Source organism: Trichosurus vulpecula, chromosome X (genome assembly GCF_011100635.1).
Source record: "Trichosurus vulpecula isolate mTriVul1 chromosome X, mTriVul1.pri, whole genome shotgun sequence".
Classification (NCBI taxonomy): Eukaryota; Metazoa; Chordata; class Mammalia; order Diprotodontia; family Phalangeridae; genus Trichosurus; species Trichosurus vulpecula.
The window spans coordinates 27,638,236-27,709,930 of NC_050582.1; the positions used below are offsets into that span (position 1 = coordinate 27,638,236).

Below are 71,695 nucleotides of genomic sequence, written 5' to 3' on the forward strand. Positions count from 1 at the left end.
GGGAGCTGGCAAAGACAGAGGGATGATCAGTTAGAGAAGCAGGAATGTGTGGTGTCTGAAGCCAAGGGAGGAAAGAGTATCCAGTAGGTGTTGCTGTTCAGTTATTTCAATTATGTCGGCTCTCTGTGCCCCCATTTGGGTTTTCTTGGCAAAGATAGTGGACCAGTTTGCCATTTCCTTCTCCAGCTCATTTTACAGATGAGCAAACTGAGGCAAACAGGGTGAAGTGACTTGTCCAGGGTCACACAGCTAGGAAGTGTCTGAGGCTGGATTTGAACTCAGGTCCTCCTGACTCCAGGCCTGGCACTCTGTCCATTGCAGTGCCACCTGGCTGCCCATCCAGTAGGCGAACAATATCCCAAACTGCTCAAAGACAGTGGGGTTTGATTTTAAAAAAAAAAAGGCCTGATGATTTGGCGATTAGGAAGTCTTTTGTGATTGTCAGAAGAGTAATTTCAGTAGTGTGGAGGTGGGAGGGATGAAGAGATGTGGACAATAAGGAGCTTGGAGACATTAGGAATAAATAACTTTCCCAAGTTTAGCCATGAAAGGGAAGGAATAGTAGATAACTGGTTGCTGGCTGGGGTCGAAGCTCAAGGGTGGGTGTTCTTAGGATGGAAGAGACTGAATGTATTTGTAGGCAGGTGGGAAGGAGCCAGTAGTGAGAGAATGAAAGTAAATGAGAGAAAGGGGATGAGTTGTGGATCAGGGTCCTGGAGGTGTTGGGGAGAATGGGACTGAGGCCTGAGGTGGAGGGATTCACCCTAGATCCGTAGGAAGGAAGGACCATGGCCATGCTGAGGAGCCTCAGAGTCTGAACCCTGGGAAATTACAAAACATACAAAAATGGCGTTTTTCTCCTCTGTCTTTAGTGATTTTAAAGATCTAGCCAAGAAACCATTTGATTTAATGTGGCAGTGTGGCATACTGGGCAGGGGTGCCCTTGGAGCCAAGAAGCCCTGGCCGGGGGACCCCTCAGTGCTCTGCTCTTTGAGCATCAAGTCACGGGCAAGGTTCTGAGCTGTGTTGGGAAAAGTGGTTTCCTCAGTTCCCTGTGCTATTGAAATCACAGGTCTACTGCTTAGCTTTTCCCTATAATTAGAGAACTAGTAATTATCGAACCCTGTGGTGTTAATAGGACCTGGAAGGGAAGGAGAGGGACCTCAGAGGGCATTCTGCTGGCTCCAGCCCTATTTAACAGATAAGGAAACTCAGGTCCAAAGAGGCTAAGGGATTTAGCCAGAAGGTGAGCCTGAGTCCTGTGACTCCAAATCCAGCCTTCTTGGGTGGGTGGGGGAGTTTACAGGGGAATGGCTGGGGCAGGGGCAGTGGGGAGGGCACCATAAATCTGCTCCTGGCTTCCTCAGTAATTCAGCAAATTACTGGTCCCAAAATAAGCTGGTCCCAGTAGCATGTTTCCTTGCTCTTCCTCCTGGGAAAGGGGCCTGCCTTCTCTGGGGGCCATCTTGAGCCTGCATTTCTCTGTATTCCTCCCACCAGGGCACTGCCAATGTCCCTCTCTCCAGCTGCTCATAGGGATCCCTCTGGGATGCCTTCATCCATCTAACCTGGGTTGGAATCCAAGTTGGGCTTATGTGACAAGTGAAATCTGAAATAACTGAGGAAACAAAAGTTCAAGCTTCTGAGCATATCAATTTATTAAGCAAAGCATGCCAATTGCATAACAAATTGGGAACAGGCCTCTTCAAATTGGCACTGGACCCAGAATACTGAGGAAATAGATTTTATGCATTAAAAGAAAACAATTAACAGGATATAAACTAGGATTCAAGATAGGATAGGTGTTATTACTCCTATGTTACAGACCAGGAAACTGAGACCCAGTTGAGCTGAGTGGCTTGGCCAAGGTCACATGGTCAGTACATGGGAGGAGGAGGGGGATTCCAGAACTCGGGGCTGCTGCCTTCAAGGCACCCCGTGCTGCCACCTTTGGTGTCAGAAACTTTATTTAGGTATTTGGTTGACTTTTTATTTAGGTATTTGGTTTGATTTTACAGAAGTAAAATATGTAGGACTGAACCAAAGTCCATCTCCTAACATTAAGGTGCTCTGCTGCGTTTCACCTCCAAAGTGCTCAAAGAGGGGGAAATGACTTGAATAGTGTCACACAGCTAGTAAGTTTTTTTTTTTTGGCAAGGCAATTGGGGTTAAGTGACTTGCCCAAGGTCACACAGCTAATACATGTGCCACGGGTCTGAGACTGGATTTGAACTCAGGTCCTCCTGACTCCAGGGCCAGTGCTCTACTCACTGCGCCACCTAGCTGCCCCCCACAGCTAGTAAGTTTGAGGCTGCATTTGAACTCGGGTCTTCTTGACTACAGGCCCTGCGCTCTAACCACTGCGCAACAGGTCCTCAGTGGCTCCTTAGTTATTTTTCTTTGGAAACTTGATACATGGAGGCTCTGGTTAGCTTTTCTCTCCCCGTTTTCGGATTTCCCCTTCCACGTTTGGGTCCCTCCCCCCTCCGTTTTCCCCCTCCTCCCTTTCCTCTCTCCCCTCCCTCAGCCCTCCTCCCCTCTGCCTCTCGCGCTAGCTCGGCCCCGGCCCCCGCCCCCAGCCGGATGCCGTCGAGGTCGGAGCTCGGCAGTTTCCTAGGGGAGCCCCGGAAGAGTTCTTCGCGCTAGCGTTCTGGCTCGCTCTCGGACCGGGTCGCGCGCTTCGCTTTCAGCCGTACCGTCGGCAGTGTCCCCGGCTTGTGGTGAGTGTGGGCCGGCCCGGGCCGGGGCAGGAGAGGAGCCGGCCCGCGACTGTCCTCCTCCTCCTCTTCTCCCCCCCTCCCCCTCCTCCTCCCTCTCCCCCGCCTTGGGCTCCCAGGGAAGCTCCCTCTTTGTTCTGGGCCGGGTGGGGGGGGGGTGGGGGGGCCGCTGGCGTCCCGCCCCCGAGGCTTTCACCCCGGCTCGGGCCGTGCAGACCGCGGGCCGCCTCCACTTCGCGAGCCGCGCGTGCCGCGAGCGCCTTCGAGGCCCGGGGGCCGTCCCTCGGAGCGCACCCGAGGGTGCTCGGCAGCCGTTGGCTCCAACTCCGAGGCGGCAAAGTTCTCGGGAGTGCCTGGGAGGGACTCGCCCCCCGAAACCCTTACTCCTGAGAAACACGGGCCGCTTGGGATTGGCGCCTAACGTCAAAAAGGGAAGAGGGGCGGGGAGAAGTGGAAAGCCTCGTGGTGATTTTCAGTGCCTGGGTAGAGGCGCGCGCCTAGAAACAAACCCCTGGTCTTCAAGCTACGGTCCCCTCGTTCTGCTCTTTAGGCTTCTGAAACCTGGGGACTGGGACAAATAAGGGTCCCAGTGGAAGGCGGGGCTGAGGTTCTGCTCCGCTTTAGGTCAGGGATCCGGAATTTAAAAAAAAACTGTTCTGATAATTTGGAACTATGCCCAAAGGGCTGCACGATACTCCTCCCAAAAACAAGAAGGAAAAGGACCTCTGGAGACGTGCGAAAATATTTCTAGCAGCTCCTTTTGTGGTGGCAAAGAATTGAAAATTGAGGGGATGCCCATCCATTGGGGGATGGCTCAACAAGTTGTGGTATAAGATTGTGATAGAAGACTATTGTGCTATAAGAAATGGTGAACAAAAAAAAAAATGAGGAAGAGAAGGTTTTAGAAAAACCTGGCAAGACTTACAGGAGCTGATGCAAAGTGAAATGAGCAGAACCAGTAGACCATTGTGCCCAATAACCCTAATATTGGACAGTGATCCAATATTTGATCCAAGATAATTCTGAAGGACTTGGGGACGAAAAATGCTATCGTCTCCAAAGAAAGAACTGAAGGAGTCTGAATGCAGATCAAAGCATACTTTTTTAAACTTTGTTTTTCTTGTTTTTTTTGTTTTTTTTTGTTTTTTTTTGTTTTTTTTTTGCAAAATGGCTAATATGGAAATCTGTTTTGCATGATTTCACATGTATAATTGATATATTTCTTAGGCAAGAAAGGGGGAGGAGCAGGAGGGAAGGAGAAAATTAGAAACTCAAAATTGGAAGAAAAAAAAAGAATGTTAAAAATAATCAATTTGAAAAAAAAAATTTAAATGAAAAAAAGTTTTAGTAACTGGTTTCCTTTGTAATCCTGTCCAGGCTTCACTTGAGTGCCCAGCAGATCCATGACAGAAAAGGTAAAGACCCTGCCCTAGACCAAGCCAAGAGCCAGATGCTGTTAGCTCCCTTTTCTGAGGCACTTCCTCAACCAATCAGCAAACATTTACTGCCCAGCCACTTGATGCAGAGCACTGTATTAGCATCTGGGGGTATGTACACAGACAGCACAGAGATACCATATAGTTACGGTGATGAACAAATTTGAGTAACCCTATAAGGCTGTGAATGATTATTAGTATAGACAAGTGCTGGAGGTGTTGAGAGGATGAAGAAATTACTTTGGAGAAGCCTTTACAGAGAAGGTGAGCTTTTTGATGATCCCAATGAAGAAGAAACATTAATTTAAACAGAGGGGAGAGGATGATATAAGCAAAGGCCACAGTGGGGACAGGAAGAAAAGCAGCTTGACTGGAGCTGAGAGTTTCTGTGGGAGATAAGATTTGAGAGCTTGGTTGGGGCCAAATTGTGAAGGGTCGGGAATGCCCTACTAGAGTTTGGACACTTATTGAGTTGATCATTTTTATCCTCAAGGATATAATAAGCCTCTTCCCACCCCCAATCCTCCCTTTTTGTGGTAGACTAAGTAGAATTGTATAGGGCTGAGGACCATTAAAGTCATTGAGCTGGGAGATTTTGGAGAATTATTCTCAAGTAGAAAGAGTTAGCTGAAACTAGAGGCAGAGGAAAGCTACTTGCCTCCTTCCTGTTCAGGATAGCTAAAAAAGGTCTTTTTATCTGGGACTTAAAGTAGCCACTAGCAAGAGAAATCAGACTTCTCCAAAATTGTGACAAAATAAAAACCTGAATTGGGAATGGATACCAGACTATAAAATTAATGAAATTTCTGAGTAAGACATGCTCTAAGCTAGACTGTGTTGGACTCTGTAACAAACCCCATATTCATTTTGCCTACCTGTATATACTACCTGTTTGTAGCCTGAGTTTCCTCATCCTGTGGTAAAATACAGTTCCGTGTACTGTAAGCAGCTGGCTGAATATGATGTGACTCTTGACTCAAACTGAACTGGTACAGTTGCAACAGATAGGGGGTAAAAACATAACTACAAAACATAGATGAGAGAGGAAGATTCTGGAATCTTGGTAGTAGGAGTAGAAGTGATAAGAAGTAACAGCCAGGAGACAGCCCTTTATCCCTGGAATTTTTTCACACAGGTCAAACAAAAAAGTTAGACCTATTCTGAACATAATTGGGGTAATTATAAATATCAAAGTGTCATCAGAATCAGAATCTTATCCTAGTAACTTGGAGGTATTTCAAATGTGCTTGGATCTAATAATAATAATAGCGGTTTATATAGCAATTTAAGGTTAGCAAAGTACTTTACAATTATTGTCTCACTTGATCCTGACAGCAGCCCTGGGAGGTAGGTGCTACTTTCATATCCATTTTACAGATGAGGAACGAAGCTGAGAGGTCAGTCTGCTCGTCCACAGGGTCATACAGCTAAGTGTTGAAGGTCATATTTGAACTCCAGTCTTCCTGACTCTTATGTCCAGCGCAAATCTCTGTTCCAGTGAAACAAATTAGTAGGCAAACTGCAACTCTCCTGTCTTTTTCTTATTTCAACATAGGTTTTAGTCACAGATTTCATTAAAACAGCTGAATGACTTTAGCAAACATTCACTTAAAGTGATGCTTAAAATGACTACTTCATAGAGCAGGCCTATTTCCAGTGAACCTTTATCACTATTGTGTCAGGAGCTTAGTCCTCTTCGTCGGCTCTAATTCAGAACTATCCTTTGTCATTTCCCTCTCTTAGAGCACTTCAGAGGTGGAAAGCAGCAGAGCACCTTCATGTTAAAAGGAGTTCTTTATATTTTATATTTTACAGATGAGGAAACTGAGGCCCAGTTAAGCTGAGTGGCTTGTCCAAGGTCACACGGTCAGTATATGGGAGGAGGAGGAGGAGGATTCCAGAACTCAGGGCTGCTGCCACCTTTTACTTGGTGTCACAAACTTTATTTGGGTATATACATGGACTCCTGAATTTGGTTGACTTTCCTTACATCCCCGTAGTGAAAGGATTCTTAATCTGGCATCCATGAACCCCCAAGGAGTCTTGGAGTAGATTTCAGAGGGTCTTTGAACTTGGATAGGAAGAAAATGGCATCTTTCAATATTAATTTCCTTTGTAATGCTGTGCATTTTATTTATTTTTTCTTTTTAAAAATAGTTGATTTTTCAAATAAGTTTTTTCAATTCATTTTCTTTCACACTAGTCTCCCTTGAGCATATTTTTTAAAAAGAAAAGAAAAACAAAGCTCTTAATATTTTAAAAACACCATATGGACAAGGGGTCCATAGGCCTTACTAGACTGCCAAAAGTGGGCTGGGACATAAAAAAAGTTAAGAAAACCTGTGGGGGAGGGGGGGGGCGGGAGGCAGACTTCTGTGACTGACCTTAATTAATCCTTCAATTACTAATTGTTGGAGCATCCATCTGGGTAGAAATCAGTGTGCCAGAGGCTATGGAATATATAGAGACATAACCTGTGTGAATATTTTCATGCACATGGGACTTGCTCCCAGTAACCTCTCTTGGGGTGTATCCTTAGTAGTGGGGTCGGAGGCGATGTGTGATTAATTTAATAAATCTCTTTGCCTGATTTCAAATTATTTTCCAGAAGAGTTGAACCAATTTATAGCTATGTGGATGGTGAGTTACTTTGCCAGTCTTCTCACTACAACTAGTTTTTTTCAGCTTCTGCTGACCCAGTACAAATATTTAGACCATTCAGCATGAATAAAAGGAGATAAGTAAACAGGCCAGACCAAAACCAATTAGAAATGATTGTCCGTGTCCATAAACTATTGCTTACGAGTGTAAGAGAGGAAAAACACTCAAATGTGTTTGTATTGACTTTAGCGTGGTGGTAACCAAATTCTTGTTTCTCTGACCTTGAAGAGGACAGTATTTCCAAGGAGACTTTTTCATTAGTATTTATTTTATAACCTAGTTTGTCTTAATGCATAAGCCTAAAATTCTGGTTCATTTTATTACAGATTTTTTTTTCAAAATTTTTCATTCTCAACTTAGTAACCATTCAAATCATAATTATATATTTTATATATAATTATAAGTTGCATAATAATATTATGTTATTATACTATACTATAAATATATGTTTTATATGTAATAATATATATTTGCTTTTATATAATGGTTTTACATAAAACCACTGACTCCAAATTATAATAAATTTAAAACATTTATATTAATTTTCACAAAATAATAACTAAAATGCCCTTTTGTAAAACTTCAAATTAGAGAGAATATTGAGAGGAAGCCTGAGAGGGTATAGGACAAGAGCTGAGGCCCGGGAGCCCTGGGCTTGAGTTCGAATTCTTCCAGGAATTATCTGGGTGGCCCTGGTGCAGTCACATAAAGCTATGTGGCTTGCAGATCACCATCTGTGACATGAAGTGCCTTCCAAGTGCCATTCTGTAGTATGTGATTGTTTATATCTATCTGTGTTCCCTTTTGCTGTCTGCTTCCTATTTGTCTTTTGGAGGGTTTTGTTGCCTTTTTTAAAATCCATAGTTGTAGTTGGTATATAATCTGCATGTTTCATAATCCCAGGGAGGACTGACTACAGTACAGAGGACCAGGAAGAGAACACTCAGCGCTATTGATGAAAGTCACTAGGTTTGTTCTTCTTGTTGCCTTTCCAGGGATCTGTGCTAAATGATGTCAGACAGTGGTTGATGAGGAAGGCACACACAGTCCCTGAGAGGCATCTGGATAGTTGTAGGGTAATAGTTGATGCATGATAAACACCTGATCGCCAGTGCCATGATTCCAGAGCCAAAGGAAGACCTTTCATGCTTAGGAACCCTTAATGAATGTTGCCCAAACTTCCCTGAGCCTGCACTAGTACAGACTGAGCCCTTCTCTTCCCTGGTTGCCACTTCTCCCGCCTTCTCTTGGGCTGCTGGTCTGCATCCTTGGAGTATCTAAGAGGTGTTGGCGTGAGTTTGCAGGAGAGCCAGAGCAGTCAGCCGTAGAGTGGGCCTGGGTGTTCTAGGCGTTCATAGCTTGGGTTAGGAAATGGTACCTTCCTTGCTTCCAGTCCATGGGACAGCATAGTTAGTCGCCTCTGGACCCTCTCTAGCCCTGGCTGTTCTTAGCACATGTGGGAGGTGCCCTTGGTGACCCCTTCTTCCTCTCACTTGAACCTACTAGAGAGCGACCAGTGCTTTCTTTTCCTAGAGCTGGCCCCTGCTTAAAAGAAGGTATTTGCCAGCAGAGTTGGTGTAGAAAGAATATTTACTGAGGAGTTGGGAGATTGACGTTTCAGTCCTCGGTCTGCCAGTAATGCTGTGTGACCTGGAGCATTCACATCACATAGAAGAACATTTCTAGAGAGCTTTGCACTTCCTAGATTGCTTTCCTTACCACAAAATTGTGTATTATAATTGCCATTTTAAGGATAAGGACACTGAGGCTGAGATTTTGTCCCTTGCCCATGGCCCAGGATTCATTTCCATATCACACCATATACCAGTTTATCTTTGGGCCTCAGTTTCCTCATCAGTAAATTGGGAGGATTAGACTACAGTTCTGCTGTGGTTCTCTTATGGTTTACAGCTATCATCCAAAGGAACTTAAACAGTTTTTTTTTAGAATTTAAAACTAAAGCAAACACTCAGTTTTAAAAGTAGGCTCTAAAGTGGTTTTGTGACTGGGAGCATTGAGGATCTCAGGTCTTTGTATTGAGAGAGCCCAAGGTCAAGGCTAATTTCACTAATGGCTCTTTTCACCTTCCTTAGCTCCATCTTACCCTTCCCCACAAGGGGCACACAGGAGACAAGGTGATGGCAGCTGCTCTCTTGACAGCCAGGCCTCAAGTGAGCTCTGGTTCCCTCTGTCCTTCTCAAGATTCCATTTCTGCTCCTTGAGTGTTGACTTGGCCCCTTCCGTCAGCATCTCTCCCCAGCACTGTGCCATCCAGGGGCTTGATCCCCACCTTCCTTCTCTAGGAGCCTAGGTTCTTCCTCCTGGGTCATGGACATGGGCTGGTATTCTTCCCATTTCAGAGGTAGGGAAAGTGAATTGCGGAAAGGTTGTGATTTGACTGCATTATCTTGATCAGTTAGTGGGAGGGTCAGGAATAGAACTCAGGCTCTCCTGATTGCTAATCAGCTGCCCTTTCTCCTGTGCCATATTCTGCGTGCCTCCTTCCCTCCGCTCTAACATCCACTTCTGCATATACTATGAGCTGCTAAACCTCACCCTTGCTGCCTGTGCACCTCATCCTGGAGCAGACTTCTGAGATTGTCCTTAGGGCAGCAGGAACCTGTTTTTTAGGAGTTGGTGACATTTGAGGATGTGACTGTGTATCTCTCAGAGGAGGAATGGGGGCATCTGGACCCTGCTCAGAGGAAGCTCTACAGGGATGTGATGTTGGAGAATTATAAGAATGTGGCCTCATAGGGTAAGAATCCCCCAGTCATCGACCCACCCTTGAATTGGATGTTGAAGGATCTCTTTCTTGATGTCCTTGTTTGTTAATTACTGCGAACATGAGAATGTTCCTTAAAATGCTATGCAGTTGTGAACTGTTGTGATGACAATAACACTCCTAAGCATAGGATTTTGTGTCTGGACTGGGACGTTATGAAGCTTTTTTTTAGGCCAGTGTGGTTGGTAATTGCTGTCTCTGTGGACATCCCTAAAGTTACATGTATTCTTCAGTATCCTTTCCCTTCTTTTTAAAAGCTTTTGGACCAATAAAGGGAAAAATGTAGCATAAGCCAAAATTGAATAAGCAATTATAAGTTAAGTCTCAGTTCTACCTAATTGACTTCTTCTACCGAGTTTAACAGGGTCCTAGTTTTGTGGTTTGGGTGAGGAATGCTGCGTATAGTTTCTATGATGCCGTCAGAAGTAAGACATCAGGGAGCTGGTCCAAGGAAGGACACCAGTGACTAACAAAATCAGTGGCATTTTTTTCCATCCTCATCCCCCAATAGGTCTCTGTGGCATCTGACACTGTTGCCCACCCTCTTCTTGAAGCAAACTATTCCTTGGATTCTCTTACTTCTCTGATCATTCTTTTTCTGTCCCTACTCATTCCTTTTTCCAGCCCTAAATTTAGATAGCCCTGAAGATTCTATCCTCAACCTTCCCTTATTCTCTCTCCTTTCTCTGCCTTGGAGATCTCTACTCCCATTGCTGTCCATGTATATCTCTACTTTCATTTCTATCCTATTTCCAGCTGCCGTCTAGACATTTTCGCCTGGGGGTCCAGTTGTTGTTCATCTATAATTCTCCATGTTTCAAACAACCCGTTATTTTTCTCCCTCAGACCATCTCTTTCTGACTCCGTTCGTGTGTCCCTCTTCTTTCCCTGAGTTCCCCCCAGATCTAGTCATTTACCAAGTCATATGGATTCTTCACAAACTCTTTCCCACCTGCTCCTTTCAAAGGATTGGGTTTCCTAACTGACCTTCCTGCCTCTGGTTAACTTCCCTTACCAGTTTAGCCTTTCTTCCTAGAAGCCATGTGCATCATGTCATTCCCATGCTTAAAAAACTTTGGTTCCCCACTTCTTACAGATTAAAGTCTAGAGTCAGCATGAGGGCAGGGGCGGGGGGAGGAGGAGAAGGGGGTAGGGCAGCTTCCCAGTCTGACCTCTTACCTTATTGCCTCTCCACGGATCCCCTGAGGAAGCCAAACAGAACTACTTGCCATCCTCCCAAATCCTAGGGCATGCTTTCCTGCCTCCATTCCTTTGCTTAGGCCATTCCCATCCTCAGACCTACCTCTGACTGTCGACGTCTCATTCAGCCTTCAAGGTCCTGTTGACCCCAGCCAGAAGTTACTTCTGCTTCTGAAGTCCTGCAGCACCTTTTGCCTCTGACCCTCCTCTGACAATGCATGCCATCTTGTATTCTGGTTATTTGTGCATACATATAAATTCTAATATTAGGCTCGGAAGTAGCTACGATGCAGGGGCTACGTTGTCTATGCTAGCACAGTGCTTTGAATGTAGTAGGGATTCAGATGGTATTGGATGAAGTTGTATCATTTAAGTCTTCAAAGACTTGAGGGCAAGAGGAGATATTTGCAAGGTTTTACAGTCACAAGGAGCACAGATGCGGGGTGAGTATGGCCTCCTTTACCAAACCTACGTTTCGTGGTTGGTAAGTCATCTTGGGAGAAACAAAACGGTGTTTCTTTACTGAAATACCATTACAACTAGCCCCATTACACCAATGGCAAAAGTAATATGGGGATTTTTACTTCATTTACTTCTTTGGTTTGTCCTAAATCAAAGGGTTTCAGACTTTAAGGAAGCCAGATTTTAAAGCCTTTGCTCATATTTGCTTCTCTCTGGTCTGTTGAGACTGGCACAATGGCATCTTTTGAATATAAAGAAGCCTGTTCTTCATCTTGATGGATCCTTTTTCACTGGCCTTCTCAGGACCTTTTGTGCCTTGCCTCTGAGGTCTGTGAAGCAACTTAGTTAGGTTTCAGTTCAGAGAGCAGATGTGCAGCCCAAACACAGCATTTCTGCTCCTTGGTGTTGATTTGTCTGTGCACAGATAGGAATAGGCAACTTCCCAAAGCTTGCCCTTCAGTTGTGCCTTTCCCGTCTTTGGGGAGGCCTGTGGCTTCCCAGGGTCCAAGTACAGAGATGGTCCAGTTTTCAGGCATTTCCTGTCTTCCTGCCAAGGGGAGGTTGAAAAAACTAATCCTTCCATTCTAGATCAGTGCCCTGTTCAAATCCTCTAACCCAGGGGTGGGGAAACTGTGGCCCTCTAGGTCCTTGGGTGCAGCCTTTTGACTGAGTCCAGCTTTTACAGAACAGATTCTTTTCTTAAGGGAATTTGTTCTGTGAAGTTTGGATTCAGTCAAAGGGCTGCACTTGAGGACCTAGAGGGCTACATGTGACCTCGAGGCTGCAGGTTCCCCATCCGTGGGCTATCCCAAGCCCATGCTGCATCATGCCGCCTTTCTACTCAGGATATACATATGAAGGAACGTAAGGTTCCAAGAGATCCTGTCTCACTCTGTCTCTCCAAATGTACCATTTATGGGATTTTCCTTTCCTTTCACCATTACCTGAACACAGTGACTGATTTCAGAATCCTCTTTCCTAAGCCACTGTAACTATAACCACCTTCTTTTCTCATGAGCAGGAATTCCAGTTTCCTAACCTGACTTGATATCCTACCTGGAACAAACGAATTTGTCATTCCTGCGTGCTCCCCAAACTGAGATTGAAGACCTCCTTGATGGTGAGTGAGGCCAAAGGAATCAGAAATATGGGAGTCAAGGGCAGTTGAGCAAGAAGAGGACAGGGTTTGTTTGTTTCTATATTGGCTAGGAAGAGTCCTCAGTGTCACAAGAAGGGCTGTGGGAGTCGGCATGAGCGAGAGGTTCCCCTTATCCTCTTCTTAGACTGGTCCGTTCCCTCAGTCCCGCTGGTTGGTTCCCCATACTCCTTGCCTTTGCTGAGTCTTTTTACCTTTATCCACTATTATTCCCATATTACACTAAGTTCGTGCCTGGAGAGGCAGCAGGCCACAGTGGACAGGGTGCTGTGCTTGGAGGCAGAAAGGTTTGGGTTCAGATTTCTGTCTCAGACACTTCATAGCCATCTGACTCTGGGCAAATCACTGAACCTCCCTGAGCCCAGTTTCCTCATCTGTAAAATGGGAATAAAACTAGTACCTGTCTCCTGGGGGTTGTTTGAGAATCAACTGAGCTAATGCATGTAAAGGGCTTTCACTTGTGTAGGGAGCTGGTCGTGAGGACCTCCTTCCAGGGTACGTTGGCACTGGCTCTGCAGCTTAGAGGCATGAGGAGTTGCCCAGAGTCACAACCAGTATGTACTCTAAGGCCACTGGCACACTTTGTTTCAGTGCATATAAAACACAACACTTGGCAAAGCTTAAAGTGTCATAGAAATGTAAACTCAATTTATTAATACTCTTCTGGAAATAAGACTCCTTTATCATCAAACTTAAGTCATAAGGAGCAATGTTGGTATATGGCCTCTGGCTCAGCAAAACTGCTACCAACTTTGTTGACTTCCTGAAGCTTTGCTAGTTTAGATCTAGTCCTAGACCCTAGAGCTGAGAGATCACCAATATCAAGTGCTTTCATTTTACAGAATAAGAAACTGAGGCCCAGGAAAATTAAATAGGCAACTGGATAGAGTACTGGGCCTGGAGTCAGGAAATCTTGAGTTCAAATCCAGTCTCAGACTAGCTGTTCGACCCTGGGCAAGTTGCTTAACCCTCTGCAACTATAAAATGAGGCTAATAGCAATACCTACCTCTCCCAGAGTTGTAAGGATCAAATGCCTGGCACTAAAGTAGGTGCTGTATAAATGCTCATTCCCCTCCTCTTAAGTAACCTGTCTCAGGTCACCTGCTTCATACGTGTGGCAGTGGCAGAGCTCCTGTCACTTCAAATGCAGCTCTCTTTCCACTCTATCCTTCCATACCATAGAAATGGGCTGCAGGTTCATGGACACATGGGGTGGATACCACTGTGAAACCTGTGCTCGGAGAGGCTTGGGCTAAAGTTCTAGTCTTAGCCAAGTTCTAAGTCTGTTGGGAAACACCTTCACGAGGAGGCAGGTATACTCTCTCAGCTACTGATCCCTTAGGGAAAGTCTTCATTGCTCTTGTCAGGGAGAGGGAGCTAGCCATGCCTTGAACAGAAGAGGCAGAAGGAAGCCTCAGGGAATCCTGGGAACTTGTTAGGGGGATTTATCTTAGTCGGGGGGCTCATACAATTCGATTGGCAGCGAGGGACATTCCATTAGTGACAAGAAATGTTAAAATACATATATCCATACATATGTACACACACACACACACATAATTTATTTCCTGGCATGGGACGAGTTTCCCCTTCTGAAGGTTGGCGTTGGGTATGTGTCTTAAATTTTTTTTGTGGGCCCGTAAATATTGTCTTTCCCCTTCATTACTTACAGGATATTTAAAAATATTCTCAGGAAAAAAGAAACACTAGAGTTTGGGCAACTAGCCAGTGGCTCATTGCTGGGGATTTCATTCTCTTCCGAGGCATTAGGTAAGAGATGGAAAGAATTAGGACAGACGTTTATAAAGTGGATTGTGCACTGCCCTGGGAGTCAAGACGTCCTGGGTTTATATCTTAGAAACCTGAATTTCAGTGGGTAGCCAGATGGCACAGAGGTCTAGAAGAAGGATTAGGTCTAGGTCTAGAGTCAAGGAGGCCTGAGTTCAAATGTGGCCTCAGACACTCAGTAACTGTGTGACCCTGGGCAAGTCACTGAACTTTGGTCTGCCTCACTTTCCTCAGCTGTAAAATGGAAATATTAAGAACAGCTTCACCCCCCCTGCCCCAGCTATTGTGGTGAGGATCAAATGACATAAAAATTGTAAAGCACCTAACACAGTGCCCGGAACATAGTAAGTGCTGTATGAATGCTATCATTATTATATTTTGCCTCAGATACCTCCTAGCTGTATGATCCTAGGAAAGTCACATACCATCTCTCCCTCACTTTCCTCACCTCCAAAATGAGTGGATTGGACTTGTTAGACTCTGAGGTCTTGAACAATTTATTTCTTGGCTAGAAAACTTTAAGGGTTGACCTACTGTGGTAATGAGTCGATGCTGCAAGTGATGAGGATAATGACCAGATTCAGAGGCCTTTATTTAGACCCTCTCCTCTCTTCAGCATCTGATGCCTTCCACCACCCCTTTATTCTAAACAAATGTCATCCCCTCTCTTGGTTTCCCAGAAAAGTTGTGTTTCTCTGATCTTTATGCACTTGTCTGTCTCCTTCACTGTCTCTTTCTGCCCTCCCCAAATCTTTCACATGCTTGTTCTCTGGCTTTCACACTTAGCCCTCTCTTTTCAACATTGTTTCCTTTAGCACGCTCATTTGTTCTATCCCTTCTGTTTTGGCTTTTTGCATAGTACGGTCATTGTTTGTTTTGGGTTTGTTTTGTTTTCTTTATTTTTCCTCCCCTCTTCTTTTTCCGTCCTCCCTCCCTCCCTCCCCCTCTTCCTCCATCTTCTACTTCTGTCCACATAGGGAATCATACCCTTACCTGGGGGTGTTCTGCCCAAAGGAATGTAAATTTTGATCACTGAAACCTCTCCAGATACCTTGAGGTTTACGGGCTAGATTTCTTTTAAGGGTCATGCCTTAAACCCAGATCACTCTGGCTCTCATTGATTGGCCTTAATCACTAAATAGGCATTGCCTCAGACAAACAGACCTAGGAAAGACCTTAGCTTAAAAAGGCTGAGGCCTCCCACTGTATGTGGAGCCATCTTCAGTCCTCCTGATCTCTGTCTGGCCACTGGACCCGGATGGCTCAAGAAGAGAGAGAGTGAGACTGGTGACTTTGCACAGTCCTCCCTCACTTAAATTCAATCACTTGCAAGTCTTGACATCTGCCTTCCAGATGTCCTCTTTGAAGGACAAACAACAACAAACTTTCATATCTTTCTCTCTAGCCCTGGGGAGATCCTCTTCTGAACTCCAGACATTCACTCTTAATTGTCTAAAAGACATTTCTACTTTGTCACCACCCTAATGTAGGCCTTGATTCCTAGCTATCTGGATTTTTTTGCAGTAGCCTTCTATTCCCTTCATACTGCTGTCCGAATAGTTCTTCCCCCTGCCTAAAGATCTTCACTGATTCTCTGTGCCTAACAAAAGTTCCAGCTCTTTGACTTGACATTCAAGGCCCTCTACAATCTTACTCTCCCCAGACACTTGACAGCTACCTTCCCTCTTGTCATCTTTTGTTTTTGTTTTTGTTTTTTTTGGAAGGGGAAAGGCAGGGCATTTCAGGTTAAGTGACTTGCCCAAGGTCACACAGCTAGTAAGTATGTCAAGTGTGAGAAGCGGGATTTGAACTCAGGTCCTCCTGACTCCAGGGCCTGTGCTCTACTCACTGTGCCACTTCGCTGCCCCACCTCTTGTCATCTCTTGATTTTCATACCCACTCTTTATAAAGCCCAACTCAAATGCCACATCCTCCATTAAACCTTCTCTGATCTCCCCAATGAGGAGCTTTATATCCCTTGAACTTCACAAAGCATTTCTCTTCATGCTTCCCTAGTGCACTTTGAGTAAATTATTTGTATTATAAATATTTCTGTATCCCATTCCTTTGCTCTGCTGAAGATTCCAAGAGGGCAGGGATTATGTCTTACTTAAATTTTCTGTCTCCAGAACCCTGCACAATACTATGCATACAGAAGTTGCTGGTTCCCCAGCCCGTGTTTGAGATTGTACTGGACTGGGAGATCCCCTGGCTTTCCTCGTGACTGTCACCAACAAACTGACTCTGAGCAAGTTGCTGACTGTCTCTGAGCTTCCATTTCCGAAGTCTAAAGTTCCATATTTCTCTGAGTTGTAAGGTAAGCCGCTGAGGATCACAGATTGGGAGTTAGAAGGCATCCAGGCCAGCTGTCTCATTTTGCCCGAGATTGGGTGACTTGTCTGAGGTCACACAGGTGGCAAAGTAGAATTTGAATCTAGTGCCCTTTCCATTGTGCTGTGCAGTAGCTTAGATGGGAATGGCCCGATATCCCTCGTTTACTCTTAGCATTACTTAACGTTACTCAGGCTTTAACAGAATCAAATCAATTCTTGTTTTGGCAGAGAAATTAGACTTTACCTTCATCATGTCTTCCAAACGTCCATCTGATGGTAGTGGCCCTTCGGAGAAAAAAGTCCAGCGCAAATCTATCTCTTTGGAAAAGAAAATAGAGATAATCAAGCGAGTAGAAGCAGGAGAGATGAAGAGTGAGGTGGCCCGTTCACTTGGCCTGGCACAGTCAACCTTAAAATCCATTTTGAACCAAGCCGATAGAGTGAAGGCCTCTGTGCACAATTCCAGGAACCTCACTGCTGCCAAGGTAACCCGAATCCGAAGTAGTGTCATGGAGAAAATGGAGAACATGTTAAGTATTTGGGTGGACAACATGGTGCAGCATCACATGCCTCTGAGCCAGACATTGATAATGCAGAAGGCTCTGAGTCTATTTGAACATTTGAAAGCCCAGGCAGGTGAGGAATCCATCAAGACATTTGTGGCTTCCCGTGGATGGTTTGAGAAGTTCAAAAAGCGAAATAAAATTGATAGCATTCGCATCATGGGGGAATCTTCCAGTGAGGATGTTAAGGCAGCGGCACAATTTCCTACAGTGCTCAAGGCTGTCATTGAGAGAGGCAACTATTCTCCCAATTTGGTCTTTAATGTGAGCGAGACAGGGCTATTCTGGAAACGCTTGCCTTCCAGAGCTCTCTCCCAAGAGAAAGATGCTGGCACCTTTAAGGCATCTAAGGACCGTGTGACCATTCTGCTAGGCAGCAATGCCTCAGGAAACATCAAGTTGAAGCCTCTCCTTGTCTACCATTCCGAGATTCCTAAACATATGCGAGGTTTTTCTAAACTTAATCTGCCTGTTATCTGGAAGTCCAACAGGAAGGCCTGGGTGACGGTGGACATGCTTAATGACTGGATTGTTAACCATTTCTGTCCTGTTGTGCAGTGTTACTGTACAGAGTATGGCTTTGAACCCAAAGCATTACTGGTCTTGGATAGTTCCATGGGCAGTCTGTCAAACTTTGACTCGCTCCAGACCTGCATTCCCATCGAGGTTTTGTTCCTTCCTCCAAACACAGCCTCGCTTCTGCAGCCCATGGACCAGGGTGTCTTTGCAGTATTTAAAGCTTATTACCTCAGGTGTGCTTTTAGTCAGCTGCTTGAGGTTAACAGTAGTAATAAGGAACTTGAGATCGGGGAAATTTGGAAGGATTACAACATCATGAAGGCAATCGACAATATCAAAATAGCCTGGGCAGAAGTGAATAGCCATTGCCTAAGTGGTGTTTGGCGAAAGGTGTGGCCTGATTTAGCAAAAGATTTCTTTGAGGTAGAGTCAGAAATTTTGGCCATCACCACAGAGGTTACACATGTGGCAAACCTGGTAGGCTTTGACGAAGTCACCCTCGATGGCGTGCAGGAGCTGTTGGATAACCCTAGAGAGACAATGAATGAGGACTTGCAGAAGTCACCTGATCAGGGCTTCTCGGAGGAAAAAGCTGACATGAGGGATAACAGCAAGGAAGCTGGCCCTGCACGAATGTTAACGACAAAGGTTCTGTCTGATTGCTTGGCCGAGGTCTCACACGCATTGGAGGTTTTGTCAGAGAACGATCCTGACTGTGAACGAAGCTGTTCAGTGAAGCGGACGGTTTTACAGGCTCTGGACTGCTACTCAGAGATGCTTCAGGATAGAAAGAAGGCATGCCCAGCTAGCTTGGAAGTTTTCCTAATGAAACCTAGCCCTCAGCCACAAGAGTCACAGCCAGGGCCATCTGCCACCTTGTGCAGCTCATGGCCACTCAGCTAGTACTCCTGCCAATGTAGGGGAACAAGGCCACAGTAAAAGCTGCTTTATTGAATTTTTTTTCTGTGTGTATGTATGTGTGTGTGTGTTTAGTGAGCCATACGTTTTGAAAGTCTACATTCAATTTAAAACCTTGTGTTAATGTGCTTTTGTATAGCACAAATTGTTTTGGAATTAAATGACTTTGGCATATCATAATTCCCCTTTGTGACAAGCCTAAACTCTGGGACAGGATACTATGTACAGAGCTGTACAAACTGAAGTTTTCCCTGGCCTTCCAGGCTAAAGCTTTAGCTCCTAGATGGTGTGGTTGCTTGCCGAGACATGTATTTCAGGTTTTTTCCAAAATGGACAGCGATCTTAGAAGCAGGGGTTAGCTCACTTTAGGAAAACTGAGTTACTACTATTTTTCTAGCTATACATAAAGACTGTGAGAAAAGATACCATTTTAAGGGTGTGGGGTGGGGACTGGGACCATGTTGGTTTAGGGAACTCCAAGGAGAAGGAACTCCCTCTACCAATGTCAGGTGACTTGCCCAAAATCACATAGTCAGTATGTGCCAAAGGTAAAATTAGAACCCAGGGCTTCTAGGCTTTAAGGCCAGTTCTCTATCCACTGGCACCATTTGAAGCAAGATATCCACATGCATCTTGATAAAACAGGTACTTGAATAAGCTTCAACTAGATTTCTCTTACTTTTAGTCACTTTAACAAAAACCTTGAATATCCCTATTCTTCTCTGGAAAACCCTGTAACTTCCAAGTACCTCTTTAGGGCTCTGAGCCAAGTACCTCATTTATTCATTGATTGAATATCCAGTGACTAAGTGCTTCTGCATCTCTTGCAATTCCTTTGAGCTTTCAGAGTCACATCTGGAAAGCGGTTGTGGGAGCAAAATTGTCTCTGTGCTTTCCCTGGGTCATATCCACTGAAGACTCAAATGGTGACTCTGTCACCCCAATTCCCATGAGTTGTATAGTCCCCGAGTTGGGGAGAAATTGGTCAGAGCAAAGTATGGGATACCTTGGGGTCCTGCTAGGTCCTTCTTGGATTTCTGCTCTTAACACCCCCTCCATTCTGCAGGATCTCAGGGCAGCCTTCAGGATTCTTTACGTAGGAATAATATATTTTCAAGCCCCTTTGCTGGGAAAAACATTTGCCAATCACCTGGCTGCCCTGATAGCCACTCTTCAAATAATCATCTGTAGAGTGTCAGACATTGCTAAGTAGCAGCGTTTTCCATTGCCTTGAATGTTGCTTTCTCCAGCAATGGCATTTCAAACTTCGTAATAGTGTATTAAAAGCCTATTAATCAGCATTCTGTGGTTTGAGGCCAGGTTCCACCACTTGTTATGGGTCACTATCAGTGTTATATAGCCTTTTCAGTCCTCGGTGTCTTGACTGTTGAAATGGGAATTTACTTGTTCAACCTACCTCACACTTTGAAAATAAAAATGTGGAATTGTGAGCTGCTATTGTTACTGTACCTTAAAAGTTTAAAGCCAATAAATCAATAAACAAGCCTTTGTTGTCTTACACCTTTCTCTCCTACTCCTGATTATTCTGGCGTCCTCTGGTCTGGTTTTGCTTTTCATAATTCTTCATGGTGTAGGCAATGATGTGAATGGATTCAGAATCTAAGGCCTAGAACGTGGATCTTACTAGCTGTTATATGACCACTCAGCTTATCTGAGCCTTGATTTCCCCATCTGTAAAATGCAGATAATACCTGCAAAATTTATCTCACAGTATTCTTGTGAGCAAAGCCCTTTGCAAATGGTACTACTTCACACAAAAATGTCCTGCTATTTGTCACACTGAAGGCTCGTCAATACAGTTGATCTGTATTTCGGGGCAAGAATATTTAGTGAAAGGGTGACCTCTGAAAGCAGCACTGGATTCCAGTGAAGGCACCCCAGTGATAGTCTTAGGGGGTGGTGGGGAGCATTCGCTACAATAATGGCTATGCAAGAAGCAGAAAAGCTAGGTGTACCACCAGATGCAACATGGCTTCCCTGAGCAGTTTTCTGATATTGATAGAACTAGTCTGTTGTGGTACTTTGCCAGATTGTAAATGCTGTAGGAAACGGAGTAGAACTTTGCCTTTCTGAAGTTCAAAAAGAAAGATAACTTGGGTTAGAAAATTCAGCCCTTGCAAAGTGCTTTGTGGATAATGCAGCTGTGTATCCGTCAATCTGTCTTCTCAAGAAGGATGCAAGTGATAACAGTAGAAAGTCAAAAGTCCAGGATCTCTCTCTTGAGGTGAGTACTACTTCAGTCCTAGGTTCCTTTTATGGAGGTTGGTTTTTTAAGGGAGCAGACTATAGAATTGAGTAGTACACTTTCTATAGGACAATATTAGTAAATTTCAGGTGACATGATAATGGTCTCATTAACAAATAATTTTTTTCTAAGTTAATCAGATATGAGAGATTTGAGAAGAGAATCAGACAGAAAGCTCCCTCTATACTTAGTGTGCTATTGCAGAGGGCATCTCAAGCCCTAAAACTCGCAAAGAAAAAGGCCAAAGATTTTTAAATGTCACCCAAACCTGAAGAACACAAAATGAAAATGTGCTGTCAAACCTATTTTTGATTATGGTGGCATTTTGCGGGGAGCTACATTTGGGATGTGGTTAGAAGCAAGGTAGTCACAAAAGTCTAAACCAGGGGTGGGGAACCGTCAGCCAGGAGGCCACATATGGCCCTCTGGGTCCTCAAGTGTGGCCCTTTGAATCCAACCTTCACAGAACAAATGCTCCTAATAAAACGATTTGTTCTATAAAACCTGGACTCACAAGGCTACACCCAAGGACCTAGAAGGTCACAATGCTGCAGGTTCCCCACCCCTGGTCTAAACTATTATGAGTAAGTCTGTTTCTGCTGTCATATGTCCATATTGTGATTGTATTCTACCCCACTGATGGTGAGTGCCTGACTTCTGAATAAATGAGGTATCAGAGATCACATTTGGTATGTGGGCTTCTCTGCTTCCTTCTGCTACCTGAGATCCTATTGCAGTACTAGGGATATTAAAGGTCACATGATTTATTCTGTCCAATTTGACAGTCTCTCTGGCCAACTTTGAACTGTCATTTTCTCCTGTGTGATTTTTTTTTTCAGGGTGGAGTTCAGATTGTCTGCCCTTTACTGATTGGTGGTAGGCAGTTTCCCAGTTCTACCCCACCTGGAACGAACCCTTTCATAAATTGCTTTTAATAAAAGCACCTATTGGTAGTTTGGACTATCACACCAATAGTTGCTATGAATTTATATGTATTTCATTGCAAATCATATTTAATGGTCGATAAAAGCACAGGGAGCCTAGACATTTGCAGAGCATAGATTCCATAAGTCTGGAAATAAGAGACTCTTCAAGTACCTACAATAAAGGAGAGGGAAGAATTTGGAGGAGGCCAACCTGAGCAGGGACACTTAAATTAAGAGCATAAATCTGGCTTATCTTAGGGTTGGGGAAGCTAGGTGGCACAGTGGTTAGAGCGCTGGGCCTGGAGTCAGGAAGACCCAAGTTCAAATCTAGCATCAGACATTTACTAGCTGTGTGGCTCTGGGTAAATCACTTAACTCCGTTTGCTTCAGTTCTTCATCTAAAATGAGCTGGAGAAAGAAATGACAAACCACTCCCGTATCTCTGCTAAGAAAACCCCAAATGGAGTCATGGAGAGTTGGGACATGATTGAATTACAACAAACATCCCGAAGTATATGTTCTTTCTCTTTCCCATCTCCCTAATTCCTGTTAACTCCATAGCAAATCTTTCAAAGTTCCTGATGCTAATGTATAAGGAGGCTTACTTGACCCAGGGAATATTCATGTCCCTGATCTCAAAGAATGAGTTGGAAGGGATCTCAGAGGTGGAATGTGAGGGTGAGCCATTTTGGAGCAGAAGTTGGTTTGTTGCTCCTAGTGTTTCCAACTTGGGAATGAGAAATCAGAATTCTTGGGCATTCCTGAAATCACAAGTCATTCTGTATTTTTCATAATATTTTATTTACAATGCTTTTAAATAATAATGAGTGACCATAATAATAAACAGTAAATGATTTTTATGTAATAGTTTTAATAAAAATTTCAGAGGTTTTCTAATAAAAATTAATAAATGCATTGTGCCAATTATTTAAAACATATCTGGCAATGAACTAGCTGATTTTTTTTATCTTTTTTAAAAATACTTCCAAGATTTTTCATACTCTTTACTTATTATGGATATAAACAGCAAGTTTAGTAGTATTTACAAAGAACTGTAGCCTACAGTGAATTTTCTAACATTGGAAAACACCAGAAAACATTATTGGGTATAATATTTGAATAACAACATTCAGATCTAGCAAAGTTAACAGCACCACAAAGAATCATTGCCAATTAAAGAACTTACTTTGCTTCTAAAATCTGTTATTTCTTATAATACCACCCGTAGGATTTGTATATAGTAAGTATATTATGTGTGTAAACTGATTAATATATATATTTTATTTTAACAGACAAAGTTATGAACACACCAATAACACAACAACAGTTACAAGCAAAACTGATCCAGGGGGGTGGGGAACCTGTGGCCTTGAGGCCACATGTGGCCCTCTAGGTCCTCAAGCAAGGCCCTTTGACTGAATCCAAACTTCACAGAACAAATCCCCATAATAAAAGGATTTGTTTTGTAGAATTTGGACTCATAGGCCACACTCAAGGACCTAGAAGTCCACATGTGGCCTCGAGGCTGCAGGTTCCCTACTTCTGGTAGAGCATGCCTGCTTCTCTCCTATGTGTTTCTGTCCTGATTCCTGGAAATGTTGACCTTAATCTTTGCCTCTGTATGTCAGCATTTCCTGCTAATGCTTTTTACTTGTATTCCTTTGAACCTTGTATTCCTTTTTACTTGTATTCCTGTCTCTTAAGTTGATGAGCCTTTAATTCTTGCAGGAAAATCACAATACTTTCCCCTAATTTCTTAACTGATTTTTCCTAAGAATTGAGATTCAGAAAAACAGAAATTTTCCAAGAAATTCTGGGCAGGAATTCCCACGCTAGCTGCTCCTTGCTGAATTCAGCAAGCCTTGACCTCCATCTGTTTCATGCCAAATCCAGCCCAAACCAGGCCACTAGGAAATATCATGTATGGAATCAGTATGGTTCAGTAGTAGAACAGTAGTTACCGCTCATCTACTCATCTAAAATTAATCCCACAACAATTTAGTTCCCCAACCCATTGACTGCACCCTTGCTCTCTTGTTAACACCTCCCCCCCACCCCCACCATATCCTTTTACAACCAACATCTTTTACACCTCACTGTAATGGAAATCTGCCTTTCCCATGTAACCCTGTCGGAATTGGAAGGGGCTTTGGAGCAGTCTAATCAAACCTGTACCCGGAGGAGGAGAATCTCTTCTACAACATTCTTGACAAGTGATTGGTTATCCAGTCTTTGCTTGAATGCTTTACTGAGGTCTCTCTTTCCTTTCCCAACAACTCTGAGCCAGGAGGAAGTGTGGGCAGTCTTTGCTCCCCAGCACTCTACCACCATGCCTCAAAAACCACTTTTAAGAGCTACACAATTTGTCTTAGTTATGATGTTGCTCCCTAACCCATGCCCTATACTATTATTCTTGGGGGCTTCAATAGTCATGTTTCTAACTTGATCATATAAGTACCCAAATTCATCTTCAGTGACCTCCCCCCCCACACACAGTACAATCACACTTTAGATCTCATAACTCAGAACTGTACCACTTCCAGGATCTAAAACTCGAATTCCACTCTGCACCCACAACCTTATCATTAGACCTCTTCCATTCTCTTTCACATAGACCCATCTAATCTGTGCTTCACTCCTACTGTACCTTTTGATCCCCTGATCCATCTGCTACTTGAATGTTTCACCAACTATTAGCTTAAGCTTTCTTCCATACCCCACCCCACTCCCCTCTGCCTCTCAGCCTGCTTAAGTTGAAACATCCTTTTGCTATGTTCTTGTTCCAGGGCTGCTGGGAGTTTAGAGAAGGTCACAAAATTGAGCTTTTCATCCATTACAGATACATGGTATGTAACTCCTTGGGCCCTTATTGTAGCTCAATAAATCCTACTTCATCCTCATGTACTACTTTTCTCATTTCTCAGTGACTGTTTCAGATCTTTTCTTACCACCCCCACTTCCACAGATTTCATCCTACTTTAATGCATCTAATTTTACCCCTCTCCACTTCTGTCTTCCATTCTCCATACTGTCTCAGGGGTGTTGCCTTCCTTCTCCTTGTATCCCATTCACTCCTCTCCCAGTAGCTTGCTCTACCAGTCATCTCTCTAAGTGCTCTTTGACACTTGCCTACAAAGAAGATCAGGTCTCCTTTGTCTTAAAGAAGCATTTCCTTGGCCTACTTTAGCCTCTCATCTCCTCCATCCCACTGCTAAACTTCTTGAAAAAGTAGTAGACTTTTTGGAGACTTCCTCCTCATCCACTCTATTCTCAACCTCTTGCAGTTAGGCTTCAGTTTCCTTCCTATTTCTCTAGTCTTTTCTTCTACAACTGCTTGCTTCTCCCTATCTTCCCTGTCTCATTAAAGTGGATGTTCTCCCAAGGGTCTGTCCTTGTCTACTTCTTTTTTACTCATTGCTCCCTCGACAAATTGATTCCCTCATGTGGTTTCCAATACCATCCCCTACGAACTCTGAAAAGCTGTATCTCTAGTTCAGAACTCTGCCTATACTACATCTCTACCTGGATTTCCTCAAATTAAATCTGTCCCAAAACGATCTTATTTTTTCCCCTAAATCCGATCCTTTTAATTTCAGTCTTTGTTAATGACAACATTCACTCAGTCATTCCTGTTCACAATCTTGTGGTCATCTTGAACCCTTTTCCATCCCCTCTGAGCCAGCCATGTTCTATTATTGTCACTTCTGTGAGTAACAACATTGAAGACAGTTGGCCTAAACTAGTCAAACCTGGACAGAATATTGAGGCTTAAATTACATATATAACCACCACTTGGATAAGTCCTATATGCCATTTTTTCTTTTAGGATATGAAAAAATCCAGCTGCTAGCAAAGTGTAGCCAGTCTATAATCTGCTATGCCGTTGCACCATGGAACACCCTTCAGCAGAATCTGCCAGTTACTATATGTAGCCCATATATTAGGATTACATTTGGGCCCATCTTTTCACAAAGGACACTGTTCAAAGACTATTCTCATGCCTGAGGGAGCCATGTAATTAGCTACACTTGCAAGAATGAAAGTTCTGGGGATTTACTACCATAGTGTTCTATCTGTCCAGATGTGTTCCCAATACAAATGGTATCTGGGATTGCTGTGCCACACCTATAGATTCCTGTAGCAACAGTAAGTAGAACATGAAGTTTAGAAGAGGTCATTAGGCAGATAACTGCCATAAAAGCAAAATTAAAATATTTGCATTTGGACATTGTATTGAGTTCCTGTTTCATTGACCAGACATTGCTATTTTTTTCCTTCATGACATGAAAAAATTCAGCTTCCAGCTAAATATAACCAGACTACAAACTGCCACATTACTAGGCCCTCGAGCACCCTTTGGCTGACCTGCCACTCACTATGTGCCGGCCACTTAAGTACCACATCTGGACTCATCTTTTCACACTGTTCAAAAAAATATATCCTTGGGCTGAACCAGGAAGGTGAGGTAGAAATTACAAAGAGGCAAGTTTGGGCTTGATGTCAGGAAGAACTTTTTCACAATCCACTGTCCATAAGAGAAATGGGTTTGGGAGGTGGTGGGTTTCCCCTAAGTGGATGTCTTCAAGGAGAGCCTGGGTATGTTGAATGGGGGGGTTCATAGGGGATGGAATACATTGTCCACTGAGGTCCCTTAAAAATCTAAAATTCTGTGCATCTCTTATTTGGTGAATTGAAATTATACTTTTGTGAAAGAGAAGTTCCCTTCTATAGTTTCAGCCCTTTGACTGAACTTCTGAGAAGGAATGACTAGGTCCAATACAGTTTTTAACATAAGCCATCACTTAAGATGGATTAAAAATATACCCAGTATATTTTTTATATATACCTTATACCCAGTAGCATCCCTCTCATTCCTGAACAGACCTCTCAGAAAGGCATAGGAGCTGAAGAAACTGTCATCAGCTTTTGGGCTGAATGTCGGCTTTGGGGGAAGGTTTGCCACCATACATGGCATACTGCTCTGAAGATGCTAGGGACTGAGCTAGATCCTGAATTGGCACATTGCCTCACTGGGAATGTGACAGGCAAAGGCCTCCATAATGTAGAGAGGATTCAACTAACCTACCCTTCCGGGGGCAGGGCTTTACCGGGAGGCATTAGGCCATTCTCTGGACCTTAGTTTTCCCCGTCTGTAACATAAGGGGGTTGGATGGGATCATCTCTAGGGCCCTGGATGCCACATCTGTCTCCCTTGCAGCTAATTACTTGTAGAAGTCACCCTCTATCCCACATTCAGGAAAAGCTGAACAATTCCCAGAAATCTCAGTGACCCTCCCAGACAATGTGGAAAGGATGACCAGAGGATCAGCAGTGTCTATAAACAGCTCTCATTTCTATTCCCCTTGAGATTTTAGAAATAATTTTCTTCACAACCTTATAAGGTTAGGTGGTACAAGCCTTCCTATCTTTGCTTTACTGATGAAACTGAGGCAGAGAACACTTAAGTAACTTGCCCATGGTCACATGAGAATAAATGTCAGAGGTGGGATTTCAACCAAGGTCTTCCTACTCTGATCCACTCTCCACTCAGCTGCCAAAGGGATCTTACTAAAGCAGACGGCTAACCATGTCACCACTACCTCCCCCTCCCACTCCCAAAACAAACTCTGGTGGCTCCTTGTTACTGTCTGGCTCCAAACTACTTTTTCTGCCTTATTAAACATATTATTCCCTTTTGCATATCATTCTTCATGCTGTTCGTGACACAAGACACTTCATCTCCTTTTCCATGCGTTTGCACAGGCTATGTTCCATGCCTTTGCATAAGCTGTGTTCCATGCCTATAATGCCTTCCCTCCTCATCTCTAAGAATCCCAAGTTTCCTTCAAAACTTAGCTCAAGCCCCACCTTCTCCATGAGGCCTTTCTTTGTGCCCCTTTCTAGCTGCTAGTGCCCTTATGCCATCCCTCAAATTATCTGATATCTATTTTGTATTTTCTTATCTGTGTACATGTTTACATCAATGGAATTTGTCTGTGGCTTCCCCTAGCCTGGGAAGAGAGGTCCTTTCTGGGAAAAGCCAAAGCCCACCATGGGCCCTTTGATCTCTTTGAACAAATCAGCCCAATCAACTTGGCGTTGCTCTTACTGCCTTTTATCCTCCTTAAGATGAAGGGGAGTTCTTAGGGGACTTCAGTAGATGGACTCTCCCTTCCAGGAATAGGCTGGCCTCTTCTCCTGCCAGAGCTCAGCAGAAACCAGGAAAAGGCCTACTGAAAAACTTTTCTAGGCTGCTCCTGCAATGTGGGGAGGGGCTGAATTCCTCTTCCCTTGTGCAAGCCACTCTAAGGCTTCTCTTTTGTAACAGGGTAATCTGGGGAGGGGCACCCTCCCCCCATTTCTTGGATTGGGATACCTCCCATGGAATTGACTTAGCACTGAAGGACTTGAGTTTCGGGGTGACAGAGAAATTTCCTTACTGGGTCCCGTGACTAGAGGGAGGCATAAGTGAGCCTCAACTATCTAAGCATGTCACTCAAGAGTCACATAGTCGCCCCCACCATAAGGGGCAATGGCAACCAAACAAACGTGCTGGCAATCATGAGGTTGCACCTTAACTTCAGCTGCCTCTTCTGTTTTGTTACTTGCCCCGAGCCCAGGAAGATGGCCATTTCCAGCCCTGCTGGAAACCTGTGAGCTCAAGAGGCTGAAGTCTGAGCCAGGCGCTAGCTAGCTGCCCCACAATCAGGTTCTCAGGGATGACTGCCACCAGAAGGGTCCTGAAGTCAAAGGGCTGGGCAATGAATGCCAAGCCGTGCCCTCAATGGCCAAAAGACTCAAGGTGAATGTGAAACATTTGGTGAGCAGTCCTGCCAAGGTGCCTTTACCTGTCAGGAGAGTATAATAGGTGACGCATTATTGTTCTTAATGTTTGAAATATTTGGTAAGGTGAACTTAGGCTTTAATGTGTTTAGCATTTCGTTTGTGGTGGAGGAAATAAATAAAATATAGATTTCCTCTACTTGAGATCTACTTTGTACATTGAGTATCTTTTCTGGAAGACAACCTGTTCATTCTTTTTAGGGGAGACCCTAGCCACAAACCATACCTAAACTTTAAGACTGTCCCAGAGTGTAAGGGGGAAAGCTGACTCCCCTCTTGCAGGGTTCAGGATCCTCCCAGGATTGGACTTAGTCTGTTTGAGCCCAGAGCTACAGCTCCCTTTTTGGGTAACATCTGGAGAAAAATCCCCTGTTCACATCATTGGAAGTCCAAGGGAGAGAGTGCTCAAGTCCCGGCCTAACACTCAAAAGAGAGAAAGAGAAACAGAGCCTTAGTTCTCACTTTTTATGGCCTGCTGAGTGGGTGCCTCTTACTGACTTGGTCACCAGATACCTTTGGTACCACTTCCCAATCACAAGGACCAATAAGGAATTGCTACATCACCCCTAAGTGCAAAGTCCTTCAAGGATGAGTCAGAGTATGTGTCCATCACCAGAGCCAGAGAACATGCTTATGTCCAAGGGAGGTCCCCCCAACTACCTGTTAAATTTTTAAAAATTTTCATTGCTGGGGCAGTTAGGTGGCATAGTGGATAGAGCACCAGCTCTTATCTGTGTGCATGTTGTTTCCGTCAATAGAGTCAAAAGGACCTGAGTTCAAATCCAGCCTCAGACACTTACTAGCTGTGTGACCCTGGGCAAGTCACCTAACCCCAATTGCCTCCAAACAAAACAAACAAAAAATTTTTTCATTGCTATCCCTTATTTTTACATCACCTTTCTTTTTATAATTTTTTAATCCATAAAAATCTGCCTTCTCTCCCTCCTACCTTTCTCCCCTCTACCCACCTACTCCTACCAAGTGAGAAAGAAAAACAAACATGTATAGTCACCAGCAGAACAAATTCCAACATTGGCCACAACTAAAAAAATTGTATCGGTCTGCACTCTGAGTCCATCACCTCTCAGGCAGGAGACATTTCCTTTATTTATGAAAATATCTCTTCCTCCACCCCTACCCAGTAAGTAATCACTTAAAATATTTTTTAAAAGAAGAGAGAAAAATAATAGTTTAACAAAAGCAACCGACACACTAACATACCTATTATCCTCCATCTCTGCAAAGAAAGTAAATGCATCCTCTCAATACTTTCAGGGCCACACTTCTTGGTCATTACAGGATTGAGTTTCGCGCACATCGTTTTCCTGCTTCTGCTTACTTTGCTCTGGTCTTCCAATCCATCTCTGAATTCTTCATATTCGTTGTTTTTTTATGATCCAGTAATGTTTGACAGTTTGTTAGTCATTCCCAATCGATGGGAATCGCCTTTGCTTCAAGTTCTGTTCTTCCATGAGAAGTTTCATGCATGTGGATCTTTCTGTCTGTCTTTGATCTCCTTGGAGTATATGTCTATTAGGGTTATTGCTGGGTCAGAGGATATGAATATTTTCATTACTTTTTTTAGCATAATTCCAAATTGATTTCTGGAATAATTGGGCTAAGTCAGAGTTCTCCCTATGGTGTATTAGTGTAGCACAACGTTGGCAGAGCTGAAAACTGGTCCAGTCATTCTGGAAAGCAATTTGGAACTATGTTCCCCAAAGTTACCAAAGTGTGCCTTTGACCCAGTTATATCATTGCTAGCTCTATGCCCCCAAAAGGCCAAAGGCATAGGAAAAGGATCTATCTGTACAAGAACATTTATAGCAGCTTCTTTCCATGGTAGCCCCCAAATTGGAAAATAAGGGAATGTCCTCCCATTGAGGAATGGCTAAACAAATTGTAGTATGTAAATGTAATGGAATATTATTGTGCCACAAGAAATGATGAAATGGACATATTCAGAGGAAACTCTGAAGACCCTATGAACTGATGCAGAGTGAAGTGGGCAGAACTGGGAGAACCATTTAGACAATGACAATAGAGAAACACAATTGTGAAAGCCTTCAGAACTCTGATCAATACAACGCTAAACCATGTCCAAAAGAATGAAGACAATATGTGGCTCTAACCTTCTGGAAGAGAGGTGATGAACTTCAGATGCAGAGACAGACATTTTTGGACATGGTTAATGTGGGAACTTGCTTTGCCAGACCATGCAACTATGTAGTGAGGGCTATTATGTTTTTTTATTTGTTCATTATATGTGTGGGGAGTGGGGAATGGGAGGGGCAGATGAATAACAACATGCTTGGTAATTGAAAAAGTAAAAATAATAAACTATTTTAAAAACAGTATGCTAGTGTACCTGCCCTACTTCCAGCTGAGTCCCAGCTCAGGACCAATGACCTCGGGAGCAGCCCTTGTGGAGAAGAAATCTGGCACTGGCTTCCACAGGGGCTGCAGCCCTCACCTCTTCGGCCTGCCACAGCTATTCAAGACCCAGAGAAAGTTCTCACCACCAAATTCCGTAGCCCATGAAACGGTTCAACAGACAGTTTCATCAATGGAAAAGACGCTAGAGATTTGTTACCATTTGCTTTATCATCATGGTCCTGGGCCAGCTGACTTTGCAGCTACAACTTCCCATGTGTGCTGTCTCCTCCTATCACGAGAGTTCTTAACCTGGAGTCTGTGAACTTTTAAAAAAAGATTATAACTCTATTTTGATATTTGATTATAATCCTATGTGTTTTATTTTATGCATTTAAAAACATTATAATCACACTGGAATTATTGCAGTAACCTGTTGGTGGGTATGCCTGCCTCAAGTCTCTCTCCAAAGTCCAGTCTTGTTGCCACCCTGCTCAGTAAACTGCAATGGCTCCCTATTGCCTCCAGGAGCAAATACAAAGTCTTCTGTTTGGTATTCAAAGCCCTTCCTAAACTTAGCCCTCTCTTACCCTTCCAGCCTTCTTATACCTTACTCCCCAACATGTACTCTTCAACACAAATTCTTCTTTGATTCAGTGGCACTGGCCTCTTGGCTGTTCCATGTACAAGACAATCCATCCCTTGGCTCCCAGCATTCTCTCTACCTCCTCCACTCCACCTGCTGACCTCTCTGGCTTCTTTTAAGTCCCAACTAAAATCCCATCTTCTCTAGGAAGCCTTCCCCAAGATCTATTAATTCTGTTAATTACTTCCTACTTATTTTGTATATAGCTTGTTTTGTTTACATATTTGTTTGCTTATTGTCTCCCCACTTAAACTGTAAGCTCCTCACAGAAACTATCTTTTGCCTCTCTTTGTACCTCCAGCAGTTAGCACAGTGCCTGTGTCCAAATGTTTCACCAGACTGCTAAAGAGGTCCATTACACAAAAAATAGAGACGCCCTGTGCTATTAGAATATGAGCTTCTTGAGAGCAGGGACTATCTTGTTTTTCTATTTTTAACCCCAGCATTTAACAATGGACTTGGCACTTGGTATGCCCTCTCTGTCTGCGGTAGGGGACAAGGTGCACCAACACTACCCATCCATTGTCCCTGCCTCACCTATCCCTGTCTCTCCAGACAAGGAACAGAATCAGCAAAAGGACTAGGATGACCCAGATCTAGTGCCATCTCAGCTGTAGTACCACCCACTGCCCACTCCACACTTCATCACAGGCAGAGCAGAGAAGAGTGACTAAGGCCCTGCACCTCTGATCCTTGACTGTCAATACCCCTTTGGAGATTTTGAGCTTTAGTTTGCATCTGTCACCCATTACTACCCCTATGGTGAGAAATTCTCTACCCCATTTCTCTCCCTATCTCAGTATTAACCAATCACCAGGCACACAGGAACCAACTACCTCCAAACTCTAATCTCCATCCCCCCCAACTCTAGTCCACCCATATCCTACACCAGCCCTTCCATTGTGCCCTCTGGGATTCATATCCCATAATACATTTTCCTTGTTCTTGGACCTTTCTTTCACTTTCCCTCTATCTGCCAACCCTCACTGAAAGCTGGCTCCTCCCTCCCAGCCCTAACACTCTACAGCCTTGGTCTTCCTTTCCACCACTAGCTGGACCTTTACTCTCCTCACCTCCCCTCCCTCCCCTAGTACACACACATATCCTGGAAGAGGAGCTGTAATGTGTCTTGCTCCAACCCTGTGGGTGTATTTGTTCTTTTTACAGAGGCAGCAAGGTACAAGGGATAGAAAGCCGGCCTTGAAGCCAGAAAGTCCTGAGATTGAATCCTGCCTCTGACAAATACTGGCTATGTATCTTGGTACTCAGACAACTCTCAAAAACTAAAAATTGCATCGAAGAGGACAACCTGCAAAGGTGGAGAGAATACCTGAGAATGCTCTAAACCAGGAGTGGAAAACCTGCAGCCTTGAGGCTAAACTGCTTTAAACCAATGAAATTACAGGCCAGTTCCTAACTCGAACTCTCTTGATACTGGATGTCTACCAGTAAGAATGTAATCTCCTTGGGAGTAGGGATTGTTTCTTTCATTGTATTTGTTATCTCAAGCTGTTACTGCAGTGCCTGACACAGACAGACTTAACACTCGATTAGTAAGTATTTGTTCATTCATCTTTGCCCATCTGCTGGTTTTGTTGTGTATTTCTCCAATTATGAGTGTTTTGGAGCCACCTCTCATATGGTTTACAAGTCTTCTTGTAATGGGTGGAGATTGCAAAGAGGCAAATTGAGGCTTGATAAAAGGCCAAACTTTCTAACCATTAGAGTTGCCCCAAAATGAAACTGGCTGACTGAGAACCTTTCTAACTCTGGGGTTGGGATGCCTGGGGGAAGAAAGGAGGCAATGGGTTGACAATTTCTACTCTGCCAGGTTTTTTTCTATTGCCAACAGGATATACAAAAACTGTTTTCATCCCCTTTCCTTCTCTTTATTTTTTTTTTTATCTCTTCATGCTGTTGAGGTGGGAACAGTTTTTTTTTTTTAAATGTAACTAGGGTCAAGGAAGTCATGGAGTAAAATGAAAGGTTGGTGATGTGGGAGCCTAGAAAAATGGTGTGAGTGGAGAGACCAGGAGATTCACTCAATGCTTTCCTTTCTCCTGCAATGTGTTCAAAGCTCCCCCTCCCTCAGTATGGCTCAGTGTTTAAATAAAATTGAATGTAGTTACCATGTCACAAAGCAAGAATATGACTATAAAAAGGAAAACATTAGGAACTACATAGAAACAATATCTAAGATCCAAGATCTCTAATATTTCATAGGTAAAATAACATTAATACAAGAGAAAGGAGGGAATGATGCAGTTTGAGGTAATTTTTAGTTCCATTTATCTGAAATGGTGAGAACCCGGAAGCTATTGAGTCCAAATGGTCCCAGGACACCCTGTGAAAGTCAAGGACAGTTCTGCACCAAATAGCATCCAAGGGAATTCTACTAAGGCAAACCAGCCACTGTCAAATGGATTTACATGGAGTAGACCAAGACAGGGGAGAATCGGAGGTACACAGACATGGTGTGTAAGAAAAGGGAAGCCAGGAAGACAAAAGGAGACAGAAGTCCCCTATAATCATGTTACTAGGGGTATCAGTGACTTGAAAAGTCCCAGCCACAAGGACGTGGAGAGAAAGCTTATGGCTTTCACATGGGATGGCAGCTCAGCAGGAGAGGCTCAGGCCATCATCATTTAATTTGGCTTGCATTTGTCATGCAGTGCATCCTAGTGACACCTTCTGAGGCAGAATTACAGCCCCATATCCCCACCTCTCCCCTCCACTCACCTGCAGAACGGCCTGCTGTAAACACCTCCATTAGTGTTGAAGGAGAATGTCATGTAAAGTTCCTACATTGTCTCAGCCTCGAGAGGATGTTCTTTCCTGAAACTCGATTCCAAGTTTGAGTTCTGCTTTGGTCAGAGACAAATTATAATCCCATAAATCCTGTTATAGACATAATAGTAGCTCCAGGTAAGAGAAATACACTCAGTAGGTGCTATGGAATGTTTTCTGGTGTCACAATCTCTGGCCCAAACACACCTTCAGCCAACTTATCTAGGAGCTCAAAACAGACCAGGTCAACAGAACTGCCACCATTTTCTGCATGATACAAAGTCCTTCCAGCACCACCAGAATATGCAGCCCTCAGGGACCTTCAAACTTCAATACCATTGACACTTCACTATGTGGAATAGATTTTCCCCCAATGAATTCAAGCTTACCCTCTTGGATTCCCTTAAAAACCAGCCAAGTCTTTGACATTCCTCTCCTCAAAGCTTAACAAGGCAACCCATTCCCTGGTCAGTTGTTCCCCTCCCCATGCTCAATGATATAACTCAGGGCAAGAGGAACTCTAGTTTGGTGGATTCTCAACACTAAAATAGTTTTGGGATGATGCCATCCACTGGCTGACTAGGAGGGCCAAGGAAACAAAGGCTGGTTATGGGAGTTTACTGGGGCTGTGCCCTTTACAAAAAATCTGAGCCTTCCACTAGGTACACTCAAAAAGCAGGATCTCCAAAAGGGTATGGAGAATAGACCCTGTTAAAAATATTATTAACAATTCTCAGGAACCCCCATTCTTTTCTTCTGTTACAACCAAGAGCAGATTAACAGGCAACACACACCTGATGGCCCTTGTTTCCTCACATGGAGCCAGGGTCAATGATTACCATCCTGTCACTAACACTGCTCATCCTGTCTGTGCAAAACTCCCACTCCAGCTATCCTGTCCCATTATACTTGGACTTCTGGCTCCTGCTGATCAATCTCTATGAGCCTGAGTTCTGACCTCCTACTAAATCTTTTTGTGTTCAGGTCCCTTCTATATGTATTCTCAGTCTGAACTCATCCCTCCAGACCCTAAGCCAGCCTATTTGGGCACTCATTATCTACCCTCTGCTAGCCTGGGCTAGTTCTAGATTTCTGGACCAAGCCTTTCGACTACTCTTCCACCCTGCCCACAGTGATGCCACAGAATTCTGTTGTCTCACTTGGACTTAGATTATGCACATGACCACCCTCCATATCTTGATACCTTGTCTATACCCATGAGACCCACCAGATCCCTCTAACCTACCTGGCTGCCTGGTCCCAATCACCCCTACTCTGCTTCATCCTGTTGCCCTCCAAAACCCAGCACTGTAGTACACCGAGCCAACACTGGGATGCAATGGAAAAATAATGGAATTGAGTGCTCTGAACGCCAAGTGAAAGAAACATACTGTTTATGTGAGTGAATCTCAAGAAAGTTTACTTCAAAAGGTGAATTTCAAAAATACACATGTAGCAGATTTTCCACTAGTTAGTATTAAACTTAGAATACAAGGGAAACTGTTATAACTGTTTGAGCATGACCCAAGTTAAGGAACATAATCAATTACAAAACCAACAATTTCCATTCTCAATGTTACTAATATTTACATATTTTAATTTTTACCACTTGAATCAAGGTTCTGTGACTTTTTTAATATAAAGTTTTTATGATTTCAAAAAGTATGAAAATCCCTGAACTTAATGACCTGTAAGTTCCCTACCAATGCTTAGAATTCTTTGATTTTCTCCATGCTCACATGAGTCTCCTCAAAAGTGCCCTTAGAGTTTCCCAACTCTACCCCATGAGCATTAGCCCACTTGGCAGAACCTCTTGGCAGCTCCCTCTCCTTTGCAAGGGATCCCCAGGGATTCAGAAGCTCAGATACACATTAGCATGTAAAGGATACACTGCTTTTGGAAATTCCCATCGTCTTCCATTACAATATTCAGAAATATACTTAAGACTCCACATTTACAACATTTAATTTTTTAACCACCTAACTCCAGCCCCGCCCCCCTCCCCCCATCTAGGGTCATCCCTCAATCCCCGAGAACTTCTGGAGGAGGGAAATATTTTTCCAAGAGTGCCTAACATTTCTTTGTGTAAATTACTCTATGTAACCTTATGTACATAGTAGGTGCTCAATACACATTTGTATTCACTGAACTAATAAAGCAAGATTTCCAATGCTGGATAAAAACTGAAGGATCATCCAATCACGAGATGGAAGGCTTTTCCATATTCTTTACATACAGTACTCCTCTCCAGCATGAATCTTCTGATGTTGAATTAGAGATGAACTCTGGCTGAAGGCTCTCTCACAATAACAACATTTATAAGGTTTCTCTCCAGTATGAGTTCTCTGATGTTTTGTAAGGTGTGAGCTCTGACTGAAAGCTTTGCCACATTCTTTACATTTGTATGGTTTCTCTCCAGTATGAGTTCCCCTATGTTCAATAAGGTGAGCACTCCGGCTAAAGGCTTTGCCACATTCGTTACATTCATAGGGCTTCTCCCCTGTATGAGTTCGCTGATGTTGGATAAGGCCCGAGAGGCCACTAAAAGCTTTACCACATTCATCACATTTAAAGGGTTTCTCCCCTGTATGAATGAACTTATGTCTAGTAAGGGATGAAGTGTCACTGAAAGCTTTTCCACATTCATCACATTTGTAGGGCTTCTCCCCAGTATGAACTCGAAGATGTTGGGTAAGGTGTGTGCTCCTAGTGAAGGCTTTCCCACATTCATTGCATTCATAAGGTTTCTCTCCAGTGTGAATTCTCTGGTGCTGAGTGAGGTGTGTACTCTTGTTAAAAGCTTTCCCACATTCACCACATTCATAGGGCTTCTCTCCAGTGTGAATTCTCTGATGCTGAGTGAGGGATGAGCTCTTACTAAATGCTTTCCCACATTCGTTACATTCATAGGGTTTTTCTCCAGTATGAGTTCTTTGATGTTTAGTAAGGGATGAGCTCTGGCTGAAGGCTTTCCCACAGACATTACATTCATAGGGTCTCTCTCCAGTGTGGATTCTTTGATGGTCGATAAGAGATGAAGTTCGACTAAATGCTTTCCCACATTCTTTACACTTGTAGAGTTTTTCTCCAGTATGAATTCTTTGATGTTCAGTAAGGTGGATGCTCTGGCTGAAAGCTTTACCACATTCATTACATTTGAAGGGTTTCTCTCCAGTATGAGTTTTTTGGTGATGAATTAGGGATGAACTCTGGCTAAAGGCTCTATCACATGCATTACATTTAAATGGTCTCTCTCCAGTATGGAATCTCTGATGTTTTGTAAGGGATGAACTCTGGCTGAAGGCTTTCCCACATTCCTTACATCCATAAGGTTTCTCCCCAGTATGGATTCTCTTATGCTGAATGAGGCTTGAGAGGCCGCTGAAGGCTTTGTCACAATCACCACATTTATACGGTCTCTCTCCAGTATGGATGAACTGATGTCGATTAAGAGAAGAAGCATCCTTGAAGGCTTTCCCACATTCGATGCATTTATAGGGTTTTTCTCCAGTATGAATCCTTTGGTGCTGAGTAAGGTGTGTGCTCCGGGTAAAGGCTTTCCCACATTCAATGCATTCATACGGTTTTTCTCCAGTATGAGTTCTCTGATGTTGAGTAAGATGTGTACTTTTGTTGAAGGCTTTCCCACATTCAGTGCATTCATAAGGTTTCTCTCCAGTGTGAATTCTCAGATGGTCAATGAGGGATGAGCTCTGACTAAAGGCTCTATCACATTCATTACATTTAAAGGGTTTCTCTCCAGTGTGTGACCGCTGATGTTTCAAAAGGGATGAGTTCTGCCTAAAGGCGCTCCCACATTCTGTACACTTAAAGGGTCTATCTGAACTATGAATTCCCACATGTACAATAAGAGCTGAGCGATTCCTAAAGCCTTTCCCACATTCACCACATTTCCAAGCTTTCTTCACTCCATACAGTTTCTGAAGTTTAGCTAGGTCTGAATTCTTTTTGAGGCTTTTTCCACGTGCATCACAATTAAGAAGGCTTTCTTCTGTAGGAGCTTTCTGCTGTGTAACAAGGATTGACTTCAGACTGAAGGTTCCCTCAAATTCATTACATTCACGGCCTTTGTCTCCAGTGGAGGTTTTCATGTGTGCAATTGTCATTTGCCTCATGTGGTTCTCCTGATGGCCCTGCTCTCTCTCTAGCTGGCCCTTACAGTCCCAGCTTTCTAGAAACATAGAATCCCAGGGACCATCCCTTGTGAATCTTTCTATTATCTCCCCATGAGATGATCCTTCTTCAGAAAAGTCGTGCTTTGGAGAAGATGGCTTGATCTCAGGCTTAGTCTCCCAGTCTGAAAGACATACAAAATAAAAAGGTCTCCTATTTCCTGTGTTAGAAGACAGGAAACTGCTAGAGTGAAAATGAGATAATGAATGTGAAAAAAAAATACCTTCACAATGTAGACAGCTTTAACATCTCTAAGTATAGCATTGAAATCGGAAGGAAGGACGAGTAGGCAGGAAAACAGCAGTTGTAGGAGGCAGAGTGGCCCAATATACACAGTGAACAAAGAGAATGAAAATAGCTTATCCAGAATTGTGGGCAACTGGGAATACTAACTTGGTGAAAAGGCAAGGCTCCAATTCTGCCTCTGACACTCTGTGTGACTTTGGAGAAGTCATTTAACCTCTCTTGGTCTTAGTTTCCTAATCTGCAAAATAGAGATAATATCTATAGTACACAAAGGGTTTTTGTGAAACTTAAATGAGAATCTATTTAAAACACTTTGCAAACTCTAAAGTTGAAGGTCAGAATGGGAAGTATGAGTATCTGGCCACAGAGATTTCATATCAAACAGGGGGATTTATTCACTGTTTTCCACATCTCAAAAACAAGAAAAGGTGTGTTTGGCGGGAGAAGCACTGACCTTTAGACTGAATTATGAGGGAGAGAGAGGGAAAAAACTTAGTAAAACCATAAAACTAAATACTATGGTAAACACTGTGTATGAAATAGATGAAGAAGCATAATGGTGGTGGTGTCTGGAATTTGGAGATGAAAATATCAGGGAGGCCTGTTGGTATGTATATATGTAAAATGTCTTCTGGGTATATACCAAAGCAAAAGTTCAACTGTTAACAAAGTGAGCTTGAAAATTGTAATATAAGAAATTAAACATGATTTCACAGATATCATTGAAACTGAGGGTTATGGACTGGGCTATAGAAATGGAAGCAAATACCTTGTTCAAAACAAAAAAAAATAGAAGGGAGGGGTAGTATGAATGTACATTTGAAAGGTATATATGTATAGAGAAATCCATGAGCATGTGTGTACAAAAATGATAAAAAATCATTGGCAGATCTTTCCAATAAGATCAGACGTAGAGCAAGGATGCCTATTATCACCGTTACTATTCAGTATTGTGCTAGAAATGTCAGTTCTAACAGTAAGAAAGGAAAAAGAAATTGAGAGAACAATCATTGGCAAAAAGGAAACAAAATTATCGCTTTTTGCAGATAATATGATGGTTTAGTTAGAAAACCCTAAAGGCTCAACTAAAAAAACCAAACAACTGAAACAATAACTTTAGCTAAGTTGTACGATATAAAATGAACCCATATAAAACATCAATATTTGTGTATACTGCCAACAAAACCCATCAGGAAGAGAAAGAGAAATTTCATTTAAAATAACCTACAGGCAGTATAAAATACTGGAGAGGCTACCTGACAAGACACACACAGGAACTATAGGAATACAACTATAAAACACCCTTTACACAAATAAAGCCAGATTTAAATAACTGGAGAAATATCAATTGCTCATGGATAGACTGAGCCAATATAATAAAAATGACAATACTACCTAAATTAATTTACTTATTCATGCCAAACTAATCAAACTACCAATGGATTACTTTATAAAACTAAAAAAAAAAATCCTAAGAAAATTCATATGAAAGAACAAAAGGTCAAGAATCTTAAGGGAAATGATGAAGAAAGTGGCAAGAAAGGGGGCCTAGTAGTACACTAGATCTCGAACTATATTATAAAGAAGTCATCATCAAGATAATTTGGTACTGGTTAAGAAATAGGTCAATCAGTGGAACAGATTAGGTATAACATACAGAAATAAACAAACACAATAGCCTAGTGTTTGATAAACCCAAAGAGCTTAGCTACTGGGATAAGAACACTTTTTGACAAAAACTGTTGAGAAAACTGGAGAGCAGTGTAGTAGAAACTAGGTATAGACCAACATCTCATACAATATGCCAAGATAAGCTCCAAATGGGTATGTGACTTAGACATAAAGAGTGACATCATAAATGAATTAGAAGACCCAGGAAGAAATTATCTGCCAGCTCCATGGATAGGAGAAGAGTTCATGTCCAAACAAAGGACAGAAAGGATTACAGAAGGTAAAATGGACAATTTTAATTACATAATATTAAAAAGTTTTTACACAAACAAAAGCAAGAAACTGGGGAAAAGCAATCTTTGCAATAAGTTTCTCTGACAAAGGTCTCATTTCTAAGATATACTGGGAACTGATTCAAATTTGTAAGAATAACAGCCATCCCCTAATTGGTAAGGGGTCAAAGGATTTAAACAGGCAGTTTTCAGAGGAAGAAATCCAGGCTATCACAGCTACACACAAAAAAAATGCTCTCACTCAGTGGTGTCCACCCCAAATAGAAAGAGATCCCTGTGAGCTATATATTGACTTGGAAAAATCATACATCAGCATTATCTATGTTGTAATGTATTTTTATTTCTTTTGTTCAACATTTCCCACCTACATTTATTATCTAGTTTGTGTTGCACTGCACCTTTGCTCCTAATCGCTAATAATTAGAGGAATGAAAATCCAAACAACTCTGAAGTACCACTTCATACAAATCAGATGGGCAAAGTTGACAAAAAAGGACAATGATGTGCTAGAGGAATTGTGGGCAAACATGGATGTCAAGTGAATGTTGGTGGAACTAAGAATTGAATCAGCTCCTCAATGATGAGTGAGGCTTGTATTAGTTAACTATGAGTCTAATGGATATCAACAGTGACATGGCTAAAAAAGCTAACCATTTCAATACTTCCAGGCTCTGTGGTTTCGTCGGTATGGTCCCCTTACTAATGCAGCTCCCATCTCCCTTCCTCCTAGAAGACAGACTATCTTTGGGAGTAAGTGTGGCCTAGAAATTTAACCCCCTGCAGTTAACCTGGTGACTGGCCTCTCTAAATTTTGCTTGACTGGTTCTCAGATAAGAGACAGAGTCTGCTACTGGACTTGGCAGGACCTTCCAGACCTTATGCTCTATTTGCACATCCTCCAAGAAGCCATTGCCACCTGCATAGAACAAAGAGGCATCCTAGAAGGATCTGGGTAAGAGGATGCAGACTCAGGGTACTTTAACAGACATTAACACACTGTCCACATCAAGATCATAAGAATGAACTGTTCCATTTTATGATGTGCTTTTCACATCAAACCTAGAGAGAGCCCTGTGTTAAATTCTGGAGGCTACAGTTAGTTAATGTTTTAACGATATTTTTGGAAGTTGTATTGATGTCTTTGGTTTGTATACCAAAGGAAAAATGTGTAAGCAAAACCAGCGATCACAGCCATTGTACATTACATCATATGCAACATTCTTCATAGCATTAGTTTCCAACCTCTCTATAAAGAGGAAGGAAGAAATGTGTGCCATCATCTGTTCCCTGGACTAAGAATAGTCATTACCATTGATCATGAATTGCCTGAATGTCTTCAGTGATGGGAAGGCTACTCCTTCAAAAGGGAGTTCATTTTGTTGTTGTCTAGCTCCATTAGGAAGTTCTTCCTTTACCCAGGGTGCAGAATGAGACTAACATTTCTGGGCATGGACAATGGGGGAGTTTGCTTTGCCTGACAATGCATATTTGTTGTAAGAGCTTTGTTATTATTATTTTTAATGGGCATCCAAGGAGGTGGGAGGAAGAAAAAATTATTTTTGTTAATTGAAAAAACTAAATTAAATTAAAAAACAAACAAGCAAAAAAGGTATTCTTTATGCTTACTGGAAATCTAGGAAGTCCCAATTTAACAGCAGAAGTGATGAGAATATTTCTGGAGGAGGGAACCAGGATAGGGAGGGAGTCTAAAGATTATACTATATTCAGAAACAGTTGAAGGAACCAAGAATGCTAGGCCTTGAAAAAAGACAACTAAAGGCATGCATGAGAGCGATCTTTAATTATTTTAAAGGCTTTTATGTAGAAGAGGACTTAGACTTGTTATATAATGCTCCAGAGGGTAGAACCAGGGTCGATGAATGGAAGTTACTAGGAAGCAAATTTTGGCTTGATCTAGGTAAGAATTCCCTAATAGCGAGCCAACAAAAAAAGTGAGCTGCCTCTTTAAGTGGTGACTTCTCATGTCACTAGAAATATTTAGGCAAAAGCTGGATGACCATGGATGATCAAGGATGTTATAGAAATGATTTCTGCACCCAGCGGAAGATTGGACTGGATAACCTCAAAGATTCTCCTATTCTAATTTCTAAAACACCCCTTTCTTCCTGTCATACCTTGGTCAAAAATCTCCAGTGGCTCCCTACTGCCAAAAGGATGATGTTCCAATTGCTTAATCAAACTCTGTGTCCATTATTCTTCTGTTCCTCATCTCTGCTGAGGTGAGCAAAGGGCCAACATAAGGAAGGTGGGGACTGTAGGCCAAGTGGGAGAAGTAGGATTAGGATGGGGTAAGTGAAAAGCCATGTAACTCAAATGGGACAGATTCAGTCTGTCGGACATTCTTAAGTCTGGGTGGATCCTGAAGGAATAAAGTTAACAGGAGTCATACTTTGGCAAGGAAAGTATACAAGGCTGAATGTAGTTGCTACATTAAATTAATCAGTTGGGCATTTTGTAAACACGAAAGAATTAAAAGCACACAAAAGTAATGAGAAAACTGAAAGCTGGAATGTAACTGCTGATATTGGTACTTAGTACTCATGGGACACATAAGAACAGTGTGTTCATTCTGTGATCTAAGAGTGTAGTGTTAAGAGTGAACCTTGAACAGTATGTATTTCCTTCTGAATGGGGCTGAGTTCACTCCCTAAAAGCAGCAAGGATTTGCTCCCATTCCACTGGAAAAACTTGAGCCTTGGTGGGATTCCTTGACATAATAGCAAACAGCAGAGGCCAATTGGGAAAGGATCTTGAGCAGGCCAGCCTGATGATTCATGGTGACTTGAGGCCAGGAGTGCTCCTGCTTGAGCAGAGAGTGGGTGGTTTGGGGTCTTCCTAGCAGTGGTATGAGCAGTCCCAAAATAAAGGAGGTCTAACCTGACCATGCAATACTCACAGCTCCTGGCCATTCTATTCACACCCAGAATGCCTTTCTGCCTCTTCTTCATCTAACCAAATCCTTCAGGACCAAATTCAAAAATCCCATCACTCGCACAAAGTCTGCCCCAACTACTCCAGCCAACGCTGCTCTTTTTCTCCACAATCTTATCCTACTAGCTGTATTTTTCATTTCAGCACTTACATATATCACTATACCATTATGAATTTCCTTCATCTGTGTATAGGCTGTCTACCTAAAAAGACCGTAAACTTCTGGAGGGCAGAGACCACATGTTAAGATTAATTTTGTCTCTCTTTCATAACTTTTAGGAAAGGTGAGACAGAGAATAACTGGTGGGCAAAATATGATCACGAAACAAATGGGAAAGAGCAAAGTTCTCTTACCTGCCTGGCACCTTACCAAGCAAACAGACAGTATTTCCTGAAAGCATGTTTTGTGGCCATTTTGTGGGAGACATCTTATGTTCTTTCTGAGTCTGTATTATACGGAAAGTTAGAGGACATGGTTCAAATGCCAGTTCTGGTGACTACCTATGTGGCCTTGGGCCAGTTACTTAACCTTACCGGCCCCCAGTTTCCTCATTGGTAAAATGGTGCACTAGATGCTCACTAAGATCCCTTCCAGCTCTAAACCAATGATCTGATATGAATAACTGCTGGGGGAAGCTTCCAGTGTACACAGGGACATAAAACTCACACGTGAAACAATTATGGAGCACCCCAATGCAACAGGTAATTGAGCACTGCATGCTATATGGAGAAAGGTACACTCAATGTGTTTGGGGAGCTAGATTCAATGTGGAGGAAGAGGAAGAAGTGAAATGACAAAAGGCACTAATAGGATGTAGTTTTAAAACCCTGGCGAGGTGGAATGTCCATCATCAGGACATCCTGTGACATGGGGAACCAAGGACCACGCCTAGACTGAGAGGAGATGGTGGAATCACTACAGGAAAATGGCACGATGAAATCAATGGGGTTTGGGGGCAGAAGAACATGACAGCATCAATCAGTAAATAAGAGAACCTAGGAGGCTGCTCCAGCAATCTAAGCCTGTAGTAACGGTGGTCTCCACTAAGTGTTGTCAGTGAAAGTGGAGAGGAAATGCCAAATTAGACATTTCAAAGGAAGAATCAGGACTCAGTGAATGATTCTATCAGATGAAGAGGAGAGGGAAGAGTCAGAGATGACATGTAGTTTCCTTGCCTAAGAAATGGGAAAAAGAGGGACAAATGGAAGGGGAACTAGTTTGGATGCAAAGATGAGCACAGTTTTGAATGAGAAGAGTATTATGAGCTAAGTGGGAGCTATCCAAGGGTCTCTAAATAGACAGAAATATGGGACTGGAATGCACATGAGAGGTCAGAGCTGGAAACCTAGAATTAGGAGCATGAAAAAAATCTGTTTAATTTGTCTTGGGCTTATAACATGATGAGCTCCTGAGGATAGTTTGATGAACATATCTTATCCCTCTTTGTTGTGGGGGGGAGGTGCATATGTGGAGGGGGACAATAGATCACAAAAATATACTTGATAGATATAGTCACTGTGTTGGTTGGTTTTGCTAAACTTTTTCTTTGTTACAAGGGAGGGTCCTGTTGGCTGGAATTGGGGATGTGAGGTAGGATAGTATATGGGAAAACCGTGTAGTATAAAAAACATAAAAAAGCATTAATAACCCCTCCCCCTTTTTGTAAAGTATCTGACTCCTGTGAGAAGTCAGACTAGAAAATCAGTTCAGACACATGTGCCTTAACTATATAAGGAAAAGGGGAAGCAGATGGAGGAAGGTTGCTGACCAAGAGAAACAATAAGAGAAGGAGGATGTCAGAGAATGGCAAAGCCAAGCAGAGGCTAGCTATTGTGATAAAAAAGAAAAAAATACTAAATGAGTTTGGAGAGCCAGAAGAAAAGTAGCTCTTAGTGAGGAGCAAAATGTTACTTTGCTTATCAACTGAGGATGAGCTGAGGAAGAGATCAAATGGCATGATGAGGCCAGAAGGAAGCTGTACACAGTATGAAGGACTAAGAAGGTCCACCTTTTGGATCTGAAATTGTTCTTGCTTCTATTTGGTATTGCCCAATTTCTCCTTTATTTCAAAGTCAGTAATTTTGTTCTTTTGCTACTGTAAATCCTTATTTTTACAAGAGCTCTGGGAAGTGTGAAGTTGTATGCTCTTGGCGCTTAATTTTCCATGTGCATTTCTAAAGTTCTGTGCCTGCTCCGCCAGCAAAGAAAGAGGTCACGTTAACTATTTGGTGACAGGTAGTCATCAGCACCCACGAGAAGGAAGGTAGTGAAGAATGAGAGTAAAGAGCCAAGGATACCCTCAAGGGATATGGTGACGACATGAGTGAGAACATTATCGAACTTCTGCTCTGTTATAAATACTTTTATAGCTTTAAGAGGGTAAGCCCAATGGGATTCAGGCTGGAGGAGCCAGCATCTGGGCTGCTGTGCTTTCCCTGAACAGCCCAATGGGTAGCCACGGCTATTGCCTTCACCTAAGTAAAGATGAATGTTGGAGTTTCTCACAATGAGGGAAAGCCAAATACCAGAGCAATGAGCAGCAATGGCATGTGGCTAACGTTTGCATCAGGAGTTGGCTTGCTTTCTATTGTCTCACTCATTGTTCCCTTCTTTAGCGTTCCTGTTGCTTGGAGCTTAACCAATCCATATCAGCTGGGAAGGTATGTACTAGTGCATGCATAAAAAGAACGCCTTTTGGAAAGAGTAAAGCTAAGCTGTTAACTCCCTGGGAACAGCATTCTACTCTGGGGCAAATTTGCAGAACAAGCATGGAATTACCCACTTCATCTGAAATACAGCTTCTCTCCCAAGGGTGCATGGCCCTAAGCACCACAACTGCACGGTGTTTGCATCTCTGATGTAAAGAAGTGCTAAGCTGAAAATGGCAAACGGATCCATCCTGACTGCCACTTTATGTGGTCGCTGCTTCTTCTCTAACAAAGGTATAGGCAGTACACACGATGCCATTTATGCTGTAACGTACAATGGGAAGCTTGACATTCCAGGTTTAATGACTGCCTCTTTGTGTGCTACCTGGAAAAGCAGGTAGCTTTTTTTTTTTTAAACAAGAAAATGTCTCTTAAGTATTTGGTATGGCTAGAAAATGTCTTTTTTCTCCTCTTTTAAAAATTTGTGTATGCCTCTTGTTTTTTATATAACAATAATGTCTACATTGATATCTCTCTCTCAAGCAATATACCTCCCCCCCATCCACCTAGCAAGCCTTCTATTGTGACAACTAATATAATGACCAATGACACAGGAGGGTCATTGAGAAGTAGCTTACTTTATAATAAATGTGCGCTCTCCCCAAAAGAATGACCTCATCAGTCACAGTGAAACTGAAATAATTTCTATCTAATTAGAACAATTATACCTTTCAAAAGAAATCTGATGTCCTATTCTGAAGACCTCCTGTGCTTTCTTAAGTAACCTCTGTATTCGTTTTCTTGTCTCAATGTTTTTTATCGGGATGTGATCAATTTCAGATGTATCAGGGTAAAGATGTACCTGGGTGATGTACTTTTAGGCCCCATTAGGCACAAGTGTCTTCCTACAGCTTCCTTCAATCTGCTCAAGCTTCCAACATTCATGTGGGGCCAAGGAACATTCTGATTTTCTGGATTAAAGGCTGCTAGCCATTTTTAAAAAAAATGATATTCCAAGAAGTTAGAAGTACATTGCAACGTGTAGTTCTGGTATGCGACGTTAATCATTTTGGTTTTTGTAGATGTAAAAAAAGTATGTAAACTTAGATATGGGTCTGGAAGAACTAAGTTGTTTTGTTTTTACGTACCTGGTTTGCTAGGAATGTTACCGTCATTAATTTTCTGCTTTGTGTTGTTCAACACAACATAAATAGTAGTTGATTTAACAAAAAAATAAATTTGTGATAAATGAATAGCTCTAAACTTGCAGGGAAGCTAGAGCTGCTATCTACATCAGGAACTGAATGAAGCAGCCAGTGATGAAGTATCAGGAGCACTTCTGGATATGGAGGCAGAAAGACCAGAGTTCAAATCCTGCCTCAGACACTTACTAGCTATGGGACCTTAGGCAGGTTACATAACCTCTCTGGGCCTCAGCTGGCTATAAGGTGAAGGTGGTAGACTGCCTGACCTTTAAGGCCCCTTCTAAACCTAAATCTATGATTCTACAAATGACTATGGTAATCTACTATCACCTGTCGACAGCATTTAAAAACATTAGGGGTAGTCGCTAAAAATTCTCTTGAAAAAAATCCTGTATTGTCTTTCCGTGTAATTGGAAAAAAATATCATTAAAAAAAGAAAGAAAAAACTCTATAGCAAACGCCATAAAATAATTAATTAATAGAAGTGTCAAGTGTTGTGAAGATCCTTCCACTTGGGGGGAGAAGAGGAGCCACTCAAGGAGATACAGAAGTGGCTGGAGGATGGAAAGAACCAGGATCATGCAAAGCAGAACAGTTTGAATGAGGAAGGGTGAGCTAGGCATGGAGGTGCATGTCTATAATCCCAGCTCCTAGGGAGACCAAGGCTAGCAGATCCGGAGTTTGGGAATTCTGAGCTGAACTGGGTCATGCCAATCAGATGTCTGTACTAAATTAGGCCTCGATATGGTGAGCACCTGGCAGTAGGCATTGCTAGGTCACCTAAAGAGAGAGTCAGAATGGAGATGGAGCAGGTCAAAGGTCCCCTGCCAAGCAGTAGTGGGATCAGGCCCGTGAGTAGCTTCTGACCATCCAGGCTGGGTGAGATAGGGAGACCCAGTCTTTAAAAAAAAAAAATAAAAGGAGGAGTGGTCCATAATATCAAACAAGGCAGAGAAAAGGCACTGGACTGGCTAACAGGAAGCCAATTGTGACCTTCAAGATAGCAGTTTCACAATAGTAGGAAGTGAGGCAGATTTTAGGAGTTTTTTTGAGTAGAATGTATGCAGCAGGTATAAAGCACATGTTTGAGGAGCTCTGCAATGAAAAGAGAGACATTTGACAAAAGCCAGAAGAGGGAGCAGGGTTAAAAAAAAAAGTTTGAATTGTTTCAAATAGAAGGAATCTATAGAAGTTGAAAGGGAAAAGAGCCAAAATCTATAATGAAGAAGTGGGGTAAAGGGCTGGAGAAGGTGGGAAGGGTAGAAGTACAGGGATTAGCTTCAGGTATAAAGCACATGTTTGAGGAGCTCTGCAATGAAAAGAGAGACATTTGACAAAAGCCAGAAGAGGGAGCAGGGTTAAAAAAAAAAGTTTGAATTGTTTCAAATAGAAGGAATCTATAGAAGTTGAAAGGGAAAAGAGCCAAAATCTATAATGAAGAAGTGGGGTAAAGGGCTGGAGAAGGTGGGAAGGGTAGAAGTACAGGGATTAGCTTCAGGGAGAAAGCACTACACTTCCTCGGAAACTAGAGGACAGGTGTCAAAACAATAACATGTTAAAGTAGCCTGGATTCTATAAGGAAACTCGCACCAGGAGACTTCAAGTTCCTCTGTAGGCCCGTGGGGCTTTGAGGTGAGGCCCTTCACCAATATATCAAAGGTGCAGCCTCTCAATGACCAACTGGCCTACTGCTTCCAAAGATTGCTATCTCTCTGTCACTCACCTGGATAGGCATCTCTTGAGACTTCCCTTTCCAGCATCCACGGGTCTTCTTTTCTCTCCAACTGTGAGATTACATCAGGTTTGGAAATTGGAAGCCCTGTTCACAGAGAAATAAATAGGTCTTCACTATTTGTGCTCAGGACACAAAGGCATGCTGCACAGCAGACTCCAAGAATTACTTAGGAAATACAATCAAGCATAAATAAGAATTCTTTTTCAGATAATGACCTGAAGCCCAGAGATGTTAACCTGAGGCCACTTAGCTGCTAGGTGACAGAACCCCAACTTGCTAGGTGACAGAACCCCAACTTCCTAACTCATACTCCATGCTTCTTTCTGCTATACCATGCTATCTCAAGCTCTTAATCTTCAGGGAAAGGGGGGACACCTAAAAAAAAAACTCCTCCAGAAAGAAGTAAAATAGCCCACAAAATAATGCTTAGTGGCCAATTCCCATAAAGAGTGGGTGGGAGATGGGTAAAGGAGTCAATGTGAGTTCAGAAAGATAGGAGTCTTCAGGCTGGAAAGATAGGAATTTCCTACTCTGTAGCTATGTGCACTGGGATCTTTTGGGAGAAAGCCTTGGTTGGCATGGGAAAAAGAGGATGTGGAAGCTACAGTCACTAAAGCTACCTACTTTCAATTCAACCAAGTGTTGGACTTTCTGTCAGCAACAATGAACAGGAATAATATTTCTAAGCCAAAAACGATTTGGAAATAGTGATTCCAGAACCTCAAGCCAAAAGGCCTATCTATACTAACAAACGAGGAGGTAAAAGGATCCAATGGGAAGATTCTGAATTCTAGAAGGAAGTCATCCTTACCCATTGAGACCAAGTGCCTATACTTTTCCAATATCACATCTCTGTACACATCCTTTTGAGTAGGGTCCAGTTGACCCCATTCCTCTTGGCCAAAGGCCACAGCCACATTCTTGAACGTCACTGATTCCTGAAAGAAACAGCATGAGAGGCTTTGTTAAGTGCTTTAACAAAACCAAGACTTCATGAATTAATCAATTCTTACATTTTGAAGATCTCCAATACTTAAAAAATAAATCTAGGGAATGAAGCAAGCAGAGGCATTACCATTTACTCGAGTATATTAACTGATGCTGTTTTATCTTTCTGGCTTCAGGCTATTTCTTAGTTACAGAAGCAATGTGGTACAAGGGTAAGTGCACTAAATTTGAGGTCAGAAAGCCTGGGTTCAAGTCTTGGGTCTACAACCTACTTGCTGTGTGATTATAGGAAAGTCACATAACTTTTATGTCTCTATTTCCTCATCTGTAAAATGGACATAGTACTTGTACTACATGCTTCAAAGGGTTGCTGTGAGGATAAAATGAGAGCAAATGTGTATCTTACTTTGCAAATGTTAAAGTGTCACCAAAATATCGGTCAGTCAACAAGTACTTACGACATACTGTGTGCTAAACATTGGGCCATGAGTTGAGGATAGAAAAACCAAAATGAAAGTAACTGTCTGAGTTTTATTGGGGGAGACAAGATATAGATAGAGATTATAGATAGAAGTAGATTACATATATTTATACGTACATATATATCTCTTATCTCTATACGAGTATGTACAACATATATACAAGGCATATATGTTGGGAGGGGAGGGAAGGCATTACCCGACATGTAAACCAGGAAAAAAGTGGTGCTTGAGTTGAGCCTTGGAGGAAGGTACACCGAGGCTCAGAGGTGAGTAGGGAGCACATTCCAGAGATGGAGGACAGAGCGTGCAAAAGCAAAGAGATGGGAGATGAACTGTTATGTTCAAGATACACCCTGGGCAGTCTGGCTGGACAATACAGTACATGTAGTGCATGAATATATAATGAGGTGGAAAGTAGGTTGGCATCCGATTATAAAGGGCTTTAACTGCCAAACAAAGGAGTTGACATAAATGTGCATTACTTGAAAGTATAAGGACAGGTACCCTGAAAATGTCTGGAGGCAGCATTTTGATTTTTCTAATGGATCCTAAACATAAAAAAAAGAAGTTCCCTGTAATTGTGAGGCAGTGTGGCATAAGGGCCAGAGAACTTTGGAGTCTGGGATATGGGGGCTCAAGTCTTGCCCCTGACCAAGGCTGGCCCTGTGCCCCTGGGCATCCCTGGGGTTTAACACTCTTCAGTTTGTAAGGTGCAGAGCAGAAGCTGAGGTAGAGGGGGTCCTCCAGAGAGCGCCCTACACACCAATGTTCAAAACCACAGGGGGGTCCCTGCCCCAGACACATAGATATGGAAGCCCATCCCTGCTAATGCCTTTCCTCTCAAACTACCTTGTGTTGAACTAATTTGCATTTTTTTCTTCATATGTATTCTGTTTAGACTGCAATGTGCATTTGTCTCCTCTATTAGAACATAATGCAATGCTCCTTGCAACTACAGAATTTTCATTCCTTGGACCTGTATCCCCGGTGGCTACCACAGTCTGGTACATAGTAGGCACTTAATAAATACCTGATGATTGATCGATACAATTGAACTAAGATCAGCAAACCAATGCAAACTCATGCTAACATTTCTGATTTGTTCCTAGGGTACCAATAGAAAACGGTCCATTTATTAAGTAGCCACTCCCACAGGGGAGGTGGGAGTGTGCTGGAGGGCTGATAGAAGGCCCCTACCCTCACAGAACTTATTTAATCTGCCAATACAGAGAGCTATAATACATAATAGTGAATAAGCAGACTTGAGAAATGCAAAACAAGCTGCTATAGGAAGTCTGAAGGGGAAATGAACATTGTCAACTAGTCAGGGTAGGAATCAGGGAAGGCTTCATGGAGGAAATGGTATCTGAGTTGGACTTTAAAGGCTAGCAAAGTAGGATAGTGCCAGCCCTTGGAGGGCTATGAAGGCCAGGCAGAAGAGTGTAAACTCTGCTGGGCAGAGACTGGGAGCCACTGAACATTTCTGACATGACTAGAAGCATACATAACCAACTTATTCTGGCATTGGTATGAAGAATGGATTGGAGGAAGAGAAGAGAGATGGGCAAACCTTTAGAAAGGCCATTACAATACTCCATGAGTGGTAATGAGGGCTGATACTTGGGTAGCAGCAGTGGGAACAGTTGAGGGGACGGATGTGAATGAGATTATAGAAGTGAGAGAGAAAGCTAGGAGTCTAAGAATTCTAAGGTCATAAAATAGGAAAGGGGGTGAATGTTGGCACCACAGACAGAAACATGGAAGTCAGAAGAAAGAGCAGGTTTAGGAAGGGAAATAATGAGTTCAGTTGGGGCCATGTTGAGTTTATGGTGCTGGTGAAACATGCTGAGAGCTCCTGTAGACCAGAGGTGTCAAGCATGCCCACAACACTGCAGGGAGCTGCTGAACCAGATGAAAAAATGTAACTAGGAAATACTGAACAAAATAAATCAAAATACAATAGCCCAGAATGTTAATCTGAGGTTTTCTAAGTCAACAGGGGGCCCCCAGGGATCCTTATATACAGTTTAGTGGCCCCTGCATTTATTTGAGTCTCACCTCAGTGCTGTAGGAATCTGAATATAGATCTCCAAAGTCAGGACTAGAACTACAGAGTTGGGGAGTCATATTCATGGAGGTGGCAGCTGAAAGCTGTGTAGGATGTGAGTGCAGAGAAAGGTCAAGAAGGTCCAGGACAGACTCTTGAGGCTCATCTCCCTAAAAGAGTCATGAACAGAATAAGGGAATTGTCCAAAAAGTAAGAGGAGAATCTAAAGAGTGGCATCTCTTAGCCTAACGTAGTGAGGAGCTTCAAGTGAGAAGGAGCTGTTACATGTAGCAAATGATGCACGAAAGATGAGGGAGAAAAGAAGTGGAAAAAAGGTGGCTAGACTTAGTAACCCAGAGCCCAAGCTACAAGGAGAGGGCAGGGATGACTGGACTGCAAAGCTGCAGGATGAGGCAAGGCCTACTATCTGCTGAGAACGAAAACGGTGTTTAAGGAAGGCGAATTGAGTCTGACTCACCTGGGGCCCAGCTGGCAAGACTACAGCAGCCATCTCCTCCTCTGGGTGATTCTCATCCTGAGAAGGCAGAGCTGGGAAATAACAAGGGGCAGGAGAGGAATCAGACTTGTCTTGAAGCTCCCAGATCCACCCGTAGGTTAGAAATCCCCACACCCCAGCTGGGTGTGCTCCTCCAATGGACCATGACTGTGGTAATACCTGCCTTGAGAGGCAGTGTAGTGGACCTGGGTTCAAATCCTGCTTCTCACACATAGTGACTTCAGGACACTGGGCGAGTCACTTAACTTCTTAATTCCCCAGGCAACTCTCTAAGACTAGAAGTCACAAACACGTTACTTATCTGCATCAGTGGAGGAATTCCACACCAGAAATTCCTATACTAATGAAATCGCAGGCCCAGACTCACACCCCTACTACCCCAAAACCCAAACTGCCTTATTAACTCTCTTAAGGCCAAAATGAGACCACAAATTTGAAAAGGCTTTGAGAAATGAACAATCTCAATGTAAAGACGTAATGATTTAAGAACCTTCTGAAGAAAAAAAAAATGGTTTACAAGGAAATAAGTGGCAGTCCTTATCACAGGTGCAACAACTGAAGAATGCATTTTCCTGAATAGTTTCACTGCTTTGAACCTAGTAATAATTGTGGAACTAAATTCAGGGAGTACCTTGTTGGGCACAGCAGAACTGGAGGAGAGGATTAATCTGGATGATGGAGAGGGATTCATGATGAGCTCCCAAACATTCACTGAGCCTACCATGGAGTCCTAATCCATACCCAAAGTTTCAACCTCCCACCAGGCTTTCCAGATATCTTTTTCTTCTTTCTTGCCTTGGGAAGAATGATACCTCTACTCTCACATCCTTCTGCAATTCTCACCTCTCTCTCCAATCATTTGGGTCAAATCCTCCATGGTTAGCCCTTCCTCACTGCCTTAGAGATGGTCAGGAATTGCAAAGGCGCCAGCAGTCCCAGGATCTGTTCCTCTGTATCAATCTCCAGCCTCAGCCCTGAAGCTCTGGTTGAGAGATCTCTGGTCAGGTTTGTCTCCTGCTAGACTGGATTCCTACTCCCTGGGATGGGGGGGTATTCTCCTCCACTTTCACTCCCAGGAGCCTGAGAGGGTCCTGGTGAGCTGGGATCTGGGGGGCTCAGGAGCAATATCCCTTAAGCAGGGATGGTGGCTCTGGGGCTCCAATTTCTGTCTCCCTCGTGGGAAGCCCACCCTCTCGAGTCCCAGGGTGGGTTCCTGGAGACTCTGTGGGCAGAGACAGGCTGAAGTCAGCACGAAGACCCCAGAAACCTTAGTCCGACCGAGGGCCCTGTAAAGAATGCCCAGCGATCCTGGAACACAGGAATGGTGATAGAGTGAGGACCAGCCGGCAGGCAGGCAGACAAGCAGAAACAGAACTGGTGGAGCTGGCTCCCACAAACAGGGACACAGAGCTCTTCTCTGACGCAAAGAGATCTGCAGGGACTTGGCCCCTGTCCCACTAACGTCAGCCAAACCCAAAGATCCACAGCCTGGCCCTAGCTTCTTATGGCTCAACAGGCGGAGGAGAGGCTCAGTCACACCAGGGAACAACACTCAGACACCCACCCACATACACACCCACACACCCACGCCCACACCCATACAGATGTAAGGATCGGAAAAGGGGTGGTCTCTGACAGGTAAGGGGAGCCCAGCAGCGGCTCCTGGCTCCTCCGGCTCCCCCTGGGAGAGAGTGGTACCGAGGGTGCGGTCGCAGGCATTCAAGTGAGAGCCGCCCCCTCTCGATTCCTTATGCCCCCATCCTCTACCCTACCCCGCACACTCCCCAAACCCCAGGGTCGTCTGCCTCCCCACAAAAGGCAAGGACATCGGCACGCGACAGGCGAGCGGTTACCATGGTGACCTCGAGCCTCAGCCTGAAACACCCATGGGCGCCGTGATCCCTTAGGCACCGCCGTACCTTCCCCGAGGTCTGCAATCCGACCAGCGCTGCCAGCGAAGAGGACGCACCCGCCAGGCCAGACAGCTTAGTGCGCCTGCGCACACTGGGTTTCCGGACTGCCCATTCAAGACGTCCGCGAGTCCAAGACATTCCTGCTCCTAGACTCCATTTCCCAGAATGCCGCCTCAACCGAGGCTCTTATCCCGTTCACCGCTACCTTCCCTGCTTCGTAACCCTAACCGTGTGGCCCTGAAAGTCAATAGAAAGAAGCGTCCCTGATCGTCCACAGAATTCTGGGAATCGTAGTTCTAAGGAGCGGCTAACGACTGCCGAAGGGGAAAAGCGCGGGCCAGAGCTCACTTCCGGCAGTGTCCCTTAGCTCTCAAGCCCCACGCCTAATTTCCCTCCCAAGGATTTAGGTGTACATAGTTGGGTTGGGTTGCGCAGGCGCATTTGCCTAGGCCCGTCCTCACGCAGCCGGACAAGAGGTGTGAAGTGACTGAGGGTAGAGGGTAGAGTCTAGGTCGGGATGGAGAAGGGAGTGGGATTTGTGGGAGAAGTGTCAAGACACCCAGGAGGCTCCTCTCCGTCCACCCCGGCCCCCTAGCCGAGGAATGTCACCGCTGACCGCCTCTGTGGAAAATTGGCACCATTGTGGGCGAGTGCCAGCAGGGCCTTCTGCCAATGAGTCAGCCACGGGTGAGCCCCTTATACGTGAAAGTAGCCTTCCTAACCGATTTTTGCTTTAAATTAATAATAGCTGACATTTATTAAACACTAGGGACTTTACCATTATTACCGCATTTGACCCTCACAACATCCCCAGGAGGCAGGTACTATCATAATCCCTGTTTTCCACATAAGGAAACTGAGCCAGACAGAGGTAAAGCGACTTGCCCAGACTCATGGAGCTGCTAAGTGTCCGAGGTGGAATTTGAACTCAGGTTTTCCTGACTCCAGGTCCATACCTCCATGGAGCTTCTGTGCTTCCTACAGTCATAACTGTTATAATAACAACTGTTATATTGTAACTGTTATAGGACCACTGAAATCCCTTAGTTCACAGGGTTCATAAATGTTGAGTTGGAAGGTCGGTCAATCAGCTAATAAAATTTATAAAACACGTGCTATGTGCCAGGCACTGTGCTAAGCACTGGGGATACAAAAAGTGGCAAAAAACCAAACCAAACCAAACCAAACCAGTCCCTCTCCCCGGTGAGCTCACAGTCTATTTGGGGAGATAACATGCAAATGAATATGTGCAAACAACCTATACACAGGATAAATAGGAAGTAATTAACAGAGGGAAGGCACTAGAATTAAGAGGTTGGGGAAGGCTTCCTGTAGAAGATGGGATTTTAATTGGGACTTAAAGGAAGCCGGGGAGGTCAGTAGGCAGAACAGGAGGGAGAGTGTTCCAGGCACAGAAGACAGCCAGAAAAAATGCATGAGCTGAGAGATGGAGGGTCTTGTTCCTGGAACAGCCAGGAGACCAGTGTCACTAGATCGAAGAATATGTGTTAAGGAATAAAGTGTAAGAAGACTGGAAGGGTAAGAGGGGGCCAGATAAGGAAGGGCTTTGAATACCAAAAAGAAAGATTTGTATTTGATCCTGGAGGCAATAGGGAACCACTGCTGTTTATTGAGTTGGGGAAGTGTGTGTGTGTGTGTGTGTGTGTGTGTGTGTGTGTGTGTGTGTGTGATGTTCAGACCTTCGCTCTAGGAAGATAATTTTGGTGGCTAAATGGAGGGTGGATTGGAGAAGGGGGGGACTTGAGGCAGACCCACCAGTAGCCATTGCAATAATTAAAGCATGAGGTGATGAGGGCCTGCACCAGAGTTGGGGCACTGCCAGAGGAGAGAGAGAGAGACACATTTGAGAGATGTTGCAAAGGTGAAATCAACAGGCCTTGGCAACAGCTCGGATATGGGGGAGGAGGGTAAGAGACAGTGAGGAATCCAGGAGGACTCCTAGGTCGTGAGCCTGAGGGATGGGGAGGATGGTGTTACCCTCTACAGAAATAGGGAAGGTAGGAGAGGGGGAGGATTTTGGGGGAAAGATAATGAGTTCTGTTTTGGACATGTCGAGTTTAAGATAGCTACTAGACATCCAATTTGAGGTGTCTGAAAGGCAGTTAGAAATATGCATTTGGAGGTCAGCTGAGGCATAGGTAGATTTGAGAATTGTCAGCACAGAAATAGTAATTAAATCTGTGGTAGCTGATGAGATCACCGAATGAAGTAGTATAGAGGAAGAAGAGAAATGTGTACAGGGCAGAAGCTTGAGGAACACTTACAGTTAGAGAGCATGATCTGGACGAGGTTCTGGCAAAGGAGATGAAAGGAACTCTCAGATACGTAGAAGGAGAACCAGGAGAAAGGGGTGTCCAGAATACGTAGAGAGAAGAGTATCTAGGAGGAGAGCATGATCGACAGTGTCCAAGACTGGAGAGAGGTCAAGGAGAATGAGGACTCTGAACAAGACATTGGATTTGGGAATTAAGAGATCGTGGCCAGTTTTGGAGAGAACAGTTTCAGTAGCACGATGAAGTGACAAGTCACATCGTAAGGGGTTAGGAAGAGAGAGAGAGAAGAGAAAGTGGAGGCACCTATTGTAGAAGGACTTTTCAAAGAGTTTAGCCACAAAGGACAGAAGAGATATAGGATGACAGTTAGGGGGATGGAAGGATCAAGTGAGGGTTTTTTTTTCAGGATGAGGGAGACATGGGCACGTTTGTAGGCAGTAGGGAAGGAGCCAGTAGGAAGGAAGAGAATGAAGTTAAGTGACAGAGTGGAGATGACGGAGGGGGCAATCTGTTGGAGGAGACCGGATAGAATGAGATCGATCGGTCAGGTTTGGTAAGGAGTAAGGCTTCCTCTTCATGTGAGAAAGGAATCGAGAGTGGCAGAAGGAATCTGAGTGAAATTAGATGAGGAAGAGGAAAGTAGAGGGAATTCATGCAAATAGCTTTAATGAAGAAGCTAGTGGGGGCCTCCCCCCATTTTATAGAGAAGGAGCCTGAGACACAGAGAGATAAAGTGATTTACCCTGAGCCTCACAGGTAGGAAGGAGTAGAGCTACTAGCATTTGAACCCAAGTGCTTTACTCAGTACTAAGAGACCAGAGGTTCGGAAGCCCTTTCGAAGCTTGAGGGTATTTGTGTTCCCTGTTTCCACAAGAAAGGTTGGAAATGGGCAGTTTCCTTATGCTTTCTTTAAATTTGCATCTTCTGAATGCTCCTCTAGACTCCTGGGGAAAGAGGACCCTTTCCTGCCAATGTTCAGGTGTAGGCTCCTTGTCTCCCTAATAAGTTGAGGTAGAGGGCTTTGTGACCTGCTCTCTGGTCTGCCATCCTCTATCTTTTGAACATCGTCCTGAATCTCCTTTAGCGGTCTCTCACGTCTCCACTTGGTATTTTCTATCATGTCCTCTGGATGTTTTCTTCCTCCCTGCAGACTGTAAAAGCCCAGAACTTAGCCCTCAGGGGTGGTACAAATAGTCAAATCTCATCTTCTTCCCATAAATAGGAAGTTTTTATACCTGGAATGGGCTCCCCCATGGAATGAGGGGAAGAGTTTGAGACAGTGGATTTAAACAGAATGGAAGACAGAGAAGAAAACCCAAAGAGACTTGCCCATTTGGGTAACCAATCTACACAGATTGGAGTCTTTGGAAGCAAAAACCTAACTGGTCACTTGGGTGAAGGCATCTTCGAAATCTTCCTAAGGATCGATTCAAAGCTTCCCACATGACCTGAGATGAGGTTGCCATAGAAACATACATGAGACAGATTCTTTCCTTAGATAAGAGTGTTTCTTATCCATTGTAGAGACCTTTCTAGTCTCCTTTCAGTATCCTCAACTACCCATCCTTCCAAAAGGTTCTGTTCCCATGGTTCCATCTTCTTGACTCCATATCCTCTGTTATCTTAGCTCTTCCTCATCACTTTTTTTCTCATTTAAATTTTTTTTACAGTTGCTGTAATAATAATATTTATATTCCACTCTACAGATACAAAGGACTGTGCATAACCCTAACCCTAACTCTTTGCAACTTTATATGGTAGTTAGGGTAAGTTGCTTTTTAAAAATTTGTATCTCATTTTTGTTATACTTTTTGTTTTTAATGTGTTATTAATATAACATTCATTTATGATATGTTCTTTCTCCCTTCTCTACCTATTGTAACAGATTAAAAAAAGAAAAAACCGCTAGTTCAGCAGAAGTAACCAGCACATTGATCATATGTGACTGTACATGTAATGTTTCACATCTGTAATTCCTCACCTCTGCAACGAGGGGAGGGAGGTACATTCGCTCAACCCTTTTCTGGGGCCAACCTTATAAATTCTATTTAACCTATCCCCCTGGTGACTTTTCTCTACCTTCCTGGATAGGTTTGCAAGGTGTTTTACAGATATTATTCCATTTGGTCATCACAACAACAACCCTATGAGGTAAATGCTTGCTCTTGTCACCCCTTCTACAAATAAGGAAACTGAATGAAGCTCAGAGGAGTTCAGTGACTTGCCCCAATCAGAAATCTTGTCAGTATCTGAGCGGCATTAGAACTCAGGTCATTCTGACTCTATCAAGCACTATCTTGCTTGTCAATAGAGATGAGTTTTTTACACTCTACTGATATAGTCATTAAAAGCAGGGCCTGAGACTATGGGAGATACACAGGACAATGAAATAACACGTAAGCAAACAGAGGGGATGGGGAAGGATTGGGAATAGTATCACACGAGTTTGCCATGGGAGTTGTTGAGTCCTCAGTGGAGGAAGCCTTAGAACAAACTGTGAAGAATAAATGAATGTGTCTGGCACACCTCTCCCCCTCCCCATACTTTACTGTTCTAGGTAAGTCATACTGACCCCCTTTACCCTCCTCTCCCATCAAAACTAACTCAGTAACTATCTACATGTTCATTGATGGCAATGTCTAAAGTACTCACTACACTTTCAGTCTCTCCAGAAGATGCCCAGTCAGAATTTTTTGTTAACTCATTCTCATTTACTTTCCCACATATGACTGACATTTTTTTGTTCTGTCTTTTTCACTTTGTATCATTTCATAAAAAAATTTTCCAGATCTCTTTGTTTGCTCATGCTTGTTGGTCATAAATGTATTATAGTATTCCCTTACATGAATATACCACAATTTCTTTAACCATTCTGGTATCATTGGATGTTTAAGCTGTTTTAGTATAATGCTTCTATAGCAGGCTTTGACCTCTTGCTTTCTTTTTTCCTTTCCCCTTTTCTTTTCCCAATGTCTCATCCTCTTTTCTTCAGTTTCTATTATTGTCCCTCCCTGGTTCTCTATCCATTGCTTTGAGGAATGGGGATTGGAAAAGGGGGTATGGGAAAAACAAGAGGGAAGAAAAGAAAGGCATTGATTCTGCTTCACCAACAGGTGTCAGAAAGATATAGGCTATTTCCTTCAAACCAGAGAATTCAGGGAAAATTGAGCACAGTAAGAAACCCCCAGTTTATGGTCTTATTTGAGTGCCCCAGACTTCTTGACACTCCTGAGACCCTTAGCTTTTGCACTGTTTGAGAGACTCTGAATACACAGATAGGTAGAAATCTTTTAAAAAATGAAGGGACAAGATAAAAAGAGTAGTCATCAGGAGAGACAATCCAGGGCTAATGAAGATTCTTGAAAGGAAGGAATCAGATAAAAATTTGAAACAGAGATGGGGGTGGAGAGGAAAGGTCATATTCAAACTAATCTGTAGATCAAGAAACAAACCAGTTATTCAGAGCAAAGGGGTTGAAGTGGGCTCAGGAGATCTTGGACCCTTTGTTGCCGAAGATTGAATGCCTACATTTCCCTTCCTCCTGGACCCTACTTTCTCCTCTTCCACCTCTTAGTTTTCTTCTCTGACAACATCCAAAGTAGTACAGATACAGGAGGAGAGGGTTTGGGTCTTAATTAGTATTTTCCCCAAACGAATTCAAATCAAATCTACTTCAAATTAAAATCAAAGAGGCTGTTAAGTGGGGGAGAGATTAGACATTTTATCTTTGGACCCAGAGGGCAGAGTCCATTGGTAGGAGTTTCAAAGAGGTCATTTTAGGCTCAATCAGGAAAAGTTTCCTGACAGAGCTGTCCAAAATAGAAATGGCCTACCTCAAAAGGTGGGGGAGGGGCCTCCCCTTAAAGTGTAGACTGGATAGTATGTTTTAGTGGGATTGCTTTTTGTGTGGATTGGTCTAGACTGCTTCTAGCTCTCAAATTCTGAGTTTCTGTGAAATAAGATTTCCCTGGAAGAGGTGGATGAAGAATACAGTGTTCACCCAAAGGAGAAGAGAATAGAAAAAGTAGCCACAACTATGTTCTTTAAAGAATATCTCTCGCTTCAGCTACATCCATCTTCTGGGTAGCTGAGGCTGATCCTACCACCCATGTCATTGCCCAGGATAGACTCCTTTTATGAGGCGGACGGTCTAAGAACCACTACAGGCAGGTTGAAATTGGGCAGAAGTGTCCTTATCTCCCCATAGATATCAAGTGTCCTCCTATTGGCCTGTTAATAGTATTTTAAATTCTTAGCATTAGAGACCTATCTCTAGGTTAAGCCTCTCTGGCATAACCTTTTAAAATATACATTTATTACCTAGTAATAGTGAATAACCCATTCTCCCCCAGAATTATACTCTAGCCCTACTTAGACTCATAGGATCTTAGAATTGTAAGGCACTTCGGAGGTCATCTAGCTCACGCTGTACCTAAACTGGAATCTCCCCTATAACATCCCCAATAAATGGGCATCTGAACCCTGTTTGAAGACTGTCAGTGATGAGAAAGCCCACTACTTCCCGAGGTAGCTTATTCCATTTCGGTATAGCTCAATTTCATAGGAAACTTTTCCTTATATGCCCTCTGGAGCCAAACGTCTAGTTTCTCTTCCACACTTAAGTACCTGATAGTTATTCAAGTACCTAAAGACAGCTGTCATCACCTACCCCACCCGCAATTCTCTCTAAGTTAAATATTACAGTTTCCTTCAACGTCCTTGTATGGTGTGGTTTCAAGTTCCCTCATCGTTCTGCTTGTCCTCCTCTTGGAGGTACTCCAGCTTGTCAGTGTTTTGATGGATCTCTGATCTCATCAATGTTCATGTTCCTCCAACAATGCAGATTATAGCCCACTCATAGATTTTAATCGAGCATTTTCAATGTCTTTCCTAAAATATGGTATCCAGAACTGAACAAGATGTTCCAGATGTAGTGTGGCCAGTAGTGTGCAATAGGCCCACTACCTCCCCTGTTCAGGACACTGTGTTTTCATTGCTACAGGCTAAGATCACATTCCTGTGGAGTAGAAGGCCTGGGTCTTTTTTCATGTGAACTGCTTTCTAGTCTTGTATAATTTCAGACTAGTCACTAAACATAGAGAATGGCTACAGAGGAGGGGAAGGGAAAGACATAAGACCAGGAGACAGCAGGCTTCAGTGAGAGCATCTTTTGGGGGGTCAGAGTGGGCAGGGAAGTTCCTTGCAACAAGGCATAGAAGGGAAATAATATGAGAGTAACTGGCTGTGACCTTCAGCCTCCCTTTATTTCAATCTCTAAGGAGACTCCACAGAATGGTCATATGTGGGCACGTTTCTCCAATCCTAACAAGCTACATAAAATTGCTTTCCCCTTTTATGGTTTCCTTAGGAATTCCCAGAAGTCTCAGCATTACCTGACATGCAAGAAGAGCATTAGATAATATATATTCTCTTTCTTCAACCTAATCTTTTTCTGCTGTGTATACCCTATTCCTTTCTCCTGTGGGTAAGGGTATGCTGTTAAATGTTTAACAACTGACTACACAACACACTTTTAATTTTAAGTTTAATCTGCACTATTAACATTTTCTCCATCTTGTTAATGGGGCATGAAGAAGATGCTCCATCTCTCCCAATTCTAGATCCAGACCTACATCTTACTAGCCTAATCCTTTGCCCTGTCCTCTTTGCTTTTGTTTATGCTTTTGATTTATTTCATATTAATACTGTCACTAACATTTCTACAACTGATCAATAATAGTAGGAAAAGAGATCATCCTTGTTTTACTCCTGTATTTTGGAGAAAAGCTTCTAGTATTTTCCCATCACATGATACTAGTGATCAGGTCAGAGTTGGGAGAACCGGTTCAAATGTAAAAGAATTCACTTAGACCTTCTCTGTAGCCATTGGGAGCTTTATTGACACAAAAGCAGTGGGTTAGCCTGGAAGAAAGACTAGCAATTTACAGAGGGACAGGGGCTTGTTTTTATAAGGACAGGATAAGGGAGACAGGGGAAAATTTATGACCCAGGATGGGGGGAGACAAGGAATTTTGTGGTCCAGGATAAGGGAGAAGTTTTATGGTGCTTTGAGATAAGGGGAAGAGACTCCAGGATGCCTTCAGGTTAGAGAATAAACTAGGGGCTTCACAAAGTCAACCCTTAATATTATTTTTAACTCTGAGGGCACCATTTGTGTCCACTTCATATGCTTTATAGGTTCTTTTTAAGCATAAATGAGTGTCATAATTTGTCAAAGACTTTTCTGTTTTTATTAATGTAACCATATGCTTTTGGATGTTTCTGGTTTTAATATGACTAATTATTTTGGTTATTTTCCTAAAGTTGGACTGTTCCTAGTATATGCCTGAATAATTTTTCGATATGTTGTTAGAGTGTTTTGCCAGGATTTTATTTAAAATTTTGAGTAAATATTTTTAGTGATCTTGTATATCTTGATGGGTTCCCAAATATTTGACCTATTTTGTTATTACAAATGGTTTTTCCATCACTTTCTCTTGATTTCTTTTGTTGGTTGTATATAGAAATGCTAATGATTTTGTGGGTTTTAATTGTATTCTACTACTTTGCTATTTTTTTTAGCTCAGTTAATTTTTTTCTGAATGGTTTGAGTTTTCTAGATATACAAAGTTATTTTTATATCTTTATTGCCAATGATTATTCCTTAACTTCTTTCTCATGACTTATTGATATTACTAATAGTGTTAGGTGGGAATAATGAGACTGGACAATCTTGCTTTGGTCAGACTACTTCACATGTTTCTCTAATCCATTGTACATAATATTAGCTCATGGTTGAGACTATATAATGTTTTGATGTTAAAGAGAGATGCTTTTAATCTTAGAGTTTAAAATAAACGAATGCTATCTTTTAACTTCACATTTACAGTCAGCCTTGGTTGATGTCTTGATTTGTTTGTCTGAATTGCTTTTTTCTCTTATTTGGAAATGAAGTTGATGCAAGAACAGAAGACAGCAATACAATTTTTTTCTTTGCTGCTCCAGAAAATGCTGCTATAAGTTGCTGGATGTAGATTAGACCTTTCTCTTTATCATAGACCTCACTGGGATATATGCATAGCAGTGGGAACTCTGGGTCCAAGGGTATTTTGACTGCTTGTTTAGCATATTTTCAAATTGCTTTCCAGAATGGTTGGATCAATGCATAGCTCCACCAATGGTGCACTAGTGTTCCTGTCTTCCCATGCCCATTCTATCATTGACTACTCTTATCTTTTGTTATTTTTGCCAATTTGTTGAGGTGAAACCTTAGAAATGTTTAGATGTGCATTTCTCTTATGTGTCATTTGGAACATTCATATTCTTTCGAGAACTATTTATTGGGGAATAGTTTTTGGTATAACATATTTGTGTTAATTTCTTATTAATTTTGGATATTAGACCCTTATCAGAGATATTGGATACAAAGTTTTTTGTTTTGTTTTGTTTTTTTTTGTTACTAATTGACAGCTTTCCTTATAGCAGCTGTATTGATTTGATTCATGCATAACCTTTCCAATTTCACATAATCAAAATTATCTATTCTATCCAAATTTCTCCATTGCAGTCAGTTGTAACATAATTTTTTTCAGTCTCTCAGGTTAGCAACCTGTGGCTTTCCCCCCCAGTTTCATCCTCAACACAGAAGTCTCAGCGCCAGCTGACCAGTGGTTTTGGTTGAGTGACACAGGTTTAAGGTCATGAAAATTTAAATACCAAGAGCCTGCTCCAGCAGACTTGGTTGATTATTATACATTCCATGTACATCGAATGTAGAGGCATATTGCTATATCATTTATGAAACTTAATTTGGTGAGAATTGTAGTTTTTACTGTTTGACCCCACCTATCCACAAATATCGAAAGCCTTTCCTTTTATTTAGCTCTTCTTTTAGTTCTGTCAGTACAGATTTATGATTGTCTTTATAAAGGTGATGTTTATGTCTGGTTAAGTTAATTCTAAACTATATGATGTTTCTTGTGTATGAGGTGATGGTTTTAATGACGTTTTTGTAATTTTTTGTAAGTATATAAGAATTTGAATGAGTTTTATGGGTTCATCTTGTATCTTGCAGCCTTGCTGAGCTCTTTTATTGTCTCAATTATTTTGTTGAGACATTTAGATTTTCTAGGTGTATTGTTTGTGTTAACTACCAATAATGATATTTTGAACTTTGTGTATTCAGTGTTGATCCCTCATTTTTCCTCTGTTATTATAATTGTTAACATTTCTGGTACAATGTTAAAACAAAAGGGGTGAAAATAGCACCCTTGTTTTCTATCTGTTTGTATTTGGGATGCTTCAGCCACTACATTTAATTCAGGATCTTGGTTTCAAGCAGATGCTTCTTATTGCATTGAGTACAAATCTTTCTACTCCTGATTTTAGTGGTTTTATTGTGAATGAGCATGAATTTTAGCAAAGTTTTTTTACATGTCTATGGATACATCAGCTCTAGATTTTTGAGGTTTTTAAAATATGTGTGTATGTATGTGTGTGTAAAGTCTTTAATCATTTTTCTTATATTGTATCAACTTTGCATGCCTGGTTTAAATCTTTTTGGCCAGGATGAATACATTTTTAATTATATTGTTATATTCTCTTAGCTACAATTTTATTTAGTATTTTTGCATCTGTATTCATTAAGGAATTTTTTCCATGATTTTCTTTTTTTTAGTGTTACCTTTTCAGAATTACATTTAAAGATATTGGGTAGCCTTCAATCTATGTATCACATGAATAATCTATGTAGTAAAGGAATTATTTTCCCCTTGAAAGTATGAAAACATTTACTTGTGGACCTATAGTGCAGGTATTTATTTTTGGTGGGTTAAATCATAGGAGCTTTGGATTAGACCTGGAAGGGACCTTGGAGATTTGGTCAATTCAACAAACGTTTCAACTCTCTTTTAAAGAATAGGAAACTGAGAGCCAGAGAGATGACGTAACACACAAGGATGATTCATCTAATTTTTATCTCTAAGATTTGTCCCTTTCTCAATTTCCTGTGTGACAATTTTGGTAATTTATAGTTTTGCAAATAATCCTCAATTTCAATGAAGTCCTCTAATTTGTTAATATATCACTATGTATAAACTCTGATCATGATCTTGAGGTTTTTTTTTTTGTTTTTGTTGTGATCTATCCTAATTGACTTCAACTTTTGGTCATTTGTCTTTTCTCTTTCCTCTTTTGATTGTTCCCTGATAGGTTATGCATTTTGTTGACTTTAAAATCAAAAAACATTAAAAAACTGAATTCTGATGCTTTTCATTTTTTAATGAATTTGTGCTCTTTCTTTTGCGATGGTAGAAACAGAAATTGAACCTATGCCCTCTCGGCTACAAGTTCAGCACTCTTTCTACCACATCACTCACTTTTCTGTTGTCTTCTTTAACCCAATTATTGTTTGCTGCGCTGTTTTTTAAAATTTCCGTGCAGTCTTGTGTTTGTAACTCAGGTTATTGCTTATTTTTAATTGTATTGCATCAAGGTTTAGAAATTCACTCTGTATAATTTTTTTTGCTTTAAATAGTATTTTATTTTTCTCCCAGTTACATATCAAGAACATTTTTAGAATTCATTTTTACAAAATTTTGAGTTCCAAATTTTTCTGCCTCCCTCCCCTTTCCTGAAAATGGTAGGCAATTTGAAATAGTTTATGCTATCATGTAAAACATATTTCCATATTCATCACAGTTGTGGAAGAAAAAACAGATCAAAAGGGAAAAAAAACATGAGAAAGAATAAAGTAAGTGAAAAAAATATACTTCAATCTGCATTCAGAGTCCATTAGTTCTTTATCTGGATGTGGATAGCATTTTCCTTCATGAGTCCTTTCTATTTGTCTTGAATCATTGTATTGCTGAGAAAAGCTGAGTCATTCTTAGTTGATCATCACGTGATGTTACCGATACTGTGTACAGTGTTTTCCTGGTTCTGCTCGTTTCATTTTGTATCAGTTTATACACATCTTTCCTGGTTTTTCTGAAATCTGCCTGTTTATCATTTCTTATTGTACAATAGTATTCCATTACATTCATATACCACAGCTTTTTCAGCCATTCCCCAATTAATGGGCATCCCCTCAGTTTCCAATATTTTGCCACCATGAATAGGGCTGCTATAAATATTTTTGCACATGTAGGTCCTTTTCCCTTTTTTATGATCTCTTGGGGATACAGACCTAGTAGTGATATTGCTGGATCAAAGGGTCGGTTTGCCCTTTGGGCATAGTTCCAAATTGTTCTCCGGAATAGTTGGATCAGTTCTCAATTCCACCAACAGTATATTAGTGTCCTAGTTTCCTTACATCCTCTCCAATATCATTTTCCTTTTTTTGTCATAATAGCCAATCTGATTGGTGTGAGGTAGTATTTCAGAGTTGTTTTAATTTGCATTTCTCTGATCAAAAGTGAGCACGTCTTCACGTGCCTATGGATATCTTTGATTTCATCATCTGAAAATTGCCTGTTCATATCCTTTGACCATTTATCAATTGGGGAATGGCTTGTATTCTCACAAATTTTACTCAGTTCTCTATATATTTGAGAAATGAGGCCTTTATCAGAGATACTTGTTATAAAGATTGTTTCCCAGCTTTCTGCTTTCCTTTTAATCTTGGTTACATGGGTTTTGTTTGTACGAAAGCTTTTCAATTCAATATGATCAAAATTATCTATTCTACATTTCGTAATGCTCTCTGTGTCTTGTGTGGTCATGTATTCTTTCCCTCCCCATAGATCTGACAGGTAGACTATTCCTTGCTCTTCTAATTTGATTGGTTCATTGTCTACCATAGTTCTATGTGTAATTTTTGCCTTTTGAAATTTACCATGGGTCTGTCTGTGCCCAAGTGCTTCACCAATTTGAATGGGAATTCTCTAAAATCATGTGTTTTCCTTGCTTCATTCTGTTAGTTCTCTCTGTATAGCTGTTATTTCTAGCTTTTAAAATGTGTGGCAGTTCAGGCTACAAATTATTGTTAGCCTCTTTATTTGATTGGCTGTATCACAGTAATGAAGTGTTGAAAGTCACCGACTATTGCATTTTCATCTACTTCTTGTATTGCTGTTAACCTTTTTATGAATTTAACTATCATTTGTTGCATAGAAATTAAATTTCATTAAATAGTCATTATTTATCATTTCTTTTGCATTATATAATATCTTAGTTCCTTTTATGTTTAATATTAATTTTGTTGGGTGCCATATTACATACTCTTCCCTTCTCATCCTTAAATGTGGCTTTGCATAGGTCCCTCACCATGCTTTCTTTAAATTTGTTTTATCCTACACTGCTTTTCTTTGTTTTATGAGGCACTACTGCTCAAAAACCATAACCTTTATTCTCTGTAAAATCTTACAAATGAGTTAATACTCTAAAGAGAGATTGTCTTTGGCTTCCATATTTCTCCACTTATCAAGTAAGACAAGTGTTTGCTAAGGTGCTTTTTAGGTTCTTTTGGTCTTCAATTTATAGCAATTGATCTATACTGGTTAAACCTCTATGTGAAATTATTATATTCTAGTCTATATCTGTGCTTTCTACCATCTGTGTCTCATTTTTCATCATCAGTAATTTCTTTGAATAGCCAGAACTGAGTTGTTTTGATTGTAATACTATCTTTTTCTCATTTTTATTGTTTTATATTTCTACTCATTTTTGTCTTTTCTCTAATAAGTCATTAGTCTGACTGTGAACAAAGAGCTGATTTAGGAATGATTTTCACATCAGTAACAAGTCATCTTCTGTCTCTTAAAATATAGTGAATTTCATTTTTTGTAAGTTTCTTGGTGTTTGCCATGTAGACTGCCTTTTCACTCTAAACCCATCCCTTTTCCTAATTTTCTATTAGGCACAATGATCTTTTCAGTCACTCAGTTTCACAACCTCAGAGCTATCCCTGATTCTTCACTCTCCCTCATCTCCCACCATTCATCAGTTGCCAAATCCTGATGATTCTCCAATATCTCACACCCGACTCCTTCTCTTCACTTACATAGGTTCCATCCTAATTCAAGCCCTCATTACCTATTGTCTGAACTATTGTCATAGCCTCCTAATTGGACTCCTTTCCTCCAGCCTCTTCCCTTTATAATTCATCCTCCACATAGCTATCAAAGTGATAATCCTAAAAAACATCACTCTCCTCCTCAGCAAGCTCCAATGGCTCCCTTTTACCTCTACAGTAAATTACAAATTCTTCAGCTTGGCATTTAAAGCCCTCCACAATCTGGTTCCAGCCCAACTTTCTTTATTGCCCATTATTCTCTTTCAGGAATGAACTCTGCATTCCAGCCAAATTGACTTACTTGTTGTTCCTTGTACATGACATTCTAACCTTCTGTCTTCTGTAACTTTGCACAGATTGTCCCCAAGGTCCTAAAACATATTCCGTCTTCACCTTTGCCTCTTGAAATTCCTTCCTTCAAAACTCAACTCAACCTGTACATGAGACCTTCCTAAATCTCTACCCCTTCCAAGGCCCCGGACCCTAGCTACTAGTCCCATCCCTCCCCACCCGAAATGACCATGTATTTACATTGTAAGTGCTTGTGTGTACATGCTGTCTCCCCCAATAGAGCATGAGCTTCTTAAGGGCAAGGACTGTTTCATTTTTGTCTTTATATCTCAAGCACCTACTATAATCACTGATACAGTAGATGCTCAATAAATGCTTGTTGATTGACTGATTCTGATTCTTTTCTTGAAGGAAGAATTCACAAAGGGCATCCTTGATGAAGCTTCTATGTAGTCTACAAGTTTTTGGTAGACTTCTCTCTTCCTTATTCCTAATTCATATTTTCTAGCATATTGCTCTCCTTCCTCACTGATTCTCACCTTTGCATTGAAATCACTGAGTAAAAAAGTAGTAAGTAAATTTAATTTTGAGACACTTAATGAGCACTTCATAGAATTTCTCTACCTCTTAATCTTCTGCAACTGATGTTAATGCATAACTTGCAGTTAGTTTCATGGTGACCTTTTTGCAAATACTTCTCAACAGGAGATATACAAATGTTCCATGAAATATTTCTTATTACTTTTGAGTAAGAAGTAATCCCAATTCTGCCATCTCTTTCATTTGCCTAGGGATAACCTGTGATTTATCTTTCCACTTAACCACAACTTCCTTCTTTCTTCTGGTTTCATTTATAGATAGAATGCTAATTATTATGATTTAATTCCTTTAGTAGTATGTCCACTGGTTGATCACTAGACAAGGATTTGTATTTAGAGTGCTACCAGCTAAGCTAAAGTTTATAGAAAGTCTAGGAATTTGTGATTCTTACTGCCTTCTGTCTCTTTTCCACTTCTCTGCCAATGTCACTATTTTTTTTGCCTTTTTGGCATACCTTGTGCTTAGTACAGTGCCTGGCACATAGTAGGAACTTAATAAATGGTAGTTGACCAACTGTCACTGCAGAAGTCAATGGAGTCTAGAGGCCTGAGAATCTTTTTATATTTTTCTTAATTTCATAGGTTCCCATGACCAAAGAATTCATTACATTGTGGCCATCCTACTGTTGATGACCTAGGCTGGTCCTCGGATAATAGTTTTAGTCCATTGCCAAGATAATGCTCAAAGCCTTCCTGTTTAATCAAACATGCCAGAGAATATATTTTGCTGACATAACCTTCAAGAACCTGGGGCCACCTCCAACAGATTGTAACCCATTTGTATATCATAAACATTTAAGATTCTTTGAAAAATATATCAATGGAGAGCCTTGTTCAGTGATTGTCTGTTCATTAATGTCAGGTAAGCCATGAAACACAAAGATGTGTTTTCTAAAGGTACTTGCCACTGTCATGAAGGAGAACCAAACCGAAGAAGCATTCCCCATGGATAGTGAAGTCTTGTGGATTCTCCCCTTTGAAAATGACATCTTGTTGGTTGTAGGAACATTAGGAACATTATAGAGCCTGCTGAAAGACATCAATAACCACTCACCTGCTCTCCTGTATGGTCATCCCTACAGGAAAAACTAAGTGAATGAAGACTATCTATGGTTGAGATTATGACATGCAGTTATATGGACAATTCATTGTCTGTCCACATACAAATACACACATACAGACATATGTTTATTCACACATACACACACACACCTTGGACATATACTACAAATGCATAAATTGGTTCCAGAATTAAAATAGGAGGAG

The 71,695-nt window shown here is 42.2% G+C and overlaps 2 protein-coding genes and 1 pseudogene across 5 annotated transcripts; 2 read left to right on the forward strand and 1 right to left on the reverse strand.

Annotated features, from left to right (window-relative positions):
* Window positions 1–5,985: 5,985 nt before the first annotated feature.
* LOC118832874 (tigger transposable element-derived protein 1-like) lies at window positions 5,986–20,045 on the forward strand. 4 transcript variants are annotated; one of them, XM_036740255.1, is made up of 5 exons: window positions 5,986–6,019; window positions 12,283–12,381; window positions 14,091–14,188; window positions 16,336–16,523; window positions 16,768–20,045. In XM_036740255.1, exon 5 carries the CDS (start codon window positions 16,791–16,793, stop codon window positions 18,522–18,524), a length of 1,734 nt encoding a protein of 577 aa, XP_036596150.1. In that variant the 5' UTR covers window positions 5,986–6,019; window positions 12,283–12,381; window positions 14,091–14,188; window positions 16,336–16,523; window positions 16,768–16,790; the 3' UTR covers window positions 18,525–20,045. The 4 variants fall into 4 exon arrangements, with proteins under 4 accessions (XP_036596150.1, XP_036596148.1, XP_036596151.1 ...); XM_036740253.1 differs by lacking the exon at window positions 5,986–6,019 and adding an exon at window positions 8,671–9,572; XM_036740256.1 differs by lacking the exons at window positions 5,986–6,019; window positions 14,091–14,188 and adding an exon at window positions 8,671–9,572.
* A 15,738-nt stretch (window positions 20,046–35,783) lies between these two features.
* On the reverse strand, window positions 35,784–55,268 carry LOC118832873 (zinc finger protein 420-like). The gene is made up of 6 exons (XM_036740252.1): window positions 55,173–55,268; window positions 54,163–54,301; window positions 53,281–53,351; window positions 50,137–50,263; window positions 49,314–49,409; window positions 35,784–38,698 (listed from the first exon to the last, which is right to left on the reverse strand). The coding sequence occupies exons 2-6, from the start codon at window positions 54,194–54,196 to the stop codon at window positions 36,609–36,611; spliced, it is 2,418 nt and encodes an 805-aa protein (XP_036596147.1). The 5' UTR covers window positions 54,197–54,301; window positions 55,173–55,268; the 3' UTR covers window positions 35,784–36,608.
* On the forward strand, window positions 46,222–46,611 carry LOC118832665 (annotated as a pseudogene).
* Window positions 55,269–71,695: the final 16,427 nt, after the last annotated feature.

What these genes read in the sequence shown, in the direction of transcription:
- LOC118832874 (XM_036740255.1), top strand. Translation starts at nt 16,791, where the DNA reads ATGTCTTCCAAACGTCCATCTGATGGTAGTGGCCCTTCGGAGAAAAAA.
- LOC118832873 (XM_036740252.1), bottom strand. Translation starts at nt 54,196, where the DNA reads ATGGAGGATTTGACCCAAATGATTGGAGAGAGAG. An exon ending in CCAAATGATTGGAGAGAGAG is followed by an intron (nt 53,352 to 54,162) that starts GTGAGAATTGCA and finishes GTTATTTCCCAG; the next exon opens with CTCTGCCTTCTCAGGATGAG. An exon ending in CTCAAGAGATGCCTATCCAG is followed by an intron (nt 38,699 to 49,313) that starts GTGAGTGACAGA and finishes TATGTCTTTCAG; the next exon opens with ACTGGGAGACTAAGCCTGAG.